Genomic DNA, 67941 nt, shown 5'->3' with positions numbered 1-67941 from the left:
TCTGCCCTCTCCCACTCACACTCTGTCTCTGTCTCTGTCTCTCTCTCTCAAAAATAAATAAACATTAAAAAAAAAAAAAGAACTGAAAAAGAATTGAAAAGGAGGGAACACATCCTAACTTATTCCATGAAGCTATTATTGTCCTGATACCAAAGCCAGACAAAGGCACTACAAGAAAAGAAAACTAAAGACCAATATCCCTTATGAATATCGATGCAAAAATCCTCATCAAAATACTAGCAAACTGAATCCAGCAGTATATGAAAAGAATTACACTCCAATTAGGAATTATTCTTGGTATGCAACCATGGTTCAACATATAAAAATTAATCAATGTTATATACGACATTAACAGAATGGAGGAAAAAACCCAAATGATCATTTCAATTGATGCAAAAAAGCATTTGACAAAATTTTGACACTCTTTTATGGTGAAAACACTCAACAAACTCGAAGTAGAAGGAAATGACCCCAACATAATAAAAGCCATGAGTCCCACACCTAACAGCATAATCAATGGTGAAAGAAATCTACTATATTTAATTTTTTTCACATATGAGTTTTAATTTTATATTTTGAACTATCTACAGATACAAAAGAAGAGTGATTTGGGCTTAAAATTTTCAATTTCTTCCCAGGGGATAAGAGGTTGGGGTTCTGGGATTTAGAGAAGTCAGGGAATGGGAGGGATAAGTTCTTGGCGGAGCAAGCAGCTTCCAGCAACATGACAGAAGTTCAGAGCCTGAAAACATGGCCAGCGAGAGACCAGCTATGGTAGGGAGCAGCCTCAAAATGACTGGTACAGTGTGCCCGGAGCAGGAGGTTGGAGCAAGAGGCACCGAGGACCTGGCATGTTGGAAGCACACACTCGTGTCACTTCTCTGTCCAGGAAACTCTGGGGAGAGAACTAGACCACTTGAAATCCTGAAATTGTCTGGGTCGGAACTACTTAATTAATTACTAAGAAAGGATCACCCCAGAAAGTTGAAGACCATATGAACATTCATGTTGCACATTAATATAATGGCTTTGATTTTTCTTGCTCTCCACATCATAATTAGTTGACTTCTTGATAAATTGAAATAGCTGGGATGACAGGAACCGTAATTGTGGTCCCAGAGCGTAGCATGGTGCCTGAAGCAAAACAGACCAAAGGTAGTTAAATACATATATACATACATAAAATAGATCTAAGGTCCAAAATTGAAACAGTGAAAAGTAAGATCGCCCTCTGGTGGAATCTCTGGGTGGTCACAGGAAAGGACCCCCAGCCCCTGGCAAGGAAGCTGCTGAAATGGAAGAATCTAAGAAAATAATGGAATGGCTAACTGGTAGCCAACCATGAGTAACCAGAGCAGCACTGTCCGGTAAAAATATAATGAGTTATGTATTCAATATCATATTTTCTAGGAGCCACTTTGAAAAGGTAATAAGAAAGAATGAAATTAATAATATGTTGTAGGGGCACCGGGTGGCTCAGTCCGCTGACTGAGCGGCTCAGAGCGGCTGACTTCGGCTCAGGTCATGATCTCCCGGTTTGTGAGTTCAAGCCCCGCATTGGGCTCTCTGCTGTGAGCGCAGAGCCCTCTTCGGATCCTCTGTCCCCTTCGCTCTGCCCCTCCCCGACTTGCGCTCTCTCAAAAATAAACATGAAATATACACATATGTATAAAACATATTTAAAATATTGCCAATTAAACATTAATACGAAAACTAATAATGAGATTATATTACTTATATATAATTAAATTTTCTTTAATGTTTATTTATGAGAGAAAGAGAGAGAGAGAGCATGCGCACGCGACTGGGGGAAGGGCAGAGAGAGAGAGAGACGGAGACACAGAATCTGAAGCAGGCTCCAGGCTCTGAGCTGCCAGCACAGAGCCCAGTGCAGGGCTCTAACTCATGGACTGTGAGACCATGACCTGAGCCAAAGTCGGATGCTTAACCTACTGTGTCACCCAGATTCTCCGTTATATATAATTTTAAACATATAATACATACATTTTTTACAAAGTCTTTGAAATTCAGTGGTTTTCTTTTTTTTTAAATTTTATTAATTTCTGACAGAAAGAGAGAGAGAGAGAGACAGAGACAGAGCATGAGTGGGGGAGGGCAGAGAGAGGGAGACACAGAATCCAAAGCAGGCTCCAGGCTCTGAGCTGTCAGCACAGAGCCTGATGCAGGGCTCTAACCCACAGACAGCGAGATCATGACCTGAGCCGAAGTCGGATGCTCAATGGACTGAGCCACCCAGGCGCCCCTTGTGGTTTTCTATTTATAGTATATCTCAGGACTAGCCATATTGCAAGTGCTTAATGACCACGCATGGTGGTGTTGACTATATAGGACAGCACTAATCCTAAGGGAAGGGGCCATGTCCTGCTTTCCTCTGTCCAGTACGCAGTAGGTGTTCCATAAATATGTGTTCAATGAATAATATCTCCTAACACCTACCTCAACTTATGCTCCAGAGAACATGATGGACACAAGTATGTTTACTTCAAAGTCAATGTGTTAGACGATTTAGAGTAACTGAATTTATGTCATATTCAAAGAGCAGACACTTTACTCAGATGTTAACCCTGTCTTTTATTTTCAGAATTTGTTTCCAGTACTAGAATCTCTCTCTCTCTCTCTCTAGGACCACTGGTATTCACCTCATTGATTTTTATTTGTTGTCATCTATTTGTTCATTTGACAAGCATTTATTTAATACCGTGTTAGCATCTGCAGGAAGAGAGGGGGTTATATAACAAAGAGTCAATGAACCACGACCCTTTGACATTTCTGTATGAGGGGATGTAATTCATACATAAATATTATAGGAAAATAATGGAGAGACCTGCTTCCTGCCAGGATAAATTTGCATGTGTTCTTGGCTCCGAACTCTTAAAAACCAACCCTGGAGAAACTGTGGAGGGAAACCAGTGGGAATCCCTAATGACACTGTCAATTGTTTTAGGGTGGGTTGCTTGTTGTGACAAGATTCAGTAGAAGCAACCTGTTTTTGCTCTTCCCCAGCATTGGGCTTGAATGATTATTGTTTGCCCCACAATGCAAAAAACAGTGGTGAGATCCTGATTGCTCATACTGCTGTAGAGGGTTGGGGAGAAAGTCTAGGTTGAAATCCCTGCTGGGGTGGGGAGGGGCCAGGACAATAGGTGCCCCTGATGCCATAGCCATTCACTCTTTAGCACTCTATCTACCAGCCCCAGGGCTGGGTCACTAAGAGAGAGGACTGGCCTCTTCCAGCACTTTTTATCCTGAAGCCCTGACCTGAACTGTCACCAGCAAGGTGACATTAAAAGGGTGGTAATTGGTTTTGTGCTGTCCTAGGACTCCAGCCCTTCCCTCCCTTTACATTCATGTTACTGACACAGATGGGCACTCTCAGTCCAAAATAATAACTCCCTCCCTTTGGGGACTTCCACACCCAAAAGAAAAACAACAAACAGGCCCATATGTGTCCTTAAAGAAGTATTAGAAAATATAGAACAGCCACATAAAATGAGAATGAAAAGTGCATTAAAAAATAAGAAATGCTATTATAATGTGAAAAAACATAGGGAATAAGGGAAAGCTATACAAATTCTAGGCATGAAAACAAATGTAAAAGTCAAAATAAAAACCCCACCAACCAGGGGTGCCTGGGTGGCTCAGTCGGTTAAGCGGCCGACTTCGGCTCGGGTCATGATCTCGCGGTCTGTGAGTTCGAGCCCCGCGTCAGGCTCTGGGCTGATGGCTCAGAGCCTGGAGCCTGTTTCAGATTCTGTGTCTCCCTCTCTCTGACCCTCCCCCGTTCATGCTCTGTCTCTCTCTGTCTCAAAAATAAATAAACGTTAAAAAAAAACAACCCACCAACGGGAATAAATAGTGGAGACAATGGAAAAACAAATGAGTAAGTGGGAGGACTACACTGACAAACTCTCCTAGAATAAACAAAATTAAAAATAGAGATGTCAATGGGACGCCTGGGTGGCTCAGTTGGGTAGGCTTCCGACTTCAGCTCAGGCCATGATCTCACAGTTCGTGAGTTTGAGCCCCACTTTGGGGTCTGTGCTGGCAGCTCAGAGCCTGGAGACTGCTTCTGTTTCCCTCTCTCTCTGCCCCTTCCCTGTTCATACCCTATCTTTCTCTCTCAAAAATAAGTCAACATTAAAAAATTTAAAAAGAAGAAAAAGAAAATAGAGATGTCAAAAGAGACTGGGGAGAGAAGTGCCTAGAGATAACAGGAATTTCATAAAGAGAAAAAAATTAGGGACGCCTGGGTGGCTCAGTGGGTTGGGTGTCTGACTTTCGCTCAGGTTACAATCTTTGGTCTGTGAGTTCAAGCCCCGAGCCCCGCATCTTGCTCTGTGCTCCAGCTCGGAGCCTGGAGTCTGCTTCCGATTCTGTGTCTCCCTCTTTCTCCCTGCTGGCGCTCTGTCTGTCTGTCTCTCTCTCTCAAAAATCAATAAAGATAAAAAATTAAAAACAAAAGAAAAAATTAAAACAGAGAGGAGGAAAGTATTATAGAAATAAAGAGATGAATCTCAGAATGACAATCTACAGAGGATCCATAATATCCCATGGCAAGAGAAGGAAAAACCCTTTTTAGATACAATATAACAAAAATTTAAAAGATCAAAGGTAATGAGACAATTCTAAAAGCTTCCAGACAGAAAGATTGACTGAATTCTTAACTGAAACACTGGCTGCAAAAAGACGTTGGGATGGTATTAAAGAGGAAAACACCCGCTGGAGCCCAGGACTGCCTGACCTAAGCCCTGTGAGCCTGCCAAGGGCAAGGTTCTTTTTAATTTTATCCCAGCCCTTTAAACTCCTAGGGATTTTATTTTATTTTTTATATTATATTTGTGATGTTATTTATGTTATTTATTTATTTTTTATTTTAGAGAGAATGTGCCAGTAGGGGAGAAGGGCAGAGGGAGAGAGATCCTACTACCCCTGGATCATGACCTGAGCCAAAATCAAGAGTCGAACGTTCAATTGCCTGAGACACCCATGTGCCCCTAAGCTCCTAGGAATTTTAATGTTGAAAACATTCCCTATGCATGGGATTCAATATTGTATGGGTCATTAGGATCTGTTGTGGCTTGCCTTGGACATATTTTGTTAACAAGCAGAAGATCATGTTGGAGTAGGAGGATTTATCTTGGTGATGTGATGATGTTGGTTCCACTGTGGGTATAATTATGCAAAGCTAAGAATCTGTGAAAGAACTGCCAGAGGAGGAATTAAAACTAAGATTTTACATGAAAGCACCCACCTTGATCCTGAAAGAGAACCAACCAAGGGCAACAGTAGCAATTGAGCAAGGTCAAGCATAGGAAACCCAAATGCAACTCATTGGAGTCAGTGTGAACAAAACTGAGGTCAGCTCCATTAAACCTGTGTATCCCATAAGGCTTTCAAAGGGGAAAAAAGTGTGTTTTAGTTGAAAAAAAAAAAAAGAAAGAAGGATAAAAGAAAAACATCTTCCAACTTATAATTTAATACATAGCTAAACATTATTCAAAAGTGATGATATAATAAAAATATTCTCAAGCATACAAAGTTTCAGGAGATTTGCCACGCAACTACTCATGCTTCAAACATTTTTGGAAGAAGTGAAGTTTCTCTATTCCAATAAGAGAAAAAAATGTCAGGAGGTACCACAAAAAGGACCAGAAGTAGTAACATTGATCAAACACCTTGGTGAGGAAGAGAGGAAGTCTATGAATAATTTGAAAGCATGCTAAAGTTCTTATCTGGTGAGAGGGAAGATAGGTAAGGTATAGATAACACTTTATTTATTTATTTATTTATTTATTTATTTTTTTTTTAACGTTTATTTATTATTGAGAGACAGAGAGACAGAGCACGAGCATGGGAGGGGCAGAGAGAGGAGGAGACACAGAATCCGAAGCAGGCTCCAGGCTCTGAGCGGTCAGCACAGAGCCCGACGTGGGGCTCTAACTCACAGACTGCGAGATCATGATCTGAGCCGAAGTCGGACACTTAACTGACTGAGCCACCCAGGCGCCCCTAGATAACACTTTTTTAAAGATGATGAAGACTAAAAAAAGAAACTTAAAAAACAGAAATATTGAAGTAAGTAAAATACTAGAAACAAGTTTGAATGTGTCAATAATCATGGTTAATAGAGCTAGGATTGTCCAGAGTGCCACATGTTTGCCAAACCACTATTTTCCTGAACACACAGCTAAAATACCTTTTTCTAGCCCTGTTGTGCCCAGGCAGGGTCATTATTTAATTCTTGCCAATGGAATGTGAGTACAAATGGCATGTGGTTTCTGGTCCAAAGCCATCAGATCAGGTATGCCTTCTGCAGGCTCTGTCTTGGGTGCAAGGCTGGAAGCATAGTTCTTTTTTTCAGTAGTGATGTCGCTCACCCAGGGAGCATGCTGCAAACCCAGGTCTCCTGGTCCTACCCTTGGAAAGGCTGCTCTAACTCAGGTCAGGAATTGGTATTTTTAACAAGCTCCCCAGGTAATTCTCCTGTGTAGCCAGGTTTGGAGTCATAGACTCAGATGATTTCTTAGTTCCCTTCCAAATTGAAAATCATTTATTTCATGATCTTTCAGAAACTGCCTTTAGATATTTGGCTAGACTTTTCCTTATCTGGAAAATATCTATCTTTATATATGTATTATTTTATGTTGGACTAAATTCTGCCAACGCCGAGCCCAAGCAGGAGCCAGAGGGAAGGGAGATGCTGTCCACATGGGTCAGCCCGCAGGCAGCATGGAGAAGGGTGCCCAAGGACAAATGGAGGTTATCCAGCACCCCCTGTCCTCCTCACAATAGTCCACTGAAGCTCCCTACTCTAGACATCTCTGACAATTACACATCTTTTTCCTCACGCAATGAAATAAAGTAACATTTTCCAAAGTGATTTAAAGGTTTAAAGGATTTTGATTCTACTGTGTATCCAATATGTCCCTTTTAAAGTTTCTTAGTATGGTGTATATTACTTTTTAACTCTAAAGTTGTCTGTAGAAACTTACAGAGAGACTGGGATTCTCTACGCCAGAGATCAGTCTAGAGCCTTTGAGCTCAGCTCTGTGGTTCTCTGATGTCCTGTTCTCTCCTTCCAGAGGTTCTTTTCTTGGAGTTTGTAGTAACGGTTCATCTAGGCCCCTGCCACCTCCCAAACAGAAACCTCCTTTTGACTCCCCCTGTGAGCCAAGCCTCATGGGTGCATGAGGGCCCAATGCATTCTTCCACCTTTCACCTAGGCTTCGTACTTCTTTACCCAGCAACAGCTGCATTAACTCAGAGAATGTCTCTGATTGGCTGAATACAGCAGGGAGTCTTCCCCCTCCTGGAATCTGTTTTCTTCCTCTTTACCTCTGCCTCCTTCCTTTAAGTCCTACCACAGCTCCACACCAAAACTTACTTGGTTAAAGCATCAGGGCAATGGTCCTCAGTGGGGGGCTAGTCCTAGGACTCCACACCTTGATGAGCCTCCTGAGCCCCCACGAAGCCGGGGCCATCAAGGGTGAGTGCTGAGGGGGATCGGGTGAGGAGAGAAGATCTAGGGTTACACGAGAGACAGTATAGAGCCTGCATTGTTCTCCTTCTCTGGTTTATGGGCAACTTCCTTTACCAAGAGATCTCCGGTCTCTTTCACCTCTGTCATGTCCACTGTGGATCTAAAATACAGGTGCAGCTCAGTCCAGCTATGCCAGCTGCATGTTCAGACTTTGTCAGGTTCATGTGCATGCCCAATTCCTTCCTTCTTTCTGAGATCCAAACCTCCATCCTACTGTCACCTAGCACCGTGATTTCTGTGCCACTTTCTGGCTTGGAGTGTGCCCATTCGAGTCCAGTTTTATTGCAGTATTTATCACCATGTGGATAGTTAACTGTTTTTCTGTCTTAATCCTGCTCTAGACATGAGCTCCTCGTGTGTGTGTGTGAGGGATCCACAGCTGGTTTAGCTGTATTTCATTGGGGCCTGGCATCGTGCTGGGTACATAGTAGTGCCTCAATGACTGTTGAACATATAATTTCATAGAATTCGAAAGGCCCCTTACCCATTAAAATCTAACCTGGATTTTCAGAAAACTGAGCTTCAGTTTCGGAAAGAGACGCGTTTGATCATAATCCATTGAGGTGGAAGAGTTAGGGCATGATCTTGACTTGAACTTTGGACTCCTTTTCCAGTGCTCTCTGCGATACCTCAGGCTGCCTTTTGCTATCTGTTTGGTCTCTGTCACAAATCTTAATTCTTACTTCTGCCAGCCATCACCTTCTGTCCTCACGCCCACCTATACTGCAGCTCTGTGCCCAAGGCTCCACTTAGACACATCCTAATCATTTTCCTTCATCCCGCCCCCCCCCCACTCATGTCACACACAGGACCCGATAGCACAACTAAGGCAAATGATCACAGCTACCATTTAACTCTGGGAATCCCAAGCATGATTTTAGGCGGCCTCTCTTCTTCCCAACCTGGTATGCCAGACGCACTTGTGTCTCTCTTCCTGCCAGTGTGTTGGGCATGTGCCTGTTTCCCTCTGTTAACCCCCAGCAACCCTCCCACTGTCCAAGGACCATCTTAACAGCTCAACTCTGTCCCCACAGAGAACCCAGGATGGGGCACATGTTTTAGGTGAGATTGATAGATTTTCTTTTCTGTCTCTGACCCTGAACTTACCCAATACAGCTGATCACATGGGCTCCTATGGACCAGCCTTCTACCAATCCTATGGTGCCTCGGGTCAGTTTGCCTATGAATTTGATGGGGAACAGCTGTTCTCTGTGGAGCTGAAGAAGAGGGAGGCTGTGTGGCGTTTGCCTGAGTTTGGCAACTTCGCCTACTTTGACCCACAGAATGGGCTGGCCAGCATCGCGGTGATCAAAGCCCATCTGGATGTCTTGGTGGAACGCTCCAACCGCACCAGAGCCACCAACGGTACCAGCCTTTCCTCTCCTCACTCCCTCTGCCCCACCCCCTGTCGGCACAGGAGGCCCAGAGAAGCTTCTTCCCACCTCGTAGGCCTCCATCTACTTTGGCACACCTCTCCCTCGGCCCGTGTCTCTCCAGGAGGCTCTAGATCTAGATCCCTTCAGCGCCCTCTTCTTTCTTGAAGACTGACCCTCCCGCCTGGACTCCGCCTCAGGAACCTGTCAGATACAGGAGCCCCTGGTGTCCCCACTGCCCTCCTCAGCCTCTTCTCCCTCTGCCTCCCTCCCACCTCTGCAGTTATGTCCCAGAGAATCCCCTGCCTGCAAATCCCAAATAGGAGGAAGTGTCCCTGAATCCCAGTCCTAGTCAGGCCCAGCTGCAGGGATGAGCCTTTGGGATTCAGGGCCTCATTCCTCCTAGTGCCTCCGAGGGTGACTGTATTCCCCAAGTTTCGAGTGGAGCTGGGCCAGCCCAACGTCCTCATCTGCATGGTGGACAACATCTTCCCCCCTGTGATCAATATCACCTGGCTGCGCAATGGTCAAATAATCACCGAGGGGGTGGCCCAGACCAGCTTCTATTCCCAGCCTGACCATCTGTTCCGCAAGTTCTACTACCTGACCTTCGTGCCTTCAGCAGATGACATGTATGACTGCAAGGTGGAGCACTGGGGCCTGGACGAGCCGCTCTTCAGGCACTGGGGTATGGAACCCCCTCCCCAGCTCACTCTTCACAGACCCATGTTTCCTTTACTCTAGAATCCTTTCACTGCACCCCCTGACCCTTCCTCTCTCTCCCCCAGAGCCCCAGATGCCTGTCCCGCTGCCAGACACCACTGAGACTCTGGTCTGTGCCCTTGGCCTAGCCCTCGGCCTGGTGGGCTTTCTTGTGGGCACCATTCTCATCATCAGAGGCACATGCTTGTCCAGTGCCCCCAGGTACAGAGGCCCCGGGAGTCTGGGGGCAGGGGAATGGGTGACTCTGAACAGGATGGGGTGGAGGATCGTTCTCTGGGGAGCAAGAAGTTCAGAGAAGGGTGGCATAGACAAGTAGTGGGCAGGGAATAGAAGAGTACAGGTGAGTGAGGGGGTGAGGTCTGGGGGAGGTGGGCAATCAGACAGGACCCCAGCATTGTGAGCTCGAACAACCTTGGTCATATGGTTTTCACCACTTTAGGTAACGAACTTTCTGAGAAAAACAGATTGTAGGAGACAGACAACTGATGGATTCCTCGCCAAGTTTTTGACAGCCTTTGTGTACTCAGTGCCTCCGTCTGCTAAGTATATCGCCACTGTGCTGACTTTGGATGGGATCAGCCTCTGTCCTATAGGTGTACTCTCTTGGATCTGGTACTCACTGCAGGACTTGTGGGGCAGCAACTAGTGCCCCTTCTCACCCCAACACACACACACACACACACACACACACTTTGCTCTACTCAAAGCTCTGGCTAGCAGCAGTAAATTTTTTAATTGTGTTTGGACTATATGCTTTCTACCAGGTCTTGGCCAATTCTCTCAGGGTGTGAAGGATACCAAGACCTAGAAGAGGGGGTTCCAGGTGATGACCATTTAGCACGACCATTTCATACTTGGGATTGGCAGCCATCCTCAGGCCAGTCCAGCTATATCTTGTTCCATTTGACTCATCCATTTGGGGCCTGTCGTGTGTTACTTGTGAATGGGCCATTTCACGAGGACTTCATGCAATTTACCTTCTGAATTCAGATTTGCCCTCAAAGGAGTTGCCAGGAGAGGAAAGGTTCATGAGAATTCTACTCTTGTCTGGATTTACTCCATAATGAAGAGGCCTTTGGTGTCCAGGCATAATCTACAGTGTCATCTCCTTTTTCCAAATCCCCTAGAATCCCAGGCGGCTTGGATAACATGGTTACTTCCTTAACCTGGGGTCAATCATATTAGTAGAAGACCTGGCCACATATTTAGAGAAAGTTCAAGTGGATCTCTCTCTTAGTGGTTTTCAAACTGGAATGTATGTAAGAATCAGTTGGGGGCCTTTTAATAAGCGCAGGCCTCACCCAGATCTACTGAATTAGCATCTTAGAGGTAGAGAGAGTGGTAACAGTCTGTAATTTTTAACAAGTTCCAGATGATGCTGATGCAGCCATCCTAGACTTAGACTGTGGTCTGGTACATGAGACCCACTGACATAGCCTGATGCTATTGGAAGAGGGGATCCTTGAGGTCTGCGGTTGTCCAGGAAGCCTTTCTGGAGAACCTAAGTCTTTTAGGGCATAAAAGTTGAGGCAGATACAAGTAAGTAGGGCAAGATGGGGATTGGCATTGTGAGCCCTAGTCCTGGAGAAGAAAGAAACCAAGAGATCATGTAGACTTTCCAAGAGACAATAAATTGAAAGAAATCGATGGCCAGAAGAAGACCCTATTGGAAGTGGGGGAGGATTGTCCTAGTCAAGACTTTTGTTTTCCAGTAGTAGAATCCCTCTTAAAATGATCACAGACATAAGGAGAGGATGTTTACAATAAAGATACAGGAGTGGTGCCTGAACCAAGGGTGGGTTTTAGCCAAGCCTAAGGGAACAGAACTCAGACTGAAAAGCCAGTAGAATCTAGAACAATCTCTCTTGCTCTCTCTCTGGGCCATATGGTCTGTGCTATCCCTCTAATGTTAGCCATATTAGCCATATTCTTCTCTCTCTGTGGACTACCCCTTTCAGCTAATATGTTCACCTGCAGTTCCTGAGTTTGTACATCACCTCAGCTCTACCCATCCACCACTATCTCCCAGTAACAATTTTAAATTATTAAAAAAACAAACAGATGTCCACATTTGAGGCAGTTGCCCATCCCAGTCCGAAGTACTGTAACCAGAGGCACAAGATCCACAGTACAAACGTGGCTGCCGAGCACCCACCTCTGAGGAGAGGGGTTGGATCATTCTCAGAGAAAGAAGAATGGGTTGGTTCTCAGAAGACATCTCAACATAAGTTTGTCCCCAACATGCCCTGATCTCTGCTGATCTTTTGCTTTTCAAAAGTTAACTTGATCATCCTCAGAAAGATGCTTCTCTGATCTCTGCCCTAGTGTTTAATAAGGTCATTAAAAGTTTCATTTTGGGACACCTGTGTGGCTCAGTTGGTTAGGTGTCCCACTCTGGATTTCAGCTCAGGTCATGATCTGACAGTTCATGGGATGGAGCCCCATGTCAGGCTCTGTGCTAACAGCTCGGAGCCTGCTTGGGATTCTCTCTTTCCCTCTCTCTCTGCCTCTCCCCTGCGGATGCTCTCTGTCTCTCTAAATAAATAAATAAATAAATAAATAAATAAAGTGTTTTCTTTTGACCAGAAGTGTGCTTTTTTCACTATGCATATATTACACAGAAGTCATTGGAACTTTTAGGAACAATTCCAAATCGTTCAGATTTATGTATCTGCCTTCATAATCATATTTTTTCCTTCTAGTTTCAAAGTAAACAGTCTCTCACTAAAAACATCGTCCTCCTATATTCTTGAATGATCCCTTTCTGTGTCTTTTAGAATAGATATTAGGCATATCCTCTTCTGTATTTTCATACTCTCCTTCTTTTCAGGGTTGCCTCTACAGATGATGAACACATCATGTTTCTCATCTGTTGAGGGCATCATTTCGCCTCTTTGTCCTATACCCCAGCCTCCCCACTCCTCCAAGTTACCCTCAGTCACTTTCTCTGGAAGAGTATTCTGTGTGGGCTGCCTCCAGATTCCCTCTCCTCATCCTCCCTCTCTCTCTCTTTCTATCCTCTCCCCCCCCGCCCTGAGCTTGTATCATATAGTGCACATACATTGTATTTTCTAATCCCCAGTAATCTGATCTGGTAAACACTAATATCATTCCATTTTTAAATAAAAGGAAACTGAGGCTTGAACAAATTCACTAACTTGTTCAAAGTAGCACAACTGTAAGTGTCACAGCAGGGAACAGAATTCAAGTCTGTTTGAGCCCAAAGCCCATGCCCTTCATGTTTTATCAGGTTCACTGCAGATAAATGATGCACTGCATGGACCAGGAGGTGGCAGGGCAGATATGGACACACTCAGAATTTTCACAAGACTAAGAGCTGAATGCAGTTATTCATTTTGACTTCCTAATGTTAGGAATGTCTGTATAGTGTTGCAAAGGGAGCTTGAGAAGATACTCATAGCTCTAATTTATGTTTAATGAAACAGACCCATTGTAGTCAAGAAAATCGCTTGACTACATTACATATCAATCCGTCCAATCAGATACTGAGTGAGCACCTCTTGTGTTGCTCTAGCTGTGGGATTGGGGGGCAGGAGTGAAAAAGCCAGACATAGTCTCTACTGCCAAAAGCTTATACTCAGTGAAGGAAACGTACAAACCACCAGCAAAAAAGGATATTTAATGAGAAATATGAGGCCTGAAAGTTGTGTTGAGTTCTATGAAGAAAATTAAGCAGAATAAAGGATCTGATAGAGTGGCTGAAGAAGAGGGCTGGAATCCTACTTCAGGAGGTGACACCAGAACTGAGATGTTATTTACGAAGCCCGACAGGCGGAGATCTGAGGAATGAGTGTTTCTGTAAGAAAGAAGCACCGTGGTCCTAAGGGCAGAACAAACTCTTGGGCTCACAAGATGAGAGTTAAGCAATGCTACTTTACCCAGAACTTTGCTTCTTCTCTTCCACATGACTGCAGTTTGGTTCCTTATAACTAAATGCATTATTCATTTGCTTACTATTCTATTCTTTTTTTTTTTTTTTACCTTTTGACCCCCCCTTCACTCATTTCTCCCCCACTCACCCCTACCTCCGGCAACCATTAATCTGTTCTCTGTATTTATGAATTTGTTGGTTTTTTTTTTTCAGATTCCACACAGAAGTGAAATCATACAGTGTTTGTCTTTGTCTGACTTATTTCACTTTACATAATGCCCCAGAGATCCATCCATGTTGTCACAAATGGCAAGATTTCAACCTTTTTAATGGTGAAATAGTATTCCATTGCATATATCTATATCTATATCTATATCTATATCTATATCTATCTCACAATTTATTTTTCCATTCATATATCACTATATATATATATATATCTCACAATTCATTTTTCCATTCACCCATTGGTGGACACTTAGGTCATTTCTATATCTTGGCTATTGTAAGCAATGCTGCAATGAACCTGGGGTGCACATATCTTTTTGAATTAATGTTTTCATTTTCTTCAGATAATACTGAATAATTTTAATTTTTAACAAAGTTATGTCACATATAGTTTGAACTATCAAATAGTTCTATGTAAGATTTCCCCCAAATGTCCTGTCTCCAGCCCCCTCTCCTACAATGTCCTCACCCCCAGCAGTGGTAACTTTCAACTGTTTTGAACTGATTCTATTTGTATTAACTCTTGTCTCTAAATAACATGTTTGTGTTGCTCTGTCTTGATTTTTCAGCTTTAGGCTTCATCTCTTTTACTTCCCACTGTGGAAGATGAGGATTTTCATCTTCATACCACACACATGCCCTCTTCCCGTGTCCTCATCTTTAATACAGTTATATTGTTACTTTGGCTATGTCAGTGTTCAGTCTTTACATTATTGTGACCATGTAAAAGTTACTCACAGCCAAACCGTAGAGTAAATCATGCTCTTCCTTTCCTAGACAATTTTTTGTTTTCCTGGGAGCAAATAATTATCCTGTTTTCTCTTTGCTTGGTTTTATTTGTACTTATTATTAGTGTGTCACAAATTTCCTTACAATGCAATCAGTCTATTTTATTGTCAGATAAAACTCTCCCACGAACTTCTGTCTGCTCCATTGCTAACCAGCTGCCCTCAATGACACAGCTGTCATCCTGGGATCACCCTTCACCATCCTTGTCAGGATTTACCTATCTCTGTGTTGGGTCTTCTGTTTCTTAAATCCAGTAATTACCCTTTTGTGGTCTAATGCTTTATTTTAGAGAGGCACACCCTCTTTTAGCTTCCTGAGAAAGAGTACATACGAAGCAAATTTTTATGCTTTTCATGTCAGAAAATATATTTATTCTACTCAAACACTTGAATGATAGCAGTTGCTGTAAAATTCAAGATTCAAAATCATTTCTTCAGAAATTTTAGGTCACTTCTCCGTAGTCTTTTAGCTTCTAACATTATTGTTGAGAAGCCAAAAGATATTCATAACCCTGGAATTTGTATGTGATGATGTGTTTTTTTTTCTCTCTAGAAGCTTCTCAGATATTTTCTTTTCTCTTCCTTCAGCTTTAAATTCCATGGATGCTCTATTACCCACAGGGTGAAGAAGATCCTTCTTAAACTGTCCCTGATGTACATTTTTAACCTTATTCCTAATAGCTCCCCTGAAAACAGTCAGTGTGAAGTCACACAGAATTCTCAAGATATGTTTATACCTCCCTGCCTTTGCACATACTAATCTCTGTGCTAGACCTGTCTTCCTCTGCCAATCAATCAACATTTTACCTGTCCTTCCCCAGGTCCCAATTAAATGCAGTTTCTGTGAAGCCTTTCCAATCCCAGGCCACAGTATTTTCTCCATTCTCTCACTAGGACCTACGACATTCTCCCACATGTCAGAGCTAGCTGTGTTGTGTGTCTTCCTTTGCTGCTTCACTACAACAAGGTAAGTCGGTATCTCATATTTCCAACACCTGTCCTATTATCTGGAACACACAAGGCATTAAAACATTTGTGGACGCCTACTAAATTCCATTTTATTTGCTGCAGATTGAGCCTTATCCCACTGTTCTGCAGCTGGTGTTAATAACAGTGGCTACCCATTAAAGAAAATAATGTGCCAGGCCTTTATATAAATGCTTTTTCATACATAGTGAGTTTGAATTGTGGTCCACAAAATCTAGAAAATCATGCAGAAAATGCAAGTAGTAAATTAAAAAAATTTTTAATGTTTATTTATTTTTGTGAGAGAGAGAGGGAGAGCATGAGTGGGGGTGGGGCAGAGTGAGAGGCAGACACAGAATCTGAAGCAGGCTCCAGGCTCCGAGCTGTCAGCACAGAGCCCAAGGAGGGGCTGGAACTCACAAACTGTGAGATCATGACCTGAGCCAGAGTCAGACGCTTAACCTACTGAGCCACCCAGATGCCCTGCAAGTAGTAAATTTTTTTAAAAAAGTCTTAAATTGTACTCAAAACCAAGCCTCTCCCTCATTAAATAGTTGGTAAATTCAGCCTCAGATATTATTGGGGCTTCCCTCTTTCATGGTTGTTCTAAGACATTGACACCACACTGGAACATTAGATAAGCCCCTTCTGTCTTCTTGCATATGTCCAGACTGGCTCTCTCTAGGATGCCTGGGTCTTAGCCTACATGGTCTTTCACAGTGGCAGCTTTGCTGTTTTGCATCAGGCGGGGGATAGAGAAATTTTTGGTGAGGAGTGAGCCCCAGTGCACGGGAGCAGAACTGGATAAATGCACCACGTGGGACACCTTTCCTTTTCCCCAGAGGCCTCCCCACCTGCTTTGGGTGCTGCAAGGGAACGGGGCTCTCTTAGGATCCACAGATAATTGTGCTTTCCACAGTTTGGGAGAGTCTCCTCTCTCTGGTTTGCCTTACTGCCTCTCAAAGGCATTATTCTCTCCCTAGAATAATGTCTGGGATACCTGGGGTAATATCAAGCATGCTTCAGGCTTTAAGGATTTAAAGCTGGAAGTTAGGAAGAGTCTTGATGATGACACCTGCCATGGCTCTATGTCACAAAATTGAGTACAGAGAAAAGAAAAGAAAAGAAAAGCAATATTTTGCCACCATGCATTATTTCATTTCTCTCTTACAGTCAACTTGAAAGCTTAGAATAATTATACCCATTTTACTGAGGGGGAAACAGGGGTTGAAATTATACAACTTGGCCCAAGGTCAGACATTTAGAAGGTGGCTGGGGAGGTCTATATGATGCTGGAGCCCAAATTCTTTCTATCGCACCGTCACTACTCAGGAGCTAATGGAAGCTAGCCTGTAATTAAACTTTTTCTGCTGTTAATAACATTATTAGTTTTATTATGATTATTGTCTTTCATTTATTGGACACTGCCAATGTGCCATGCACTAGTCTGAACATCTTACATTTGTGAAATCCATTAGTCTGCACACTCATCATGAAGTACACCTAGCATTTCTTAAATTGTTCCATGAAACAAGTATTGCAAAGAATGCTAATAACTGAACCAAAAATGAATAAATACAAGTAATATTTTTTCTAAAATATATTTAAAAATTTTTTATTTTTTATTTTTAAATTTTATTATTTATTTATGTATTTATGTATTTATTTTTAAAATTTACATCTAAATTAGTTAGCATATAGTGAAACAATGATTTCAGAAGTAGATTCCTTAATGCCCCTTACCCATTTAGTCCATCCCTCCTCCCACAACCTCTCCAGCAATGCTCAGTGTGTCTCCATATTTACGAGTCTCTTCTGTTTTGTCCCCCTCCCTGTTTTTATATTATTTTTGTTTCCCTTCCCTTATGTTCATCTGTTTTGTCTCTTAAAGTCCCCATATGAGTGAAGTCATATGATTTTTGTCTTTCTCTGACTGACTAATTTCACTTAGCATAATCCCCTCCAGTTCCATCCACATAGTTGCAAATGGCAAGATTTCATTCTTTTTGATTGCCAAGTAATACTCCACTGTATATATACACCACATCTTCTTTATCCATTCATCCATCGCTGGACATTTGGGCTCTTTCCATACTTTGGCTATTGTTGATAGTGCTGCTACCAAAATGGGGGTGCATGTGCCCCTTCGAAACAGCATACCTGTATCCCTTGGATAAATGCCTAGTAGTGCAATTGCTGGGTTGTAGGGTAGTTCTATTTTTAGTTTTTTGAGGAACCTCCATACTGTTTTCCAGAGTGGCTGCACCAGCTTGCATTGCCACCAACAATGCAAAAGAGATCCTCTTTCTCCGCATCCTTGCCAACATCTGTTGTTGCCTGAGTTGTTAACGTTAGCCATTCTGACAGGTGTAAGGTGGCATCTCATTGTGGTTTTGATTTCTATTTCCCTGATGATGAGTGATGTTGAACATTTTTTCATGTGTCGGTTGGCCATCTGGATGTCTTCTTTGGAGAGTGTCTATTCATGTCTTTTGCCCATTTCTTCACTGCAATATTTGATTTTGGGTGTTGAGTTTAATGAGTTCTTTATAGATTTTGGATACCAACCCTTTATCTGTTATGTCATTTGCAAATATCTTCTCCCATTCTGTCGGTTGCCTTTTAGTTTTATTGATTGTTTTCTTCGCCATGCAGAAGATTTTTTTTTTTCAGAAGCTTTTTATTTTGATGAGGTCTCAGTAGTTCATTTTTGCTTTTGTTTCCCTTGCCTCTGGAGACGTGTTGAGTAAGAAGTTGCTGCAGGCAAGATCAAAGAGGTTTTTGCCTGCTTTCTCCTCAAGGATTTTGATGGCTTCCTGTCTTACATTGAGGTCTTTCATCCATTTTGAGTTTATTTTTGTGTATGGTGTAAGAAAGTGGTCCAGATTCATTCTTCTGCATGTCGCTGTCCAGTTTTCCCAGCACCACTTGCTGAAGAGACTGTCTTTATTCCATTGGATATTCTTTCCTGCTTTGTCAAAGATTAGTTGCCATACGTTTGTGGGTTCATTTCTGGGTTCTCTATTCTGTTCCATTGATCTGAGTGTCTGTTCTCATGCCAGTACCGTACTGTCTTGATGATTACAGTTATGTAGCTTGAAGTCTGGGATTGTGATGCCTCCTGCTTTGTTTTGTTTTTTTTTTTTTTTTTTCAAGATTGCTTTGGCTATTCAGGGTCTTTTCTAGTTCCATACAAATTTTAGGATGATTTATTTGTTCTAGCTCTGTGAAGAATGATGGTGTTACTTTGATAGGGATTGCATTGAATATGTAGATTGCTTTGGGTAGTATCGACATTTTAACAATATTTGTTCTTCCTATCCAGGAGCATGGAATCTTTTTCCATTTTTTTGTGTCTTCTTCAATTTCTTTCATAAGCTTTCTATAGTTTTCAGTGCATAGATTTTTCAACTCTTTGGTTAGATTTATTCCTAGGTATTTTATGGGGTTTTTTGTGCAACTGTAAATGGAATCGATTCCTGATTTCTCTTTCTGTCGGTTCATTGTTGGTGTATAGGAATGCAACCTATTTCTGTGCATTGATTTTATAACCTGCAACTTTGCTGAATTCATGAATCAATTCTAGCAGTTTTTTTGGTGGAATGTTTTGGGTTTTCCATATAGACTATCATGTCATCTGTGAAGAGTGAAAGTTTTACCTCCTCCTGGCCGATTTGGATGCCTTTTATTTCTTTGTGTTGTCTGATTGCAGAGGCTAAGACTTCCAATACTATGTTGAATAACAGTGGTGAGAGTGGACCTGACCTTAGGGGGAAAGCTGTCAGTTTTTCCCCATTGAGGATGATATTAGTGTTGGGTCGTCCATATATGGCTTTTATGATCTCGAGGTATGCTCCTTCTGTCTCCACTTTCTTGAGGGTTTTTATCAAGAAAGGATGTTGTATTTTGTCAAATGCTTTCTCTGAATCTATTGAGAGGATCATATGGTTCTTGTCCTTTCTTTTATTGATGCGATGAATCATGTTAATTGTTTTGCAGATATTGAACCAGCCCTGCATCCCAGGTATAAATCCCGCTTGGTCGTGGTGAATAATTTTTTAAATGTATTGTTGGATCCAGTTGGCTAATATCTTGTTGAGGATTTTTGCATCCATGTTCATCAGGGAAATTGGTCTATAGTTCTCCTTTTTAGTGGGGTCTCTGTCTGGTTTTGGAATCAAGGTAATGCTGGCTTCATAGAAAGAGTTTGGAAGTTTTCCTTCCATTTCTATTTTTTGGAACAGTTTCAAGAGAATAGGTGTTAACTCTTCCTTAAATGTTTGGTAGAATTCTCCTGGCAAGGCATCTGGCCCTGGACTCTTGTTTTTTGGCAGATTTTTGATTACTAATTCGATTTCCTTACGGGTTATGGGGCTGTTCAAATTTTCTATTTCTTCCTGTTTCAGTTTTGGTAGTGTACATAAAATATACTTAAAAATTTTTTTAATGTTTATTTATTTTTGAGAGAGAGACAGAATGTGGGTGGGGGGAGGGGCAGAGAGAGAGGGAGACACAGAATCTGAAGCAGACTCCAGGCTCTGAGCTGTCAGCACAGAGCTGGATGTGGGGCTCGAACTCCTGAACTCTAAGATCGTGATCTGAGCCGAAGTCGGATGTTTAACCAATAAGCCACCAGGAGCCCTGAAAACATGCTTTAATATGCATAAGGAAATGTCAAACATGCAGTCTTTATTATATAGTCATCTGCCTTTTAAGACTGTCGTGTCATTTTTTATAATAGCAAAAGATTGGTAACATGTCTAGTAAGGGTTGAAAAGCAATGGTACTTCCACACAATGGGGTAACATAATGCTGTTAGAAGAATGAGGAAGATCTCTTTGAGCTGATATGGAGGGATCTCTAGGATTTTGTGGAGAATGCAAGATATGAAGGCATTATATATAGTATGTGCTGCCTTTGGGGTAAGAAAGAAGAGAGGTATGTATTTGAAAAAAGCTATACTGGAAGGATAAGCTAAAAATTGATGAAAATGGGATTGGGAGAGGAGAATAGAATTGAGGGAATGAGTCGGAGAAAATAAGGATAAAGATGAATATTGATTTTTGAAATATATAAATACTTTACACTTTTTATAAAAATTGAACAAAAAACCCCCTAAAATTTAAAACAAACAGAAACATACTACACAAAGAAAAGAGTTTAATTAATATTAGAAGACAGTACTATATATTCTTAGTGGAACATATCCTAAGGACAAAAAGAATTACCAAAACCTTGAATGTCATTCAGTAGTTTTATTGTTAATAGTAAGATTATATTATTATTTTGAAACTATGTTATGTATATTATAGGACGAAACAAATCAGTAATTACTGTTGTCATGTAATTAGGAACCAAGATTTGTTTTTTTAGGAACCAAGACTTTTAATGTATCTGAATTAAATTTAATTAATTATGAATGAATTAACTTAATGTAAAAAAGCATCTGAATTAAATCACTAATGTTGCATTTTAGTTAGAAATGCCAATTTTAATTAATGATTTGTAAATATATGTATCTCTTAGTTCCAGTGAATGAAAGAGACTGAACGCAACGATACCTCAGTAGTAATGAGCATCCCAAGTCCACAGATTTTGTTTTCTAAATACCCAACAAAAGGAAATGGAGCTTCTTAGAGAAGTGATTGATTTCAGGTCTGGGTTAGGGAAAATACAAAGCAAACTTGTTTCAGAAAACAAGTAACTGTTCAAAGACTAATAGGGGATTGTCAAAAGGAAAGAGCAGCCAGCTTGAAGGGGCTCCCATTGGCCAAATCTGGGACAATTTAAGTATCAAAAAATGACGATAATCAAACATGTCAAATATTTAAAAACCCACAAGGCCCTTATAATAATCAGATAAAGCTAAAATAAACAGACAAAACATTTCTGTTATCACTGGATGTGATATTCTAATTCCTAACTTGGAAAATTGGTACTTGAAAACAAGAATATTCCCTGATATTCAGAAGAAACTATGGTTCCCTTGATGAGAAAAGTTGTCCCTTTTGTGTGACTGCCAGACAATAAGTGTAGAAGAAATAGAATTCAAAAATTAATGTTTTACAACTCTAATATGATCATTGATTCAGGGAAGGCATCACTGATGTTAAAATCATTAGGGGAACAGATGATGGAGAACTAATGAGTCACATCATGATGAATGACGTATCATGCCCATAGGTTGTTTGCTATTGACAAAAGGGAGAAAATACCTTTACAGAGGAGAGAGATCTGGCTATCACCATTTCAACTCAGTGATCAAACTTGGCTCCGTCAACAATGGGATAACAAGACAGTAATCATATATACCTCCTGAGGAGGTATGTGGCATCACCTATGAAGAAGTATTGCCAAAAATCTTTAATCTGAATATAACCAAGCCTTTAGTTCAAAGTTCTAGTTTATAGAAGATACATTGGATTAGAGGAATAAGTCAAATGAAACCATGAAGAAACAATCATACAAACTCAGGCTGTGGAATATTCTACAAGACAACTGGGCTGGTCTCTTTAAAAAGACAATGTGGGGGCGCCTGGGTGGCGCAGTCGGTTAAGCGTCCGACTTCAGCCAGGTCACGATCTCGCGGTCCGGGAGTTCGAGCCCCGCGTCAGGCTCTGGGTTGATGGCTCAGAGCCTGGAGCCTGTTTCCGATTCTGTGTCTCCCTCTCTCTCTGTCCCTCCCCCGTTCATGCTCTGTCTCTCTCTGTCCCAAAAATAAAAAAAAAAAAAAAAAAAAAAAAAAAAAAAAAAAAAAAAAGACAATGTGGAAAAAAGATGGGGGTTTGGGGAGTATCAGGAGAGAACCAAGAGACATTATAGTCAGATTTAGTGGGTGATTCTTGACAACATCTTTAGGGAAAAACAGATATAAAGACATTCTAGAGACAAATGGGGAAATTTGAATATAGACATGGTAATCAATGATATTAGAAAATTATTTTCAGTTTTGTTCACTATGATTGTAGTACTGTGGTTACATAGCAAAACCTCTTTATGCTAAAGCATTTAGAGACGAAATGCCATGAGGTCTTTATACTGAAATGGATTCAGATCCCCACCCCACACCACACACATAATTAAAACAGATATGGTAAAATCTCGATGGATGTTGAATCTAGGTTCAAGTATTCTTTGTGTTTTTCCCAGCTTTTCTGTATGTTTAGAATTTTCATAATAAGACGTGTATGTGTGTGTGCGTGTGCGTGTTTGTGATGCTATGCTGTATTTGAAAGCAGTGGAAAATTAAATGAGACGTACCGGATTCCTGAACTCATGAGTTAATGTATGTCACCTACTGAATAATTACTGCTCTGGAATAGATATTTTATAAATTTAAGTATGAACAATTTTAATATTTTGTTCTATGATTTTAACTAAAATGAAATAAACATGGTGTAATGCCTTTAATTTTCTGTTCATTACATGGTTATTTAAATACCTACATAAAAAAAAATACCTACATAAAATTTGATCACTTCTTCTAGCCACTTTTTCATTGGTGGGTTCAAAGCACAGTGTCATTTTATCTCTGGAGTCCTAAAACGGCTTCATCTATGTCTTGTCCTTTAAAAAACATGTTCTGTAGTCAGAGGTTACTACAGTGGTGTCTATAGTCAAATCAGGAACACCAAGAATAAATTGAATTATAAAATATTAGAATGATTTGTAATTTTGTACTTTTATCCATGGTTGAGATATTACTGACAATTCCAATTGGGAAATAGACAAGATTAATAAAAAATACTAAAAATGGAGACCGTGCAAAGTTTCTAAAACCCCAAACAAGTTCTCATAATTCTTATTCCTGGTCTTTAATTTTTGTTATCCTTCTTCTGTCCTTCTTATCTGGTCAGTAAAACCCCAGATATTCCCCACCCCACACTTTCCTTTTGTGTACCTGTCCATCTTGTCACAGCATCCATGTCCTCCATCATCTACCTTCTGGTTCCCATAGACCTCGTCCTTCATCAAGGTTCCAGTACTTAAGCCAAGCCTGAGGGGGTGGCTTCAGGACACCAGATACTACTCAGCCCAGAGTGAATGATTTCTACTCAGCCTGGTTCCTCTTCACACAGAAAAAGCTAACACTGGGAATTCCCTCATCTATACTTGTGGAACAAGGTGGTTTCATTTCGTCTGGGTGTCTTCACACTTCCTAGTAATTCTTGAGTTAAACTCAATTACTTGGGTTTGGTGAAAAAATTAATTTTCTACCTCATGGAGAAACACTGGGGAAAAGCTACATTGAAAAAGATACAGATATGATAGATGATAGCAGATATAGATATAGTTATAGATATAGATATATAGATGATAGATAGATAGATAGAAATTTGTGTGTGTGTGTGTGTGTGTGTGTGTGTGTGTGTGTGTGGTGTGTGTGTGTGTACCTCTAGCCTTATTCTTCAGTTTAGATTGGTGGAGTTACTATCTGGATGTTTTTTTCTGGATGTTTTCTAAATTTCACCTGTGAATTCCTTTCTTGCTTATATCCAGACTATAACCCCAATCCTTTGGTATAGAAGAAAGAACATAAACTTTGAAATTAGCCTTATCCTGTCTCACTAGCTAATGTGATCTTCTTCACATTAAGTCAGAGTTTCCTCAACTCTAAAATAAGAACAATAATGCATGTGTGATAGAGATGTTGTGGGGACTGACAAGGGAAGTACCTGTCAAAATACCTGGCAGTTAGCAAGAGCCAGCAAGTGTCAATTTCCCTTCCCTGGCTTTCTCGCAGACTCTGTAGAAGCAAGTTTTTTTCTCTTTTGTTTTTCTCCCATATTTGGAAGCAGACCCCCCTACCCACAGAACTGCTCTCCGAACCAGCCTCTCCACCCCCAAGTTGCCCCCTTGCTGCTCAGTGTTCTCTCTGCACTCAACTTTTAATTCTGGCCAAACCTTTGGTGAAATCACTGTGGGGTTCTGCAGGGTCTATTTGCAAGACCAGACAACGATGGAAAAGCAGGAGGATACTGGGGAATCAGGCTGAGTCGGGGGAGATGCATTCAAGAACAGCAGATCAGTGGCTTTGGTCGCTGTGGTTGGAATGAAGTCCAGAAAAGGATGCAGAATTTTAAGGGGAAGAAATCTAAGCAGAGGGTCATGGCCAGTCTCAGCACCAGGTCGCTGACTAGATCCCACGGAACTGGGGGCCAAGTAAGGAGAACTCTTTATGGAAGGCAGTAGGTGAACCAGAAACCTGACACAGAAACCAAAGGGTGTAGGGGGATTGAGTAGTGTTTGTTCTTTCTCAAATCAAGGACATAGAACACAGTGTCATGGTAACCACGGATCTGGGAGAACACCCATCATTCTGTGTCCCATTAAAGGGCATGAAGGTCCCCTCTGACAGGGATGCAGGACTTGCTGGCCCTCTCCTAGTAACTTTTCAGCTCTCATTTCCCTGGAGTTGGAGTTAAAACCATACATGCATCCGACTTCAGCTCAGGTCATGATCTCACGGCTCATGAGTTCGAGTCCCACGCCAGGCTCTGTGCCGACAGCTCAGAGCCTGGAGCCTGCTTCAGATTCTGTGTCTCCCTCTTTCTTAGCCCCTCCCCCACTCACACTCTGTCTCTCTCTCTCTCTCAAAAATAAAGATTTAAAAAAAATTTAAAAAAAAGCATACATGCAAACTTAGGAAACCTTAAAAACTGGGGTTGTCTTTGTTTTTGTCTTTTTGAGAGAGAAGAAAAGGGATGAGCAAAACTGTCTCCTTTTTGTAGCAACTCTGGGTGAGAAGCAAAGACTAGGCAGGAGGAGAGGTAATAATCATTTTCGGAGGAACTCTCTGTCTCTACAACCTGCCTGAATGGGGAAGCCAGTTCCAACATACACACTGCCGGGGGCAGAAGAGGACAAAGTATTCATTGATTGAATCCTGTTACATTGTCATGGTCTCAGAAATCGTAACAGAAGCTGACTCTCTGAGGTCTGACAGTTGAACTGACAGAAGACTACTTTAGCAACACTCCTTTTTCAAACCAACACCTGGCAAAAATTCTTATCCCTGGAGAATAAATTCCTTTTCTACTCCAACCTCAAATTCTACATTAGCCTACCTGATGAGAGTAGCTATGTCCTCGTTTGGTAAACACAAGCGAGGAATATTATGTATGAATGTTTCCTAGCTCTTCTCACTTGCACAAGGAACTACTCTTATCTTGGCCACCTTAGGTTGACGTGAGGCCTCACTGCAAGTGACAGGCCTGGTACCTCAGGGAGAGGGGTCTGCTGGCACAGTGGGCATGAGGGGAGAAGGTGGTTGATGGAATCCCGAGACAACACAGTATAGCAGAGAAACATGGACTTTGGAACCCATGATTCAGGCCAAGTTCAGGCTCTGTGAGCCTCTGCTTTCTCTTCTATTAAGTGGGCATAATAGAATCTAATGATAAAGCATTATATGTTGTAGGAATCATGAGACGATGTATGTAATGTAATAAGCACAGGGCTCGGAAAATAGAAAATGCCTAGAGTATGTTAGCTCTTACTATCTCCCTGTATGGCCAGAGTGATTTTGTCTCCCATTTATGAGGTGACCACTTGTCCCAATTTGCCTGAGATTTTCCCCTATTTGTAGCTAAAACTTCTCAGTCCTGGATAAGCCAGGGGTGGCTGGTTACCCTACTTTTACCACACCTTGGTGATACGCCCGTCTCAACCTCAGCTCCCACGCCTGCCAGCCCCACGGCAGAGCCGATGATCCTCTTGTTGGGATCTGTGCTGAGGTACCTGGGATGGATGCAAATGCCAAGAGGTAGTTTAACCATCATTTATGCTTATATTTAAATTATTTCCCCAGGCACTGGGCAGGTTAAGGTTATAAAGAACAAGACACAGGGGCGCCTGGGTGACTCAGGTGGTTAAGTGTCTGATTCCTGATCTCAGCTCAGGTCTTGATCTCAGGGTCATGAGTTCGAGCCTCCCATTGGGCTCTGCATTAGGTGTGAAGCTTACTTAAAACAAACAAACAAACAAACAAACAAACAAACAAACAAACAACAGGACACAGTTCCCACCTCACAAAGGAGATGTAAGAGACATAGGGGGTAAAACTGAGGAGGAAGGAAGCGCTTAAGTGTGAACTGAAAAACTGAAGTTGTCTAATTGTTCATAGGGAGAATCCTCCCTCCAAGGCTGATGAGCAGATCAGCTACAATAGAGAGGCCACTTTAACTCAACGCCAGATACTCCCACTGGAGTCTGGAGACAGGGCTGTGGTTGGATTGGAGGTGGGTAGTGCACAGTTAGAAGCTCAATGAGGTCCTTTGGAAATTGTGTGTATGTATCATGGGAGGTGGAGGGACAGTCAGAAAGGTCTTTATAGAGGAGGGAACAAGTTGCTCTTCGAAATTATGTGTGATTTGCTGATGGGGGAAAGAGGATATTCCGGGCAGAAAAGACAGCATGTGCCAAGGCCCGATGGCGCTAAGCAGCATGGGAGAATCTGGGAAGGCCTATCTTTTGCTCTGAGTTGAGTACAGAGTTCAAGGAAGGGAAAATGAGAAATATAACCTTGTAGAGGTCACAAGGGTTAGATAGAGGCCTTGCAAAGGAGTTTAAACCTGAAGGGTAATAATAAGCAACATGATCAGATTTCTTTTCTGAAAGATCTCTCTGGCAGCTACAGTGTGGGGGATGGATACGATGAAAATGAGACTGTGGACAGAAAACCAGTGAGCAGAGATTTGTGACAGATCAGCCTCACAAGGGCACTGATAGGAGAGAAGTGATGGAGGAAGGGTCAACAGGCCTTGACGGATGAACAGAGGAGGAGAGTGAGGGGGAGAAATCTAGATCTAGATCTAGATCACTGGGGCTCTGGCTCCAGTGACTGGGAGAATGATGGTACATTAATAATCCTGGCTCTGTTACTTATTTACTGTGCAACTGTTCCTGAGTAGCTCTGAGCCTCAGTGTCCTCATCTACGAAAGGGTGATGGGTACCTAACTCATGGTGTTCTTGTGAGGACCTGACCGTAAAGGCACTCGTAAGTGCCTGGCACATTAGTGAGTTCTCTATGAGTGCTTGATACATAAATAGATAACTCACAGAGGAGTGTGTGTGGGAAAAGATGGGATCTCTTTGGAACATGTACCAAGTGCCAGGAGCCCCCCAGGACATTGCCATTTGGCAGCTGAGAACAGACTTGGAACTTTGGAGCAAGGTCTGGACAGAAACAGATTTTATGGGTGGGAATTACCTCCGGAAGAATGTGTAAAATTGCCTAGAAATGTTGTGCAAATAAAGGAGAAGAGGACCAAGCAAGGTAACGTGAGGGACAACAACTTCTCAGTTGTTGGCTGAGGTAGGCTTTTGAGAAGAAAAGAGGAGCTGTCTGAAAAGTAGGAGAGCCAGGGGAAGCCACATGGGATGCTTCAGAGGTCAAGAGAGACAAGGACCTCTGTGTCATAAGGTGTAGTTCATGTTTCAAGACCTGAAGTATAGGAAAGTAAGAAGGAAAGAACAGGAAGATGGGAGGGTGGCCACAAGAATAACTGAAATATCCAGGAGTAAGTCATGGGTATCATGTTCACCAGGGGGCGCCAAAGACCCTCCGTGACTGGCAACAAGTGCCTCTGAATTCCAGCTGCTGGGGCAGCCTTGTTGGTTTCCTTCACCCCTGCCTGTCAGCCAGGTGGCATGCCTTTAGTCAACGAACTATCAAACTTCCACGACTCTGCTCTTCCTGTGGTGTGTGGAGAATGATCCCATCCATTTTTATCTCCTACATAATTTTCACATTTTTCCACTCTCTTCACCTACATTGCCGTCTCTCCACTCCAAACCTCTGTCTTCTTATAGGAACTGCTTTCTAAATAATCACTCTTCATTCCTTCTCGATGCCCCACCCACCCAACATGGTTCTTCCTGCTGCAATTTATTCAAAAGATGTGTCTCCTGGCACCTCACCAGCCCACAGTATTGGAATTCGAGGGTAGTAGTTCCTGGAGCCAGAGATTGCTGGGTTCGATTCCCACCTCAGCACTCACTAGCTCATGCTGCAACTTAGGGCAAGTTCCTTAAGCCGTCTGTGCCTCACTTCTTCATCTGTTAAATGGAGATTAGACTTACTTCATAGGACATAATGAAGACAAAATGAGTTGTTTTCAGTATACTGTTTGGCATAGTGAGTGTTCAATAAATGTGAGCTATAATTAAAGCCTTTAGGATAAAATTACACATCTTTATTGTGGCCTAAATGCTCTGCCTGTTGGTCTAGCTCTGCCTTCTGGTCTTACCTGGAAGCACTCACCCTTTCATTCATGCTGCTTCAGCATTCTGCAGTTTATCTCCACTATTTTTTCTGCGGGCAATGTTCTGCCCGTTTCCCCTCCTCCTGGAAACAGCACAACACTTCTCATCCTTCTGAGATGTCAGAATGGATCTGAGCTTAGAGATCTCTCAGATAAACACCCTCTAGGCTTTTTACCAATCTTTGCATATTGTGGGGCTAGAAGTACTTACAGTTTTTCTTAAAAACTGTGATTGGGGGCACCTGGGTGGCTCAGTTGGTTGAGCATCCGACTTCAGCTCAGGTCACGATCTTGCGGTTTGAGTTCAAACCCCACATCAGACTCCCTGCTGTCAGCCTGTCAGCGCAGAGCCTGCTTCAGATCCTCTGTCTCCCTCTCTCCACCCCTCCCCTGCTTGCACTCTCAAAAACAAACATAAAAACAAAAAACAAAAAACAAAAAAAACCCTCATTTGTTGCCTAATGTCGTCCCCACCCCCATAAACTAGGGGGCCAGCAAGCTATCCCATTCAGTGCTGGAGATCAGCTAGCAGGATTTTGCAGAGCTTGAACTAAGCTTATGATCCAGGAAAGGGGAAAGAAGCAAAGATGTGAGATCATCGAAACATCAGATCGGTTCCCTACCAGTGGCATACAGTAAGGATTAAGTGTCTGGGACGACTGTCATGCCCTTATCTTGGAGCCCATCAGCACCATGTACCATGAGAGTTAGTAATTCAACTCTATTGACAGAGCAAGCTTCGTGAAGGCAGGCAGGGCTTGTTCTCTATTTTCACCTCACATCACCCGACTTTGGCAGTGTCTAGGTCTATTGACCTAATAGTTTATTGAAAAATAAGAGGCAAGCCGGGGAGTCCAGAAAATGTTGACTGAATAAAAGCTCCCACAGGAGCCATTAGAGGCAGTAGAACCCATGGCTTCAAGAACTGGGAAGAACACGGGAGGAACACCCACAGGAAGGCTCCACGTTTGTGTCCCTCTAGTCAGGCTGGAGATTGGTTATGCTGGAAGACAGGAATTTCAACCAAGGTAGCACTCATTCTGACGCCTGAAATTTAATAACATGCTGAAAGGGTACTATGGGATAGAGTACACCTGGGGCTTGGATCAGTAAATTAATCTAAGGTTAAAAGTAAATCAAAGGACAGAATGGCCCAAACTGAAGCAAAGGTCAGGGACCACAGCAAGGATTATCAAAAACCTGAGTCTTGGGAAATCCATACACATTTGCAAATGGCCCAATGTGGCAGGGTGGGAAGTGTTAACGCAGGTCTACCTCTGGCTGTTCTGCAATCCAGGCAATGAGCTCCCTCACCTTTGCTTAACTGCCTTTAGTGGTGTTCTCAGTTTAGGTTGAGGTATACTAAGGTAACACCAAAGACACTACGTTGGAAACTCACCTTTTGATGGTTAAAATTCATTTTCCCAGACTATAATAAAAGTCTTAGGAGTACATGCACAGAAGGGGATGCAGCCATACTGCCTTAAGATTCTGCAACTAGCCTCCCCCAAACTAATCCAACTCAAACCTTGTATTTTTGAAACAAGATGTAATCTTGCACATATAGACATGCATCATCTCAATGTTTATTTATTCCTTCTTAGATTTAATTCGTATCCTACCTCCACAACAAACTTTATTAAGAACATTCAGAGCTTCCTGGGTGGCTCTATCAGTTGTGTCCTACTCTGGATTTTGGCTCAGGTGATGATCTCGTGGTTCAAGCACCATGTTGGGCTCTGCACTGACAGCACAGCATGAAACCTGCTTGGGATTCTGTCTCCCCCTCTGCCCCTCCCCCACTTCCTCTCAAAAATAAGCCAATAAAAAAGTATGTCCAGGGGCGCCTGGGTGGCTCAGTTGGTTAAGTTCCAACTCTTGATTTTGGCTCTCAGGTCATGATCTCAGTTCATGAGATCAAGCCCCATGTCAGGCTCCACACCAGGAGCACAAGAGCCTGCTGGGGATTCTGTCCTTCCCCTGCTCATGTTCTCACAATCAACATTAAAAAACAAGTGTCCAAATTTCCCAAATCTTTTCTATCACTCCTCCTGAGGACCAGAGCTCAAAGAAATCGAGTTACTGAGTTCCACAATTAAGTTGGCTAAAGGCCAAATCAGGGGTCTCCTCTCCTTTAAACTAAGGGCTTTCCAAAAATCTTAAAAAGTGGTTCTCAACCCTAACTTGTGCATCACTGTCTCCTGAACTTCCAAACATTGCCCAAACCCCAATTTAATGAGAATTCATAAAGACAGTATCCCAAAATTATTACAGTATTTTAAGAAAGCGTTACTGGAGACTTAGTAGGTGGTAAGGGTGGAAAACCCCTTGCTATAGTTCAGTTTGCTTCCAAAATCTTCTCTACCTTCTCCAAACCAGATTATACCCTACACCTGGTTTCTGGCAACACTTATGGCAGAATAGACCATTTTCTCTACATTAACATCCAGACCTTACATCAAGTTTGCTATGATGGTCTGTTATACTAAGCTATAAAGGTATTTTACTTTTGTGGTTAGTCCCCAGTTCCAGAACCCATGTATCACAGTACCCTGAACTATATATACAGTCTCTCGTTAAGACAGGGCATTAAATTTACGGAGGTTTAGTTTTTTTAATGTTTTTTTTTTTGGGGGGGGGGAGGGAGTAGTGCATGCCACGTGGGGAAGGGTTAGAAAGGGAGACAGAATCTGAAGTGGACTACATGGGGCTTGAACCCATGAACCAGGAGACCATGATGTGAGCTGAAGTTGGATGGTCAACTGACTGAGCCACCCAGGTGCCCTGAAGATGAGTTTTTATCATCTGAATTTGGCAAAAATTGCTGGATTGCATTTTATTAATAAACTGCAGGGCTCTGTAAATCTGGAATTTGAGGGTAAGGAGAAAATTTCAAAAGCAAGCACAACTGCCTTCTCAAGTCAGATGCAGAATACAAAAAAAATACCTGCCATTGGCTACCATCCATTCCGTTTACATTTGGTGTGTTCAGGAAATAATCCACATAGAGCACTAAAGAGGAAAGCCTCAGAACCTATCTTGAGTTCTAAACCTATGAAGATTATTTCTAAGGATTACTTTACAAAAAGCAGATGAATTTACCACAGGAACAGCCAACCTGGTTTAAAAACTAAGAGACAATCCAACTATAGGAGGGCTCTTCTGTTTTGTCACCTCAGGAATATTTTCCTCAAATTTCTCAATTATATCATGCTCCTTTTGTAACACTACAAAAGCAAACGCTATTAAGGTAACTCAAAATTTGAATAATATTTTCTTTATTTACAAGTTAGAATCAACAGACAAAGAAAGACAATCCAGGGGACCAAATGGGGAGATGACTGAAACCCCCAGGGGCCCCAAATGGAGCAGAAGGAAAAGGGAAAACAGAGTAGAAAAAAAAAAGTCAACGTAAAAAAAGAGCTCCCCCTTTTTCCCTCCCCATGGAGGCTGAGGGGACCATGGCCCCACACCCCTCAGCCTTACCTAGCTTAAAATAAATTAGAACAAACAACCTCAAAACAGGGCCTTTACAAGTGAACAGGGCAGCTATGGCCTCAGGTAACCCCATATCAGGGCCTTTGCCCACTCCCACCCTGTACCCCTGCCCCACCCCAGTCATTTTGAATGGGGCTCTAAGCCCAAGAGGTCACTCTCAATGTGGCTGGGAACTCAATCTTATTTTGTCCATTTATGTCCCTCCTTCAGTAAATGTCCCTGCACCCCTCCCCCGTGCAGAGCCAGCTCTCCTACAGTGGGGGGGAGGGGGATGAGATGAGGAAGTGTCACAGCAAGGGGGGGAAAGGGTGGGGCAGGGTGGTCTAGGGGTCCGGTCCTGCGGAGCCTCCTGCCCCATCTGGCCTGGCCCCTTAGCCTGAGTCTGAATCACTGGTGTCTGAAGAAGAGGATGATGAAGAGGAGGAACTGGAATCTGAGCTGGAGCTGGAAGCGCTGAGGCGTGACACTGCTACTTGCTGTGCCGACGATGAGGACTCCGTTTTCTCACTTGCTGCAGAATAAGGTTGAAGGTTAAAGAGTAGAAGTCTGATCTCCATTTATCAAGAAGACTAGAGGGGAATATAGCAAATTTGTGCTAGCTTTCAGGATACTCACCTTTCTTGGGGGGCTTTTTGGTGGAATTGAGCTGCCCACTAACATCCTGTAACCTCTTTTCTAGTTCCCGCTTCTTTTCCAAAGCCAGCTCCTCCTTTGTCTTTCCCACAGGTTTCTTAATGGCTAGAAAAAGAAACATTTCAGGCCTAAGACTGCAAGTATCTAGTTGTAGTGCACCTAGTGTTCTCAAGTTCCTTTCTTGAAGAGCAGGAAGTGACAAACATATCCCGCCTCCCTGGAAGTGGACAATCATGAGTGCATCAAGCATACCTGGCTCACTACCCCTTCTCCAACTACATGAGGATTACTAGATTAATGTGGTACAATTTATTTCATACTCACTATAGGGCTTCCGAGGTTTCTTTCTTAGGCAGGAAAGGACATAGCGCTCAAGCTCTCGAAGCGTGGATGGCTTGAGGGTTTCAAAATCAATCTCAATCTCTTCTGGGTTCGAGTCACGTAAAGAAGGCTCCCTGGCCTGGATTATGTGCACAACTCGACCCAGTTTCTCCCCAGGTAATTTGTTGATATCCAAACTCAACTGCCGTTTTTCATCGTAACTCATGGGTCTGCTTTCTTCTTCTTCCTCTGAATCATAGCCTGTAGGCAGGGCAGGTGGAGCGGTCTTTGTGGCCTTTTTGGGCAGTCTACAGGCAAAAAAAAAAGTCAATTAGGGAAGCATCACTAACTCCCAACACATTCCCACTGTCCAATTCAGTAATCCAAACTCTCTTTCGGAATTATACAGGCCAAGCATTTTACATTTAATCTGGGCTTTGAGAACTAGACATTGGTATACTGGCCCGAATCCATCTTTTTGCTCCCTAAAACGCTACTAACACACACCACTGCAGAAAACGAGAATTGTATAGACTGGTATGGAGAAAAGGAACAGACAAACTAGGGAACAAATCAGGCCTGCCAACTGTTTTGTGCAAGTAAACTTTTATTGGCGCAGTCATACCTATGCTTCCATGTGGTCTTTGGCTGCTTCTTCTGCATGACACCAGACAAAAATCTGTTTGTTACACCTGACCACTTACAGAAAAGCTGTGCTGCCCTCTGGGTTAGATAAAACTCGGCAAGGAGTGGGAGAAAGCATCCTCCCCTGGAGATTACAGAAATAGCCAAGCCCATCTCTGCTTCTGACCCTCTCAGAACTTACTTGGTGCCACTTCCTCCAGAAGGTCCAAAGCCAGGGGGACCTAGTGTAGCAGCACTGCCACCCCCACTGCCACTTGCTTTCTTGGACTTCTTGGGCTGAGATGGGCGAGGTGCCCGAGTTCCCTTGTCCTCTTCATCAACCCCAGCTCGGCCGCGATGCTTCTCTGCCTTCCGTTTCTTCTTTTTCTCTTTTTTTTCTCTCTTCCGCTTTGGCTTGGATATTGGGCCTTGGGACAGGGCAGCCAGTTGTTCATGTACTGCCCGGAGCTGGAGAAAAAAGAATCAGGTGCACCATGGGAAAAATAAAGTAGAATCAAAAGGAGTTAGAGGAAAAAAAGGGCAAAAACAGGGCACCAACGTCTTACAAAATAAACTGATTATAGTGACAAAATACCTGTTCCTGTAGTTCAGCCAATCTATGAGCCCTTTCTTCCTCAGAGTCTGAACTTTCACTCTCTTCTTCTTCCTCTTCATCCTCCTCATCTTCTTCCTCTTCTTCCTCAGAAGAGCTCTCACTGCTACTTTCTTCGCTGGAGGACTCTGAAGAGGATTTGGCCAACCCAGGTGGCAAGGCAGTAGAGACTGGTAAAGGCCCTGGTTCCAGTGGTTCATCTGGCATCTTGGCATAACGGAACTCAAATACATCCTAGGAGTAAAAAAGCACATTCAAAACCATGCTAGTGAATTGTGCCCTGGTATTTTTTTGAGTATATTTGAGAAGGCACACATGAGGGAGGGGCAGAGAGGAAAGAGAATTCCAAGCAGACTCCACTCAGTCAGCAAATTGTGCCCTGATTATACCCAGCCAATTAGCGATGTAGTTGGTATAGTTCCAGTTTGTTAACAATGCATACTGAAAGATCCTCATAATGAGGTTGTGTAGCAAATAACAAAACCTCTGCCCAGACCCATTTGTTCTTCAAATTTCAACTGTGCCACTCACCTGCAGCTTTCGTGCCATGGCCACAACATCGTGGTCTGGGGGATTGTACTTATAGCAGTTGGAGAACATAAGCCGCACATCAGCAGCGAACTCCTGTGCATCCCGGTAATCACGATTCTCCATCTTCCGCTGCAGAAGGAGGCAGCATCAGAAGCTGCACAGGCAGGGAGACTCACCTTTCCCTGCCAACCCCAGACACCACAAGAGTAGCCCTCTCTTGAGAGCACAATAGGGATGACCTTAAAGATCTATGCCCTGGGGTTCAAGTTTGAAGTCAAAGAAATTTGGGTGGGTTGAAGAAATGTCTACATCTAGAAAAAAAACCATTTCTAAGTGATAGGGGTGAGTGACCTCTGACTATCCTTCCAACCCCATACTCCCCTAACCCAATGCTCCGAAGTAGGACTTAAACGTACATGGATAGGATTGATCTAAAGACAGAACTCACCAGTTTGAAACTCCAAAAAATACAAACTCAATTATCAAGTACTTAGCCTTCTGCTCCATTACCATTTTGTAAAAAATAAAATACCAAGAATCAAGACTGCTGTATGCCCGTAAGTGACCGATTGTTTTATTGAGCCCAAAGTTCCAATCACTGCCTGAGCATCCCATCTGCCCCATGCAGTGGGTACCTTGACAGTGCTGAGGTCCATGGGGTGCTTAATGATGTCATGGTAGTCATGCAGGCCAAGGGCAGAAGCGTCCACTGGTTTATAGAAAGGCCAGGCATAGGCAGCATGCTTCTTAGAGAGCAACTCTTTCAAAATGCCATTGCAATGTTTTAACTGTTCTGACAGCTTTCCTTTCTTGGAACTCTGGTGTTGTTGCTGAGAGTCAGGTAAGTCTTTGCGTGGGGGCTTGATAGGGCGGCCACTCTCTCTACGCATAGGGGGAAGACGTGCTGCCTTAGGCTCCAGACTCCCAGGGGGGCTAGCTGGGGAACCAGGAGCCAGGATGGCTGTAGGAGTAGGTGTGGTAGTATCTGCTTTCCGCTTTACGCCTTTTTTCTGCAGAAAAAAAACACAAGATGGGAGCCTTTTACCCCAGGGTCCACCTCATCCAAGTCCTTTCCCTTCCCAACGCCCAAAAGAACTCCACAGATCTGTTACCTTGGCAAGGGGCTGGGCTGGGGGAGCTGCAGAGACTGCAAGGAGCGGGGGTCCAGCAGAGTGTAAAGACTTGAGAAGGGGAGAAGAGATGACCGACGGATGGGGAATGTTGAGAACAGTGGTAGGTATCTCAGGTGGTGGAGTATATAGGGCTGTGTGAGACACAGAAGAAACAGCAGGCACCTGATGGGCACTTGTAATACTGCCCTGGAGTGCTAAAACAAAAAAAAAAGTAATAAAAAAAGATTAGTTCTATTACCTTCTCTGTCTTTTGGTCTCCATTAGCAAAACTGCCTGCCACTCTTCCTACCTGCCAATTTGGCCCCCTTCTTGTGGCTGTTCTTAGGGATGGTCACCACAAGCTCTTGTTCCTCTTGTGGCATCGATGCTACTTTCTGTAGAAAGATCTTTTCTAATGTTTGTGCCATCAGGACAATATCATCAGTGGGCTACAGGGAACAAACAGAAAGGTTCAAATGCCAGCTAAAGACAAACCATTTTCCTGAGAGGAATTCCTAGCCCCAAGTATCAAAACTACCCACCTGCTCAGACAGACATCTCTGTCATCAAGTACTGAAAATTACCTACACTGGGCCACTTATTTCCATGTTCCTCCCCAATTCTGTCCCTCAAAACACGGTAAAGAAAAAAATTCAAAAAATAAGGGAATGAGAACGTCAAGGAGAATAGATTCTGCTCTACTCAGCTCTCTGGAGGTTTCCCTTTGAGAAACAGGGCCACCATCCCCAAGTATGAAAATGTTCTACTTAAATAACCTTTACCACTAGATCTCTGAAGCCACATCACTTGTGTTCCGTGGTATCCTTTAGAGTTCAGATTTTCTAGATCCTCCCTACTCTGAAAACACCTTCCACAGTAAAAAACAAACATTACGCCAGCAAAATATCTAGCAATATCAGAATCATTCTCTCTCCATCCACTAATAAACACACAGAAAAACTCACCTTGTTGTAGATGTAACAATTGGTGAACATGGTGTTAAAATCCTGCATACACTCTGAGGCAGCCCAGTAATAGTTGTTTTCAAGTCTCCTCTTAATAGTACCCATATCCATAGGTTGCTTTATTATTTTGTGATAATCCTAAAGAAAGAAATGCTAGGTCAGAACCACCGAAAAATAAATGCTGGTTTTCCTAGGCAAACCACTGACCCCAGCAAACACGCACATACACACCCCCTATGCATCAAAGTATGTAGTCCCCTAAACTGCGGCCCCAATTAAACTAAGGACAGAAAAATAATGGAATGGGATTCTTAGCACCCGTTGGGAGGCCCCTAGTGCCCTTCTCTAACCACCCACCTCCCTCCCAACTCTGGAAGGTTTCCCATCCTGTGACATTACCTCTGGGGCTGGCTATCCATGGGCTGCATGAGGGAGAGGAAGAAGCTAAGAATTTTGGCCACCGTGGTCCTCTCCCAACCTGGGGTGGGAATCTGTAAAATGGAGCCAGGGCACAAAAGTTAAGGAAGGACACATGGAGGGCACAATGAGAGATGCCAAGATAGCAAGCTGTTGGATCAATAATCACAAAGGACCAAGAATCCAGAAATTTGGTGGCTATCTGCCCTACAGGAGAGAGATGGGAACTCCCTAGGGGCCGCAGCACCTACACTAAGCAGCCCACCTCCACTCACACACATTCTTTTTCATTCCCAATACCGCCCCCCACTCCAATATCCCATCCCTACTCACCGGCAGACCCAGTTTGACTGCATCCACAGGCTGCCTGAAAGGCCATGCAAACTGATGTTTCCACAGAGCCTTCATCACCACCTTGTGCAGGTACTGCAGCTGGTTGGTAACCCGTCCTGGCTTTTTGGGATTGGACACCTCTGGGGGTGGTGGGTTGGCAGGGGTCAGTTGTAAAGCCGGCACTGAAGCCATTGTGGGGCTCTCAAATCCCTCATACAACAGGGAGGGCTTTCGAATCCTTTTCCCTGGTGCTGCTGCCTCTGGGCCCAGCCCCAGTAACCCTGCATTCCCCTCCCCAGGGAGCCTGTGAAATGGGAAACATAATTAGATGTGGTAATTTCATGGAAAACAAAACAAAACAAAACAAAACCCAGTACAGCCAGTTACACTATACACCCAATAAATCCAGGCTTGGAACTTAGTGAGAGGTAATCAAACTTATGGAAATTATTCTTAACCACAACCAATATCCAAACAGTCTGTGGAGCTTTTGTTCTTGCCCCACCTCCCCCCACTTCTAGTTCCTCCATTTTTAGTACACCTATTACCAGCCCACCTTCTGGACTCTTGAAAAACTGTTATCATCTGCACTTCCACTTAAACGAGAAAAAAAAAACCTTCCCAATGGTTTCTGATAACGCACAGCATAGCATTTGAACACCACAAGCTTTAGGGGATGGGACTTAAGCAAAATGGGTGGGGCTGAGAAGCTCAGAACCCAAGCTTCCTCCTCACTAGGGGCTAGGTGGTTGCCATGGTGGTAGGAGCCTGAGGGAAACGGGTGAAAAGAGAAAAGAGGAAGGGAACAAAACAGGGAGAAAATTTCATAAAATGCTGATGAAACACCTAAGAATCCATCTATCTGGGCACAAGAGATCACCATCCTCCCCACAAGCTCTGCTTAGTTTAAAGCAGAAAATGAACCAAAAATCTAACGGAAAACCTTACCAACTTAAAATTTCCGACAAGGAAGGGAGCATTTGTCAGACTTCATAGTCTGGAAAAACACAGCTACCAGACCCCAGAAATTATTCAAATTCATCTCCTTCCCCCAAAGAACTCAAATACAGAGCCGGCCCAATCCCCAGTCAAGGTCAGCAAGTTCCAGCCCAAGAGTGATAGAACACGCCTGACCCCGCCAAAAAAATAAAATTAACGGCTCCCACTCTAGCACCAGACTCTGGAAATCAGTGGCCAAGAGCGATTCAAATTTACACTCTTTGGTACTCCTCAGGACCCGGTGTTTCCCTAGGACCTAACACTGGAAACATTACACCGAGATCTCATTGTTTACATCCGCAGAGCTGGACTAAAAAATCCTTAGCTCCACCCTCTTGCCCAAACGAAACTCTCAAAGCTATCAAAAACATCCCCTCCAAACAAAACGCACGCAAACCCCCGACCCAAAACTGACCCGGTCACTTAAAAGACAAATTCAATGACCTAGTCTGGACAGAACAACCCATAGCCAAAAGTAATCCCTCTACCCTACTGTGGGAATCTCCGTAGCCAGGCTGAGGCTCTATCACCATGGCAACCCTATAGATCAGATGTGGCCACGAAACACCCCAAAAGACCTATGACAAACCGTTGTTAGACGACAGACCCACCACCCGCAGGACCGGCAACCCACTCAACGTCGTCTTTTCCCATTACATTACACTGCCAACCTAGCTATGCCGGGCTACATCACGATTGGACCACGGCGGGAAAACTAACGTATAAATGGACAACCTATACTCCCGCCATACGCAGTGTCTGGCCGTCTACCACCGTTCCCAAACCGCCACCCAACCCCCACCCCCCCCCCCGCGAGCCCACGAGAGCTAACAGTCGCGCCGCGAAACAGCATCGCGCCAGAGTCGGTTCCGTCCTCCCTCCGAACCCGACGTCCCACATTCCCGTGCCGCAACCCAACGTCCCCTTCCCACACGCGGATCGCGGGGACGTACTTGCTGTGGGGAGTCACGTTTTGCAGCATCTTGACGACGGGGAACCGGCACTGCCCTCAGCCGCGAAAAGTCCGGATGGCCTCGGTTCCCCTTACCGCCCGGTCCAGCATAACCCGGGAAGTGCGGGGGGGGTGGAGGGCCGCTGCCCTTGGCCCTCCAGGCGATAACCCCCCCGCCGGGCCGGCGCGAAAACAGTCTTCTTCGCTGCTTCTCGGAGAGCTCCCAGCAGCTTGGCGCGCTCCGCGGGAGGCGGACGGTGAGAAAATGGCGGCGGCCTCAGCAGAGGCGGGCGAGCGAGGGGGGACAGACTCCTCAAACACTAGGACGGCCCCCAATCCCGGACACCGTCGTCAATATTGCCCGTTGTTCATCTGCAAGGATCCCCTCTTCCTGCTGGGACTGCCCGCAGCGGACGAGGTCCCGTTTCGATCTCGGATGGAGGCGGATGAACACGAAAAGTGGTTTAGGGAGCCGCCGCCTCCATCTTTGAAATCCTCTTGAGGGCGGAGTAGAGGGGGTGGACAGACTCCGAGGATTGGGCGGGGCCCGAAAAAGGGGAGCGTCGGGGGCTTCTATGGGGTCTGCACTGTCCGCCGGGGCCGGTCATAGGCCGAGACGAAGGCCATTTCCAAACGGATGGACGTGGATTGCAATGGCGGCCCCCGACGACTCGAAGGCTCTCTATCAGTAGGCAGAATCCTCCAGCTCGTTCTAGAGGCTGCTCCACTCCAGCGCGAAATGGCGCCGCCGAGCCCCGCGCCAGCCCTTTATATATAGGCAGGGAGGAGGAGCTTCGTCGCTCATGCGCGCCACCGTGCTGGAGATTTCCCCCACCCCCTCCGCGCGCGCACGCTCGCTCACGCGCGTGAAGAAGCAGAGTCGAAAGGGGAGGAACACCTCTCCGCGGGAGCGCTTTCTATTGGTTGACTGGAGCGATGACGTCATAAGCTTCATTTCCAAGGTGTCAGTCACTAGGCAGAAGAGTGCCGCATAGACCCATAGGGAACAGGCAACCCGCCACATCTTTGAGCCAATTGGCTGCGCTGTGGTTCGGCGACTCCAGGGAAACAGAGAGGTTGGCATGGGTGCAGCACCCTCTCCCCGCCTCCCCTTCCAACAAAGTCTTCCCAGACGTCCAAGCCCGGTACCACCGGCGACTGCCAAGCTCGGGCAGGTCGTGCCATTCGTAGCTCCTCCATTGGCCACACCGACCGGACCGGAGGGGGCCGCGTGGGCGTAACCAGCCTGGGCCCGCCAGGGTGTGGCCGCAGGACGCCCGGCGGGTTGTTGTTCTCAGCAGAGGCGCCGCTGCAGTGAAGAATCTGAAACGAGGAAGAAGACGCCATCTTAGAACGCGCGGCCTGCTTCTCTGGCAAATAACTAAGGGTTCCCAGAAGTAGCAAAGAAGGGATCTACCGTTCCCATACTCCACAATAAAAAATACAGGCCTGCCGCATTATTAAAAGCCTCCCCGTCTTTCCCCAGTTCAAAAAACCGAAAAACAAAGGCAAAACACTAACAATCTGGGCTCCCAAAGGCTTATCAACACAACCAAATCTAGAACACGTTCCCAAAACTTGCACCCAAGCACCTCTCCAATCCCTCCCTGCTCATACCTTCAAGTTAACTATTAAGTATCTGCCTGCTCGACAAAATCCCGGCAGCCCTTAGTGGGAGAAAGATCTCCAAACATACCGATATACTCTAGAAATCGAAACCCACCTCCTCCCTAAACTTCATTCCGGTGCCTGGCTCAGAGCGGAAAAAGCAAGTCCTGTGAGGGGCGAATCAGGGTGAACACCCTCCCCCTCCTGGCGAGCTCAGACCTTTCCCCAAGCTCCCGGCCCTCCCCAACCCCGAGGGCAGGCCCACACCCCCCTATTAGGGTCCCACCGCCATGGGGGCGGCAGGGCTCCCCCATCCCCCCACCAGGGTCCGGAGTCCTCCCCACGGAGCGGCTGGTCCATCGGTCAGCGCCAGGGAGGAGGGCGAGCGGAGGAGGCGGCGGCAGCGGCTCAGACTAGCCCTCCCCCTCCTTCTCTCCCCTCCTCCCCTCCCCCCTGGGCCGTCCGCCTCCGAGGAGGGGCAGGAGCCATTTTGGGAGCTCAGTCTCGCCCCCTCCCCCAACCCACCCACCAAGTCTTCCCCACACTCTAGTTACCTGAATAAGGTTAGACTACTTAGGAATAAAGAGCCAGAATTACAATGAGGCCAAGATCTCTCAAGCCATCTCTGGGCCCACCCACCCTCGTCCCCTTATGGGAGTGAATTATCCCCAACCTGGGCTGGAGCGGGAGGTCTCCCTCTCCCTCCATCTCCCCTTCTCTGGATACCAAGATAGAAAACAGACTGCATATCTGAGAAAAGAAATTAATGTAAATCAACGAACATAAGAGGCCACCACCCCGGAAAAGCTCGTGAGGGCCTAGGTCCTTGCGCTCCAACCACATCACCCTCCCCTTCGCAGTAGCTCTTGAGCCCTAACCTCGGTTACTGCGTCTAAAATGGCCGCCAATCTCACGTCTTCTCGACCACCCGAGTCGGGCAAACCCTGCGGGGGGAAGTGCACACCGGGAAGGAAGCCTCTTCCCCTATTACTACCGCCCTCCCCCACGCAGGGATCAGGCTTCGGCCCCACAAGTACATGCGGGCTGGCGCGGGTGGCTGCAGCAGGGAGGGCAATGACACAGCAACTTTGCAGAGGCCTTCTCCCCTCCCCCCCATTCCCCTCCCCCTAGTGGCCCAGCCTCCTAAATCTGCAGTTCTCCGGCCGAGGCCTCGCAAGTTTGCAGAGGCCCATTAGGGGGCCAGCCGAGAAGAAAAATTTAGGAGGTCGCGAAGATTCTGGGTCTTCGAAAGCGAAAGGGCAGCCAGACCTTACTCTGGCTTACTTTCCTGCATTCCGGAAAATCACTGCTCCCCACTCCCTCCCAATCCTCCCTTCCCCCACATGAGTCACAGGGGAGGCTAACAGCTAGTCAGGAATTTGGAAAAGTAACTCTTCCCTCCTTTCCGTTCCCTCCCCCGCAGTACACAAGGAGAGAACTGTTCAGGAATGGGGGAAGGGACGAAGGAGGCAAAAGACGCCACCCTGGAGAAACCCGAAACCTTGTGAGCTGTGAAATCATTCCAGGTCCTAAGCCTCACTCCCTCCTGTCTCAGACCACGCTTTCTACTGCCCTCCCAGCACCCACCTAGGGTTTGGGTTTCTGCTCTCAAGCGAACCCCAAGCTTTCAGCCTGTAAGCCCTCCCCAGCCTGGGGTAACATGCTGAGCTAAGACCCCACCGAGGCAACGAAGGTTTGTGCAGAAGGCTCCACAGGCCGTGTCCACGTGAATGCACACAAATTCGATAAGCGACTCGAAGCGTAACCTCCAGCATGCCATGTGATGACTGCGAGCTTCCTACCGCTGACACAAAAGCACAGAAATGCTCCTTCCAGAGTCTCTGGAGAGAAAGGGAGTGGGCGCCCGGAAACAATCTCAGTTCACAACCCGGGTTGCCCACTCACATCCCAAGAGTAGGAAATACATTCACCACTCCCATACCTCAGCCCACTAGGTCACCCCTCCCTCCGGCCGTCAAAAGGAAGCCTCACCTGGGTCTGGACTCCTCTACCCCCAGGGGACGAATGGTTTGGGGGGGACACACCGCCCCCACGCCCCTTTGCCCTCCAATTGGTATGGAGACATGAGGTTGGCCATTCCCCTCCCCCATATGAGGGGCCCTCTCCCGCTCTCGCCGCCCCCCCCCCCAAGCTCCCATTGGCTGTAAACTGTTTGAAGGACAAACCCTCCCACCCTCCAGGTTCTTCTCTGAACCCCAAGAATTACCCCCCCCCCCCCCGACTCCCCACCATTGGTTAAACATTTAAATAACCAGCAACATCCCCGCCCCCCAAGGGCCCCTTCTCACCTGGAACCTGGAATCTTCCAGGGGGGAGCCCACGTTCCCCTCGGCTTGATGCGGGGGGAGGGGGAAGGAGGATGTAATCCGGGGTGTCACCCCCCCGGGAAACTGAAGCTGTGTTGGGGGAGGGGGCGTAACCCCCAGCCCCTCCCTTCCCGACGGAGCTGGGGGGTGGGGAGATGATCGGGACCGCGCCGCCACGTCAGCAACACCCAGATTGGCTGACCCAGGTCACGTGCCAGCCATCCCCCTTTGCCCCCCTCCACGAGGACCAGTTTTCCGAAGGTTTCTGGGGGTCGCGCCAGGGACCAAGGAGGCCCCATGGCCTTGGCCTAGCTCCAGAGACCCATGGTGTTCTAATGCCGCTGCTTCTCCATATCCCCGTCTTCCTATCCCGCTGTCGTCGACCTTGTCCCCCCCACTAGCCTCTCCGTACGGGTTCAGCATGGCTGCCGCAGCCGGGATCGTCCACTGCGCAGGCGCAAGGGTGCGATCGGATTGGGGGAGGGGAAAGGAGCGCGGGAGACCGCGGGAGAGAGCAGCAGAGCGCATGCGTCCGCAGGTACCGCTGCTCCCTCGCCTGTGCTGGGAGCGCGCGCTGTGGGTGGAGCGGAAACGGGTGCGGCGCGCAAATCCCTGGCCTCGGCGGCTCCTCCCTCGTTGCCGGCCGCCTCACCGGGCGCCCCGGGGCGGCCTGACTTGGTTCCTTTTAGGCAGGTGTAAAGTGCCGCTTAGTTCGTCCTGGACAGAGTCCAGCGGAAACGCGCGCCGCCAGGCTGTTGTCCGTGAAGGACGGTGGGAACTTGGACCTGGAGATGTGAGGGCTTGCAGGGTGGGGCCCTTCCCCGGGTGTAGAGTAGTTCGACCAGGGGAAAGGGAGTTTATCACCTTGGTGCCTCCGGTGGGAGATGAAGTGCGGACTGTGGATGTGGGCATTTTGTTCGGCAGCTTTACAGCCTCTGATTTCCCCTGAACCTACCGAGACTTCATCGTTTCACTGAGACCTGCCAATCTCCACTCCTTGCCTCCTACAAAACTTACCAGCTCTCTGATCACATTCACTTCTTTCTTGATCTACCATTCATGCACTTCTTGCATGATCTACCATGCTCTACCATTTAAGTTAAAACTCTTCTACTTTTTCCTAAGGCTTTGTCCTCTATTCTCTCAATGTTGAGTCAAGGATGTTACGGTGATTCTGTTGCCACCTAAAGCAGCCCTTTTATTTGTTTATAGCCAGTAATTTCCCCCTTGACCCTCAATGTGGGGGTTCAAATCTTCGTAACCCCTATTCTCTACCGATAGAACAGAACAGAACAGAAGAGCCAACCTGCAGGAGAATTTTCTCCTGCAGGAGAATGCCTTTTCTTTAGACCTGGCCCACCTTATCTGTTATTCTAAAGGTATCTTTCATTCCCATTGGCATTTTTAACGTCTCCCTTCTACTGGTTTGTCAGCCTCAAGAAAAAAAAAAAAAAAAAAAAAAAGGGAAAGAAAACCTTATCAATATCTGTCTTGTAGACTATTTGCCTCTGAACTACTCTGCACAGTCAAGACCTGAAAATATCATCTAAATTTTCCCCTTTCAGCCCCATTCCCACTCTTCAGCCCATTTCTTCCATTATTGAAACTGTTCTGGCAGATGTCACCAAGAACATCCCAATTGGCAAAGTCGGGATGCACTTTTCAGTTCTCACCTTACTTGGCCTATGAGACATTTGACATTTGATCATACTTCCTGAAATTCTCTACACCCTTGATTTCTGTTACCAGTCTCACCTGTTTCTTTTCCTACTTGTTCAACTGCTCCTCTCTGGTCTCCTTTGTGGACTCTTCTTTAGCCTCTTCTTATGGGTTGATGTTTGTGAGGATTTTGCCTCAGTTTGCTTCTAGTTCTGTTCATCTTCTCTGAGTAATCTCACTCAATGGCTCTAAGCCTCTCAAATGTGTATCTTTACAGAGTTCAGAAGACTCCTGAACTAAACTTGCTACTAAATATTACCACTTGGATAACCCTCAGAGATGTCAGCAAGTTCCAGATTGATGCAATCTGTGCATGCTAGATCTTCTGTATTATCCTGGCCAATTGTAGCTATTCAGTCACAAAGCCTGGAATCTGGGAGCCCATTCTTGATTTTTTCCCCCACAACTTTATATCCACTAGACTTATCATTTTGCCTCTAAAGTATTTACTGAATCACATTCTGTCATAGACCCATCACCTGAGCTACATCAACAGGTTCCTAACTGATTTCTCTATCTCTAAAGCTGTACTGTCCAATACATGGCCACTAGGCACGTGTTACTATTTAAATTAATATTAAATTCCTCAGTTCCTTGGTTGCACTAGCTGCATTCCAAATTCTCGTTAACCACATGTGGCTAGTGGCTGTCATATTGGACAGCAGAAATGATAGAACATTTCCATCATTGCAGAAAGTTCTGTTGAACAGTACTCTTTAGATTTTCTTCTCTGCCTCTGCCACAATACTGCCAGGAGTGAGCTTTCCAAAATACAGCTCTGGCCATATGCTACTGTTTAAACCCTATATTGATTCCTCATTGCCCATGTGATAAAGTCCAAATGCCTATGCTTACCAGAAAGTTCACCAGCTTTCTGTCTAGCCACTTCCCCTTGGGCCTTATACTCCAGCCATAAATGAACTGTTCCGCAGACAACCATTTTGTTTTATATCTCTGTATTTGACACATACTGCTCTCGTACACGGAATAAGCTCTTCTCCAATCCATCTAAGCCCCAAATCCATCATCTGAAAAGCCTACTCTTGCCTCCCAAATTGAGCTGACTGCTCATTCTTTGGGGTCCCTTGCACCTTTCATGTTGAATGGTATTTATGTGATTACATGATTCCCTTACTAGGCTTTGATCTTTTTTTTTTTTAAAAATTTTTTTTTTTCAACATTTATTTATTTTTGGGACAGAGAGAGACAGAGCATGAATGGGGGAGGGGCAGAGAGAGAGGGAGACACAGAATCGGAAACAGGCTCCAGGCTCTGAGCCATCAGCCCAGAGCCCGACGCGGGGCTCGAACTCACGGACCGCGAGATCGTGACCTGGCTGAAGTCGGACGCTTAACCGACTGCGCCACCCAGGCGCCCCACTAGGCTTTGATCTTGAGAACGGGGACATCTTGTATTCTTTTTTTCAAAATACCCACAGCTCCTGGCACAGCAACTGGCCAATGTGAGGTCTCACAAAGTGAGCAAATGTGGAAGGAAATTGTTTCTTAAATGTGTAACTTAGATAAGATTGTAATGTGCGTGTTTACAGGGCATCATTCATAGTATTGGGGAAATAATTGTAGTAAGACATAATCATTGCTGTCAAATTCATAATTTAGACATTGGAATGGTGTGAGGGAAGGACAGAAGCAGGACAGCCAGGTCATCTTCACAGAGAGAAGTGTGGTCCAATCTGGCCAGAGTAAAATATATGTGAATATATAAGAAGTAGAGTTAGAGGAGAGAAGACTGGAAGATAAATTTATTTGAGACAGTATTGTAAAGGATTTCCAGTGCCATTAAGTTTGGACCAGCTGGGGAGTCACTGAAAGTTTTGGAGCAATGACTTGATCGATGTTATGTCATGAGGTAAGAACTCTATCTTTACATTCCCAATGGCTAGCACTGCACCTTTTAATAAACACCAAATACGAGTGTCAGGGGTTGAAAGGAGATGAGACCAGTGATAGCTCACATTTATTGAGTACTTGAAATGTCATAAGTGTTATACATATGTTAACCCTTAATTCATATAACCTAATAAAGTAGACCCTATTATTATCACCCCCATTTATCAAATGAAGCAACTGGAGCAACAGATGTTAGATAATTCACTTGTGGTCACACTTTTAGTAAGTGATCAGAGCTGGGATTTGAACCCCAGGCAGTCTGCCTGTGAATAGGAACAGGTCTGTTTTTCTGGTTGCTCGACACAGCAGGTAGTTTAAAATCTAGGATTGAAGTTGGAGGAAAAAAAATTAGGAAAGGTTGATTTGGGAGTCATCTTTGAATTGATGTTTCAATCAGTCATGTAGGTAGGTGAGATTTATAAGGCAGGAAGTATGAAACAGAATTTAGTTGTGAGCCAAAGATTGAGCTTTGGGTTAGATCCTCATGCAGGGAACAGAATGGGAAGTGGAACCAATGAAAGAGCATCAGACAAGAAGGAAAAACAGAACGACAGAATGTGAAGAGGGGCCAGAACAAGAGAGGGCTCCAGTAAGGACTTCATGTTTGTTAAATGAATGACTAATCAGGGGTTGTCATGCTTATTTGTGCTATGAACATTTTTGGCAGTGTGGTGAAGCCTTTGGACCTTGTCTGACAATACTCTTTGTAAATAGATAAATGAAATATACAGTTATCAGAATGTTTAAAGAAATGTGTGATGATCCAGTAATATATGCTTCCATATTAATATAATACATGTGGTTCTTAACACATAAAATGATTTATTGGCAGGTCTAACAGCTCATATTTTGAGATAGTTTGAGATGTCTGTATATGTGATATGAAAATATTAATTGATAATTTCTATTGATGACAACATTAAAGGTACTGCCAGTACTACAAAGATTTATTTTCTACATTCACAAAATTAAATTTCAATTAGATGTTATTGAAAAGAAAAAAAATTGCCTCCAAGCTCATGGACCCTTGAATTTTGTGGCATGTGAACCTTAGGTTAAGAACCTTGTTCTGATTGAATGAACAAGTGAGATTCTGCCAATAGGTGTAAGGGAACAAAGGGGAAAAACGCACTGGGAGTCATTACTGATAATGGAGAGCAGTTTCTGTAGTCTGGGGATAGAATGCAGAGTATGGGAGACCTGAAAACCCAGGCTAAGTAATGCAGACTAAAATATAGTAGAAAGAAAGGAGCTATTTATGTTTCTGAGAGGGGAAGTGAGAGCTACCTTTATTGGAAGATTTATTTGGCAACAGCGTGCACATGGATTGGCTTCTGAGATACTGGAGGTAGATCAGCTAGAAATCTTAGTATGCATTCACACGTGAGATAAGGAATAAAGCAGTCACAGTCTCAGGACTAACTGTGCTTAGAAGAGGGCCCAAGCCTTCCCTGTGGTCCACAAGATCCCATGTGGTCTTGCTTTTCTGCCTGCCTCTGGCCTCAACTAGTGTCTCTTCCTACTCACTGATTATGCTCCAACCACACTGATCTTCCTTCATGTCCTTGAATGAGCCAGTCTCTTGCCTGTCTTAGGGCCTTACACACGCTGTTCCCTCCATGGGAGCATTCTTCCCACTCTGCCTGACTAACTCCTACTCAGTATCAGTGGTTCCCCACTCCAGTTAGTCTTACGGATCTCAGTTCTTTTCCTTCATAGTGCCTTTTAGAATTTGTTTTTATAAGTTTGTTTACTTGATCAGTGTCTCTGTTTTTACTAGATTATAAGTTTGTTGACGGTAGATGTCTGGTGTCCAGCATACTGCCAGGCATATAGAGGGTGGTCAGTACATATTTGCTAAATAAATAAATAAACCTCTTTGAGCCCTGGTTTTCTTGTTTATATATGGAATAATAAATTCCAACCTTGTAGAGTAGTTGACAGAATTGCTACATCCTAATAAGGTGGCTAAAGCAAAGAATGAATATGGGTGTGAAGAGATACATTGAGCTGGGAATGAGGGTAAATGAGAGCTGGATGGCTAGGTTCAGGCTCTGAAATAGGAGGTAGAAGGGAGTAGGAAGAAAGTGACAGTTGGCAAGGAGCTTGGGAAGGACCTCGAATGAAATGGGAAAAGTGGGGAGAAAAGTGGGATGCACAGGGAAGGCAGTTGGGAGGAGGGAATATTTGCAGAGTAGCCCATAGGCATGCCTGGGAAGACCTACTGTGAAGTATCCGTACTGGAAGGGATTATCTATCATTCATCTAACGCTTGAAGGCTCTTCAGGGTCAGTTTCAACATCCTTAGTGATAGCTCATTCGTCCAGTGAGTAGTTACTTGTTGGTAGACCTTCTTGGTGGATGCTAAGAATGTAAAAAGAAAGAATAGGACATGATTCCTTAAGGATCCTGCAGTGAGGGTGAGGTGACCATGAAGCAAATATACAAACAGAATAATACAATAAAAATGATGGTAATGGCAGGCACAGGGTGCTGTGGAAGCATGCTGAAGAGGCTACTAATCTCCACTCTATGTTCCAAAGCTTCCTGAAGGAGGTGAGATTTCATCTCAAAGGACGTATAGAAGTAGGTTAAATAGGATCCAGGTCATTAAGCATCATACTAAGGCAAACAGATTACAGAGAATCATCAAAGGTTTTTTATATAAAAGTATGATGTGATCAAATACATATAATAAAAAGATTCCTTTGGCAGCACTGGAAAATAAGACGAGACAGATCAAGAATAAGTAATCCAGGAAAAAGCAAGCAAATCAATGAAGGCCTGATCCACTGGGAATGGGAAGAAAAGGACAGATTCAAAATATATTAACAAGGTCAAATTGATAGGAGTTGGTAAACAATTAGATGAGAAGGTTTGAGGAAGATGAAGTTGTCAAGATTGACTCACAAATTTGTAGCTCGGATGACTGATTGGATAATCAAATTATTTATTGAGATCTTGAATATAGGAGTGGAAACTTGTTGGGAAGGGAAGGTGATGAGTTTAGTTTTGTAAATTTTGAGATGGAGGTGCATTCAAAATAGTAATTGCTAAACTTAATTCACCTGATAGAATTCATTATTGAACCATTAACGGGTTTATAAGACATAATGTAGAATAGAAAACTCACCAATACTTTTGAAATGAATGCAGTTTGTAAACCATAAGACACTGCTTTTCATTTAAAATTTTCTCTTAGGGGTGCCTGGGTCACTCAGTCAGTTGAGCATCCAGCTCTTGATTTTGGCTCGGGTCATGATCTCATGGTATGTGAGATCGAGCCCTGCACTGGGCTCCACTCTGAGCATGGAGCCTGCGTGAGATTCTCTCTCTCTCCCTCTCTCTCTTTCTGCCCCTCCCCACCTCTCTCTCTCTCAAAATAAATAAATAAACTTAAAAAAAAAAGAAAAGAAAATTTCTTGATCTTAGACATTTGTGAGATAATTGGGGAAAAATGAACACAGATTGGTTTAAATGAAGTTAAGCATTTGTTTTTAATTTTGTTGGTTGTGGTGATAGTAGTGTATTATATTAAAAGAAAAGTTATTTTCTTAGAAATATTTCTTAGAAATATTTCCTGGTGACATGTAATGACAGAATTTGTTTAAGATACCCCAGGAGGTGAAAACAAAAAAGGATGTGGGACAGGAGAATAGATGAAACAAGGATGGAAGAGTTTTAGAAGGTTGAAAAGTATTGAAACTCATGAGAGTACATAGGGATTTATTAGATTCTTCTCTTTCATGCATGTTTGATATTTTTCACAGTAAAATTTATTTATTTATTTAAAAAGATTTTATTTATTTATTTATTTATTTTTATTTTTAAAGTTTATTTTTAAGTTTATTAACTTATATTCCAGGCCTGCTCCATGCTATCAGCACAGAGCCCGATGTGGGGCTCAGTCCCATGAACTATGAGATCACGACCTGAGCTGAGATCAAGAGTCAGTCGCTTAATGGACTGAACCACCCAGGAGCCCCTCACAGTAAACAAACAAACAAACAAACAAACAAATAAACACAAACTTCCTTTAGTCATAGATCCAAAGGAAATCAGTTAGTGCAATATAAATATTTTTATTATTAATAAATCAACATTGAATCATATTAGCATATTTTGAATTTGTGGCAAGACTTGTGACAGGCCAGAGATCATCAAGTAGATGACATATATATCTGGCAGTTAGGAAAAACTGTGCATTAATACACAGATTTACCCAGGCAGTTAGGAAATGGTATCTATGCATTAATACATAGATTTAACCTCATGTTTATGCCTCAGATGATCTCAGGCAAGTGTCAGGGATGCCATATATGGAAGATAGCTGTATTGAGGTGGTTTTTGGTTCATGATGACTCTTCCTTCTCTGGAAATAACTCTGATACATAGAGGTGATAGTGTGCTTGGCCACAGCTAATTGGATCTAGAGGTACACACTTAATACCAGCTGAGCCAGTCAGATTGTCTCTCCCAGCAATGTGAAACTTGAGAGATGGAGGCTGGAGGTCTTTAAAAGTGAGGCATATTAATGGCAGCTCAACCCTTGCTGCTAAGGCCCATGAAGCTCCCCTTCGTGAGGCTAGATTATCCACTCTTCTTTCGATTTCATGAGCTAGTTCAGTATCCTTCCAATAAATTGCCATTCTAAAAGTTAAGTTAGGGAAAGAGTGCCTGGGTGGCTCAGTGGGTTGAGCATCCTACCCTTGGTTTCGGCTCAGGTCACCATCTCACGGTTCATGAGTTCAAGCCCTGTGTCCGTCTCTGCACTGATGGTGCAGAGCCTGCTTGGGATCCTCTCTCTCCCTCTCTCTGCCCTTCCCCTGCTCGTGCTCTCTCTCTCTCTCTCAAAACAAACAAACAAACAAACAAACAAACAAACAAACAAACTTAAAAGTTAAGTTAGGGGTGCCTGGGTGGCTCAGTTGGTTGAATGTCCAGCTCTTGATTTCAGCTCAGGTCATGATCTCAGGGCTTGTGAGATGAAGTCCTGCATGGGACTTTTGTGGAGAATACAGTTTGAGAACTGCTGTGGAGTTCAAGTGGAAATGTCCAAAAAGCTAAAAGTTAACTCTATGGGTAGTATGGAACTCAGGCCAAGATCTGAGCTCAAGGGGTAAATTTGGGAGATATCAGAAAATAGGTGGCTACTAAAGCATGCCATCCAGGACAAATGTAATGTAAGAAGAGAAAAGGTTGAGGATAAAACTCCAGGGAACAGCAAGTCTTAAGAAAGGAGTCCACAAAGAAGATGGAGAAGAGGACGCCAGAGAAGTGGGAGGAAAAATTAGGAGAGAGTGCCATTCAGGATGCCAAAAAATAGACCATTTGAGGAAGGAGGGCATGGCCAACGGTGTCAAATGTTACCAAGAATCCATTTGATTTAGCTACACAAAAATACTGGTGAACAATCCTTTGTTGAGGGTTACGGATTAAATGGCAAGTGTGAAAGTGGAAAGATGGTAACCCACACCTTTTTCAGGAAATTCCGCCTTGCCGGGAAAAATAAATGCAGCAGTACTAGAAAGGGATGGGAGAGCTGTTAGAAACCCATGGCCTGCTGGATTTACAGGTGCCATTATTTTCAGGGACATTCCTATCTAATGACCAAAAGAGACAGTGAGTTACTAGAATACAGAACTGGCTACCTTGTTCCTCTTACCCTTAATTACCACTTCCCAGACTAATTACATTAAGACCTGGGATGAGATCAAGAGTCAGACGCTTAACGGACTGAGCCACACAGGCACCCCTTCCCAGACTAATTAGAGACTCTCTTTGAAATATTTGTTATGGAACTTGTTGGAGAGTCCTGACAGGAAGAAGGATTGCATAGAAGGAAGGGTAGTTATAACTATTTGAACTTGGTACTATTTATACTGGGAGAGAAAGGAGTTAACCGCATCTCGCCAGAGTCTTGATGATGGGTGGTTATATTTCTGCTCATCCTGATCTTGTCCACACTGTAGTCTGTGGAGAACTTGGACCCTGTTGCTTCTTTCCTCCCACCCAGAGTAGTTGCAATGTCTGCTGTACCTGTTCCTAGCCCTCCCACCCAGTCTTCTTCCTCCTGTTTCCCCTCAAATCTCCTCCCAAACAATCTGTTGTATCTGGGCCACAATGTATTCATTAACCAATTGCCATCCCCAAGGGGGAATGGAGCTCTTTTTTGGTTTATTTTGAGGCTCCCCATCACAATTCTGACCACACACATAGAGCAGTGCTCAGAATACTGTGGTATGGAAGCAAAAGCCAGCCTGCCATATTTTACATGGCCCAAGATCTAAGAACAATTATTACATTTTTAAATGGTTGGGGGAAAAAAAGCAGAAGAATCATGTCATGAAAATTATATGAAATTAAAATTTCCGTGTCTGTAGGCAAAAAGAAAGTTAAGAACAAAACTCCAGGGAACACCGGTGTTCAAAAAGTGACTGGAACAAAGTGGTCCACGAAGGAGCCTGAGAAGGAGATGCCCAGGAAGTGAGAGGAAAAGCTGGGAGGAAACCGGGAGCATAGCCATGCTGTTTCATTTACATGTTGCCTGTGGCTGTTTTCGTGCTGCAGCTGAGCACACGAGACGGAGATGAGTTGCCCACAAAGCCTAAAATATTTACTTTCTGGTCCTTTTTGGAAAAAGTTTGCAGACCCCTGGCTTAGACTCTAGGTGGCTGTGTGCTACATGTCTCCCCCTATAGTCCTGGTGATGTTACAAACTTCCTTTCTGCTTCCCCAAGGGCCCGACTCTCCCACCACAGGAACTGCTGATGTGTTAGCCCGTAAAGAGTGGGACACTGGGAAAATGCCCTGGTTTTTGGAGTGTAACACAATGATTTCCAAACCCTATCCCAAGTCTGGCACTCCACCCTCCCCCACCACACACATTCACAAGTGTGCTCACGTACAATATATGTATTAGTGTTTCAGGATATCCAGGAGGTCATAATAGGGTTGTTCTTGATTTTGGCTATTATTGCTGCTGTTATTTATTTTTCAAAAGGGAGTGTGGATTTTGAAAGTCTGAAAAATACTGGTGGACCATACCCTCATAGATTAATTTCTAAGATTACTTAATTGCCACATTAAATCTTTCTCGCTGCCTCTTCCCCCACCCCTTCTGTCTTTCTCTCCTTTTCTTCTCTATTAGACTTCCAGCATATACAGTGACAGTTTCTTCCTCACCTCCCACTTACTTCTTAGCCCACCACAATCTGGAGTCAACTCCCACTGCAACACTGAAACTGCTCTCAATACATTTGTCAACTGTTTCATAATTACCAAATCTAAGGACACTTCAGTCCTTCCTTGACTTCTGGGTAGCATTTTATCATGCTGACCTTCTCCTTCTTCATGGAACACCTCTGCTTTTCTGAATCTGTTTCTTCCTTGCTCTCCTTTTTGCTTTCGTAGCTATCTGGACGCTGCTGGTGTCACTAGATTCCTACAAAGGAATCCATTTCAGCGTACTGGTTATTTTCTGGTGTCAGTGCCATGCACTCCTATACTGTGTTCTGGACTTTTCAGCCTGGGCATCTGTAAGGTACATAATTCCCAAGGCATGTCCTAGCCAGTTGGCTTCCTGTTAGAGTCTCTCAATAGGAGGTACTGGTGGGAGATAAGAAGGCAAGAGAAACCGAGAAGCTTCCTGCTTTAGTTACTAACAGAGTGGCAGTTGCTGGTAGATATGGCAGCAGCAAAAATGGGTGATTCTGGACTCCAGCCTTGGAGGTAGAGAAAGTACCTTTTCAATGATCCGGCCTTGACAAAAATGGAACCTTTTCAGTAGATCCAGAACCAACTGTAATGGTGTCTGTGCCAGGGCAACAGCAGATGTAGACATGGATTCCATGTGAGGGGCAATAGTATCTTCTGATTTCTAGGTATTCCTCTTTTCTATTTGGGCCTCCAGACACACGCTTTTTTCTTTTGCACTTCTTGCCCTTTTAACATCTTTGGGACCAATTCTCTGTATTAAACTCCATCAGTATGAAATACCTAGAGTGGTTCCATGTTCCTGACTAGATCCTGGATGATAACTTGTAAGAGGGTGGGGTTGGAACCTATGCAGACTTATGTCCTTGTGTCACTTCCCGCTCCGTCTGCACAGCCTACTTGCATGATCTTATCCACTGCTTCTGCTTCAACATTTGTGCTGATGACTCCAAAATCGAGGTTTTTTAGCCCATACCTGAGATCCATACTGATATACCTCACGCCTCCTGTGTGGCTCTACCACTGGCATCTCAGATTCAACATGTACAACACTGAACTCGATCTTTTCTTTTTAAAAAATATTTTTAAATATTTATTTTGAGAGAGAGAGTGTGTGTGTGTGCGTGTGTGTATGCCAGCCTGCAGGGGAGGGTCAGAGAGAGAGGGAGAGAGAGAATCCTAAGCAGGCTTCCATGCTGTCACTGTGGAGCTGTCACTCGATCCCACCAACCATGAGACCATAGTGACCTAAGCTGAAGTCAAGAGTCAGACACTTAACCAACTGAGCCATCCAGCATTTCTGAAGTCATTCTCTTCTTCATCAAATCTGCTTCTAAGGCATTCTTTTCTGTTTCAGTGTAGGCCATCACTACACCCACCCAGACACCCAATCTAGAAACTGTTAGTGTTATCCTTGATCCTTCCATTTGGCTAATCAGTAGCCAAGCCCTTTAGATTCTACCTCCTAATTGTCCAATATTCTATTCCCTCTGTCTCCTTTGTTCATGATTTAATTCAGGCTCTTATCATTTCTCGCCTAAATTATTGTTATATTGCTAAAAAAAAAAAAAGGTGGTGTGTGGGTGTGTGGGTGTGCAACTTTTTATTTTGATGCACTATACTATATAGACTCTGACCAGCAGTTTTGCCTCAATTTTTTCCCAAGCTCCAGTCCATCTTTTGAAATGTCAGACCAATTTTTCTAAAAGTTAAAATAATTGTGTCGCTTCTCAGTTTTAATATCTCTGAAAGCCAGACCCTCTTTGTGGTCTCACATGGCTTGTGTGATCTGACCCTTGCTTGAATTTCTAGCTCATCTTGACACTCCCCCACAGCCCACTACCAAACAGGGACACAATGACTAGCCTCTACAACACTCACATCCAACCAAAGGAAGGAGCTCTGAATGCCTTTGACCTCCACAGACTTGCCTACCCCTTGCCCTGGAATGCTTTTCTCTTCCCTCATGTTCTGCTGGTCAAATTATCTTTCCTTTAAGATTCTTAGAAGGTCTTGATTATGTTCCACCTATTCCTCCATCCTCAAAAAGTTACTACTTTCAAAACACTTGGCCCATTCTTGATCCCACCACTAGACTTTAAGCTCTTTGAAGGCAGAAATACCCTTTATTTATCTTTGTATTTTTAGCACTGGGCCTAATACCAGCATTTATTAAATTTTTCATGTATTTCTCTTTTTAAAAAATGTTTATTTGTGTGTGTGTGTGTGGGGGGGGGGCGGTGGAGAGACACTGGTGAGGGAGGGGCAGAGAGACAGGGAGAATGAGAATCCAAGCAGGCTCCATGCTCAGTGCCGAGCACTACAGGGGACTAGATCTTACCACCATGAGCTTGTGACCCGAGCTGAAATCAAGAGCCAAATGCTCAACTGACAGAATGAATTAGAGCTAATGCCCAAAGAATACCTCTCTGAGAAAAAGGAGGGAAGGCTGGAGGGAGGAGGAGGTGGGGTCTGAAGAGCCCTGGGGGTTTGCTTGAGAGAAGAGGAGCTTCTCCACCACAGCATTCTGCCAGGAGGTGGTGCTGCTCTGAAGAGCCCATTGCTTAGGTTTCTTGGCTGATAGCTTGATGCTAAAGAGGGATCCCCAGCAGGAGGCAGACATTCCTCCATTGTCCTCAGTCCAGTTACACACCCCACTCTGCCCTGGTGAAAACACCAAGTCTTCAGGAGGTTGCTGGAACCACGTCTCTCCCCAGCAACTGATGATGTTAAACCCTACGCTTCTGTGATTGGTTTGGCCAAATGACAAGGGCAACTGTGGAAGTATCTGGCGGAACATGATCTGGGGAAGGAGTCTGGGACCTGGGTCATCTGGTTGGTAGCTTGTAGCACACTGTGTGGTGTGAAGATATGGATCATGAGCAGAGGCAGGGAGCTGCACTGCTAAGGTTTTTACACCTCCTGTGGCTGCTGCCCCACTCCTGGACCGCCCCTGAAGGTATGACAATACCTCTCATTTACTTCAGTCCTTCCTGACGGGTTAGAGCCTAGAGAGCCACCCAGAGCATTTGAAGTCTTCTTTGCATTTGAAGCCCTGTGCTTTGTAAGTGGTGGGACGTATTATGGAGTAATGGAAATGATCACAGAGTTGGGAAAGAGATCAACTGTGGATGGATGGATGGCAAACAATGTCAGGTGCTTTATATATTTCCACTTAAGACAATCTCTTGAAGCAGAGATTACAATATCCATTTTACAGATGGAAAAAAATGAGACTCAGAGAGTTTAAGTAACTTGTTCAAATTCACACACTTGGAAAGTGGCAGAGCTGGGATTTGATTATTCACTGTTCTATTTAGGCATCTACTCTGCATTCTGTCATCAACTCACACTGTGATTCTTGAAATTTTCTTAACTTTATTCATCCTTAGTTTCCTTCTCTGTAAAGGATGGGACAGAATGGAAGAATAATCTGGAAGATCCCTCTTACTCTAAATGTCTTTTATTCTAGGTATTAGGTACTGGGTAGAAAGTTTCCTGCTAGTGTGTGTGTGTGTGTGTGTGTGTGTGTGTGTGTGTGTGTGTCTAGGAATTCTGGCGGGGGGCCTCCAAGAACAGGGATTATTTTTTGCAGCTCTCCAGTCCTCTAGTTCTGTCACACTGCAGGGGCTGGAGGGTTGAGGGAGGGGTGAGGACGTTTTCAGAGAGGTTTTGTGCTGATGAAGTGGCTGAAGAGAAGTCTGGAGATTGGTTTTTCAGTTTACCATGTTGTCTGGGGGTAGGATGGGGCAGTGTCATCTGTGGCTTGGGGAGGCCATGACCATTCCTTTACCCTCCCCTCGAAGACTAGAGAACCCATCCAGGCCCTTTACAAGTAAATATTGGTGGCCTTCTGTGAATTAGACGAAGGCATCTTTTTTGGGAGGATGCATGCCTGTGCCAGGATGCAGCTTGGTGACCAGAGTGCAGGCTAGATTTCAGCTTCCAATTACTTCCTTGGCCAGATGCCTCTGTGCAGTACACAAACACACAACTAACACTGTGACTCTGAATCTGTCATTTAATTAAAAAAATTTTTAAAAATGCTTATTTATTTATTTATTTATTTTTAATTATTATTATTTTTTTTTACGTTTATTTATTTTTGGGACAGAGAGAGACAGAGCATGAACGGGGGAGGGGCAGAGAGAGAGGGAGACACAGAATCGGAAACAGGCTCCAGGCTCTGAGCCAACAGCCCAGAGCCTGACGCGGGGCTCGAACTCACGGACCGCGAGATCGTGACCTGGCTGAAGTCGGACGCTTAACCGACTGCGCCACCCAGGCGCCCCATAAAAATGCTTATTTATTTTTAATACAGAGTGTGAGTGGGGGAGGGCAGAGAGAGAGGGAGACACAGCATTGGAAGCAGGCTCTGAGCTGTCAGCACAGAGCCCGACGTGGGGCTCAAACCCACAAACCATGAGATCATGACCTGAGCTGAAGTTGGAGGCTTAACCAACTGAGCCCCCAGGTGCCCCAAATGAATCTGTCACTTTAGAAAATACACCTATTTTATTTATTTATTTTTTTTAATTTTTTTTTCAACGTTTATTTATTTTTGGGACAGAGAGAGACAGAGCATGAACGGGGGACGGGCAGAGAGAGAGGGAGACACAGAATCGGAAACAGGCTCCAGGCTCTGAGCCATCAGCCCAGAGCCTGACGCGGGCTCGAACTCCCGGACCGCGAGATCGTGACCTGGCTGAAGTCGGACGCTTAACCGACTGCGCCACCCAGGCGCCCCACACCTATTTTATTTTTTACAACTTTAGACAGTTGTCGTTTTTATGAGCAAGGGAAGTTTTGGAGAGGTCCTGTAATTTCTTCTTTACCCCCATTGGGAGGGAGAGCCTTAATAAGAGACACAAGAAGGGGTTATACCCCAACCCTACCTCCTCCACCTAAGGCATGCCTTGCTGTTTTCTAAGCTAAAGAGGAGGAGGAGACTCTCACCTCCCTGACTTTCTCTGTCTCCTTTGCAGCTCCTACCCCAGTGTGGCAGGATGAACTGCAAAACCACACGTTCCTGCATACGATGTACTGCCAGGACTGGAGTCCCAACATTGGACTCTCTGAAACCTATGATGGAGACCAGCTTTTCTCCTTCGACTTTTCCCAGGATACCCGAGTGCCTCGCCTGCCTGAATTTGCTGACTGGGCTCAGAAGCTTGGAGATACTTCTGCCATTTTCTTTGACAAAGCATTCTGCCAGGCTATGATCCGGGAAATAGGGCCAAAACTTGAAGGGAAAATCCCTGTGTCTAGAGGTCAGGGGTGTCTCTGGGGGTGGGGGTAGGGGCTGCATTCTTAACCTCCTCAACATGTACAGTGAATTATTCCCTTTCACACCAGTTTGCCTATCCAATGCCTTCTGGATCTCCCCTTACCAACTATAGTCTGTACTCTGTTTTTGTTTTGGGGCAAAGACATGTGCCTAGGACATAGTAGGGGGTCAAAACTATTGAACTTGATGAATGCAAGAGGGACCAATTGATGCCTACTGAATATTAGAGCTTGTATTGCTATGCTCAGTAGGATGGAAGGGAAGAAAGAAAGTATCTGATGATGTGCCTGTGTTTCAACAAGAAGACAGCATGTGATTAGAAGCCTGTGTGAGGTCTAGACAGGAAGTGCCGCAGGAAATCAGGGTGGAGGGTCCCAGGGTGGCCTGGGTCTGGCTCTGCCTCTAAGTTCAGGTCTGGGTCTTACCTGGAAGAAGACCTCCTTCAGAGCCCCATCTCCTCCCTCACCTTTTCCCCCAAAGCCCGTCCCCTACTCTGTCTCTGCCCTTCCCTCTGTATGCCACTTCCCTTCCAAACTCAGGGGTACCATCTAAACTAGTTACTTCCTTCCCTCACACCTCAATCCTCCCACCAGGGTTACCTGTTGTTGAGGTGTTCACGCTGAAGCCCCTGGAGTTTGGAAAGCCCAACACGCTGGTCTGTTTTGTCAGTAATCTCTTCCCACCCACGTTGACGGTGAACTGGCAGCATCATTTGGACCCTGTGGAAGGAGTCAGGCCCACTTTTGTGTCAGCTGTGGATGGACTCAGCTTCCAGGCCTTTTCTTACTTAAACTTCACACCAGTACCCTCTGACCTTTACTCCTGCATGGTAACTCATGAGATTGACAGCTACAACGCAATTGCCTTTTGGGGTGAGAAACTTCTTCCTGGAAGCCTGGTTCCTTTGGGGGGCAAAAAATGATGGACCCGTGGGAGGGCCTTCTTTCTCCACTTGGATCTTGTTTAAATCCATTCTCACTCTGAGCAACCTCATCTTTTCATGCCTCGGTTCCTCCTTTTTCACCCCAGACGCCCAAGTAATTCCCCCCGGGTGGGGGCCTCACCAATCAAGTCTCCAGGCTGACACACTCCCCTTTTCCCCTAGTGCCCCATAATGCACTGCCCTCTGATCTTCTGGAGAATGTGCTGTGTGGTGTGGCCTTTGGCCTGGGTATGCTGGGCATCATTGTTGGCTTAGTCCTCATCATCTACTTCCGAAAGCCTTGCTCAGGTGGTACGTCAGGGCATCTGGAGTGGGTGGGAGAGCCATGGGAGCCGCATACAGTGCTCTTGTGAGGACATGCCAGAGTCATCTTGTGGTTGGGTGGGGAGGCCTGTATCGGGCACCACGGACATGGGGTCCCGGTTACACACACACACACACACACACACACACACACACACACACACACAGTTACAAGTCACAGGCATGACTGAGTGGGAGAGGGGTAATATGGGGAGTTGTAGGAGGGGTGCTTGGAGATGACTTGGGGCCAAAGAGAGATCAATTTCTGTGGGATATGTGGCAGGCAGGGAGGGGCTTTTGGGAAAGAGGGGGGTCCCCTGATGGCTTTCCTCCATCCTTCTCTCTCCTCAGATTGATTCTTCCTGACCAGGGTCTGGTGCCAACAGTGTCAACCATGCATGCGGGGGAAGCTCAGGCTTCCCACATCCTGCCCAGGATCTCTCCTCCTCAGAGCAGAAGTCCCTGGGATGCCCCTGAGGGACGTGTGGGCATGTACAGGTTTCTCAGCTGGAAGCTCTGCTGTCCCGGGACTTGCACCCAGGGGAACCCAGAGTGGCTTTCCTGTCACGGCCACATTCCTTCCCACTTCAGGGCAATAAATCTTATTTCTTAATACTGAGTGGGTTGTCATTTCAAATTCAACATGCCTTAATGTAAACACAGCTTGCCCTCATTAGGGAGGGGAATGGGAAAACCCCTAACTCCTCAGCCAACTCCTGTTCCCCGGTCTCAGCACCGTACGATGGCTTTTACTTCTATCAGTTTGTGCGAAATATGTGACAAATGAAGGCAGAGCTACTTTCTGATAATCTGCTCACAAAATAGTGGAGAAAGCTGACTGCGGATTTTTTTCTTTTTCATTTTACTGTTTATGAAAATGCTTATGGATAGTATTGGCTGTCTTGAGAAATATGTAACTCCCTTCAACCTTCACCATAGCTGGGAAAACAGGAGCTCAGGAGTGGGAAAAATCAGCTTTTAAATGCTATTCTAACTCAGTCGTGTCGGTTCTGTGAAAACAGTATATTCAGGCTCCTGAAGTGAAGTATGAACAGCTAGCTTGGAAGGGCCCGCAACTCATGTGTCCCTCCAACGATTGTTCTTTGGCCTGAGTGGATCATCCGAGGAGAACTGTGGTAGTGCTGCCCTGGGCAGGTAGTGGGGGCGAGGGACACGTGACTACTGGTGGTAAATTCCTTTGTATATGCTTTCTTACTGTCATAAGACTTTGCATCTTGCTTTCCTTAGAGTCTGGGAGTTGCTTTGGAGGAGGGGGTGGCATGAAAGTCAAGAGTGAAATTACTTTGGTATTGGTGAGAGAGTCTCTTCTTCACATTGTACCAGCATCTAATCTAGGGGAAAATATCCAATTCCCAGGAGTTGGCACCTCCTCTAAATCATCTCGTTTCTTTCTTTTCTTTTTTCCTTTTTTTTTTTTTCAACGTTTATTTATTTTTGGGACAGAGAGAGACAGAGCATGAACGGGGGAGGGGCAGAGAGAGAGGGAGACACAGAATCGGAAACAGGCTCCAGGCTCTGAGCCATCAGCCCAGAGCCCGACGCGGGGCTCGAACTCACGGACCGCGAGATCGTGACCTGGCTGAAGTCGGACGCTTAACCGACTGTGCCACCCAGGCGCCCCTCTTTTTTCCTTTTATTAAAACGTTTATTTATTTATTTTGAGAGAGTGTGTGTATGAGCAGGGGAGGGGCAGGGAGAGAGGGAGAGAGAGAGAATCTCAAGCAGGCTCAGTGCTGTCAGTGCAGAGCTTGACAAGGGGCTCGAAATCACAAACCGTGAGATCATGACCTGAGCTGAAATCAAGAGTTGGACGCTTAACTGACTGAGCCACCCAGGCATCCCTAAACCATCTCATTTCTTTAAAAAAATTTAAAAAATGTTTATTTTATTTTTGAGACAGAGAGAGAGAGAGACAGAAACAGAGTGAGCAGAGGGGAGGCAGAGAGAGAGAGGGAGACACAGAATCTTAAGCAGGCTTCAAGCTCCCAGCACAGAGACCTACGTGGGGCTCAAACCCATGAACCATGAGATTGTGGCCTGAGCCGGAGTCAGATGCTCAACCAACTGAGCCACTCAGGTGCCCCTAAACCATCTCATTTCTTTTTTTTTTTGTTTGTTTGTTTTTTTTAACGTTTATTTATTTTTGAGACAGAGAGAGACAGAGCATGAACGGGGGAGGGTCAAAGAGAGGGAGACACACAATCTGAAACAGGCTCCAGGCTCTGAGCTGTCAGCACAGAGCCCAACGCGGGGCTCGAACTCACGGACCGCGAGATCATGACCTGAGCCGAAGTCGGCCGCTTAACCGACTGAGCCACCAAGGCGCCCCTAAACCATCTCATTTCTAACAGCAGCATGCTTTCTGCTCAAGAGTATGCTCTCAGGAATCAGACTGCTGGGGATTCATTTGTGATTGTCAAAATTTTAGCTGTGGGCCCTTGGGTAGATTACTTAACCTTTCTGTGCCCTGATATTATTTTCTGTAAAAGGGTAATGAAAACAATGGTGTCCACCTTAACTGTGTTGTGAAGTTAATATCTGTAGAATGCAGTGTTTAGCACGTGGAAAAGTTACTCAATAATTGAGCAAGGATTTCCACAGGGGAACTCTGCAGCATCATTGACTTCTTTCTTTTTTGTGGAACTGACAACCAAGTATTGTATTTTCTTCCTTTGAGATATTTCCCTTTTTCTTTTTCTTTTCTCTTTACCATTCTACATCTGTCTCTTATTACTTTGCCGTTCTTCCTGGTTTCTACTTTCCAACTATCCAGAAGTTTCTTGCCAGTCAAGTCTTCAAACTGCTTTCATTATGCTGTGTGACCTTAGACAAGTCACCTCCCCTCTCCGGACCTCAAATTCCTTATCTGTGAAGTGATGGGCTCGTGTTAGATGCTGTCTGATCAAACATTTTATGATACTGTCACTTGCAATCCTCGAGAAGCATTGAAGAGCCTCTCAGGTGTCCCCTTCCCAGCAGTAATCCTGTCCAGTTTCATGGCTCTTTCTTGACAGTATCATGTCACCTTAGGGCACTTGTCCAGGCTTTTCCTCTCACCGGAATACCTTCTTCATTTTGCTTCCCTTGTTCCCATTTTAACCAACGCTATGGATCCAATCCATGTTCACTCCTTCTGTGAACCTATCCCTAATCCTGCAGGCTTTTATTTTTTTGTTTGTTTTAAAGTTTATTTACTAATCTCCACACCCAGCGTGGGTCTTGAACTCAAGACCCCGGGCTCAAGCTTCCGTCTCAGTCACATGCTCTTCCCACTGTGCCAGCCTGGCAACCCTCCTCCACCCTTAATTGATCTTCACTGAGCTTCTCTAAAACTTAACACACTTCACCACAGACTTTGCTCTCAAGGATACGCTGCCTTGTTTCATACGTTAATTTTTTTCACCCAACTAGTTTGTAATTTATATAATTCAGGGATTATAAACAGTTTATCCTTCCATCAATGTAGCAAGGTGGTTCTCATTTTCCTTTATCATCACTAACACTTGAAATTACGAGACTTTCAAATGTTGGCAATAGGGTGGATGTAAAGTGGTATTCCTTTTAATTTGCCTTTCTCGTGTTACTACTGAAGTTGGTCATCTTTTCATAGGTTTCTCTCTGTGAATTGCTGATTCATATCTTTTGTCTTTTTAAAATTGCATTGTCTTCTTGTGAATTTGTGGGGATTTCTTATATAGTCTATGTAATAATTTTACGTCAGTATAAATATTGCAATGCCTTCTTCTAGTTTGCTGCTCTTCAGTTAAGTTCGTATATTTTCTTTCCTTGAATAGAATTATTTAATTTTGACAGTCAGAACCCTCATGGTTTGTGTTTTGTGATCTTAAGAAATTCTTTCCAGCCCCAAGGCAGTAAAGTTACAAAGTTACTGGAATATAAAGTGATAAAATGATACTCAGTTTTCTTGATTGGAATATTTTAGAAGTTTTTTGACCAATTTCAATACATAAAGTTTGAGGGATATAAAAGTTATAGGGACATAGTCAAATGTCTGCTAGCTACCTTTATTTAGTTACTAACTCACAAAATTAAAATAACATGTTTTATAACATGATATATTAATGTAGGGATATTACTGTTTCCATTCACATTTTATTTATTTATTTATTTATTTATTTATTTATTTAAATTTACATCCAAGTTGGTTAGCACATAGTGCAACAATGACTTCAGGAGTAGATTCCTTAATGCCCCTTACCCATTTAGCCCATCCCCCCTCCCACAACCCCTCCAGTAACCCTCTGTTTGTTTTCCACATTTAAGAGTCTCTTCTGTTTTGTCCCCTCCCTGTTTTTATATTATTTTTGCTTCCCTTCCCTTATGTTCATCTGTTTTGTCTCTTAAAGTCCTCATATGAGTGAAGTCATATGATATTTGTCTTTCTCTGACTAATTTCTTTTTTTTTTAATTATTTTTTTAACGTTTATTTATTTTTTTATTTTTGAGACAGAGAGAGACAGAGCATGCATGGGGGAGGGTCAGAGAGAGAGGGAGACACAGAATCCGGAACAGACTCCAGGCTCTGAGCGGTCAGCACAGTCGGGCTGGAAATCATGGACCGCGAGATCATGACCTGAGCCGAAGTCGGATGCCCAGGTGCCCCTCTGACTGACTAATTTCACTTAGCATAATACCCTCTAGGTCCATCCACGTAGTTGCAAATGGCAAGATTTCATTCTTTTTGATTGCCGAGTAATATTCCATTGTATATACATACCACATCGTCTTTATCCATTCATCTGTGGATGGAAATTTGGGCTCTTTCCATACTTTGGCTATTGTTGATAGTGCTGCTATAACGTTTGGGGTGCATGTGCCCCTTCTAAACAGCATACCTGTATCCCTTGGATAAATACCTAGTACTGCAATTGCTGGGTCATAGGGTAGTTCTATTTTTAATTTTTTAGGGACCTCTGTACTGTTTTCCAGAGTGACTGCACCAGTTTGCATTCCCACCAGCAGTGCAAAAGCGATCCTCTCTTTCTGCATCCTCGCCAACATCTGTTGTTGCCTGAGTTGTTAATGTTTCTGACAGGTGTGAGGTGGTATCTCATTGTGGTTTTGATTTGTATTTCCTTGACGATGAGTGATGTTGAGCATTTTTTCATGTGTCGGTTGGCCATCTGGATGTCTTCTTTGGAGAAGTGTTTATTCATGTCTTTTGCACATTTCTTCACTAGATTATTTGTTTTTTGGGTGTTGAGTTTGATAAGTTCTTTATACATTTTGGATACTAACCCTTTATCTAATGTGTCATTTGCAAATATCTTCTCCCACTCTGTCAGTTGCCTTTTAGTTTTGCTGATTGTTTCCTTCACTGTGCAGAAGCTTTTTATTTTGATGAGGTCCCAATAGTTCATTTTTGCTTTTGTTTCCCTTACCTCCAGAGACGTGTTGAGTAGAAAGTTGCTGCAGCCATCATTAACATTTTACAAAACAATTTTAAATTTATTTTTAATGTATTTTTTGATTATGTGAATTACTTTCAAATTCTTTTATTTTAAAAAATGATCTATTTAAACTAAAATAGACATCAAAAACATTTCATTAATTTCTTCCTCCAATTTCTCAACCACTAATCTGTTCTCTGTATCTATGAATACTTTTTTTTTATTTTTATGTTTTACTTTTTTAGATTCCACATATAAGAGAGATTATATGTTATCTTTCTTTCTCTGTCTGACTTATTTCACTTTGCATAATGCCCTTGGGATCTATTCATGTTGCCACAAATGGAAAGGTTTCCTTTTTTTTTAATAGCTGAATAATATTAACATTTCATTGTACACACACACACACACACACACACACACACAAACCACAATTTCTTTACCCATCCAGCCATTAATGGACACTTGGGTTGTTTCCATGCCTTGGCTATTGTAAACAATGCTGAATCAACATGGGGTGCATATATCTTTTTGAGTTAGTGTTTTCATTTTCTTTGGATAAATACTCAAAAGTGGAGTTGGTGGATCAAATGGTAGTTCTATTTTTAACTTTTTGAGCAACTTCCACACTGGTGGTGCACTGCTGGCAGGACAGTAAATTAGTGTAGCCACTATTGAAAACAGTATGGAGGCCCTTGTATTTATTGACATCATTTTGGGATAATGTATCTTCTCCAAACAGCTTTGAAAGAGTGGCCATAATTTGAAAACAAAAGAACCTAAGGACTTGTGTATAAAGTAATTCCCTTTTACCTGATGAGTAATTTGGGGTAGAAAAACTTGCCTTATATTTATCTGGCCATGTATGAATTTCACTATGCTTTCTTCTATTAGAGTTATTGTTTTCCTTTAACATTTATATCTTTACTGATCTGGAATTTTTCTATATGATGTGAATAAGGATACAACTTTCTTTTCCTCCAAAGAGTAAATTGATCTTCTTAATATCATTTACTAAACATTCTATTTATTCCCGGGGATTTTATTCCAAGTTTCCCTATGTTCATGGATTTGTCTCTGAATTATTTGGTCCACTGGTTTGTCAGTTCCTATGTCAGTATTATATTGTTTTAATTATTATGGCTTTTCATATGTCTTAATATTTGGCAGGGCTGTTTTCCATTTCTTTATAACTTCACCTCTCTAAAAACCCCATTTTGCTCTTCTTTACTAAAATTGTCTAAGATGCTCATGGGTTTGATTTCCATGTACTTTTAGAATCACTTTTTCAAATTCTCCCCAAATCCTGCTATGATTTGGTTAGGACAGCATTTAGGTTAGTGATATGTGGAGAAATTAGCTTCTTCATTAAATTAGGATGCCCCATCTGTGAATATGTCTT

General features: G+C 44.2%; 3 protein-coding genes across 5 annotated transcripts; 2 read left to right on the top strand and 1 right to left on the bottom strand.

Annotated features, from left to right (window-relative positions):
• Positions 1 to 7362: 7362 nt before the first annotated feature.
• LOC123608220 (HLA class II histocompatibility antigen, DO alpha chain) lies at positions 7363 to 12017 on the top strand. Its single transcript, XM_045497866.1, has 5 exons — positions 7363 to 7507; positions 8678 to 8926; positions 9341 to 9622; positions 9723 to 9858; positions 10097 to 12017. The coding sequence occupies exons 1-5, from the start codon at positions 7426 to 7428 to the stop codon at positions 10098 to 10100; spliced, it is 753 nt and encodes a 250-aa protein (XP_045353822.1). The 5' UTR covers positions 7363 to 7425; the 3' UTR covers positions 10101 to 12017.
• A 20041-nt stretch (positions 12018 to 32058) lies between these two features.
• BRD2 (bromodomain containing 2) lies at positions 32059 to 39911 on the bottom strand. 3 transcript variants are annotated; one of them, XM_045497863.1, is made up of 12 exons: positions 39797 to 39911; positions 37845 to 38148; positions 37095 to 37232; positions 36440 to 36578; positions 36130 to 36344; positions 35653 to 36027; positions 35018 to 35146; positions 34469 to 34720; positions 34076 to 34341; positions 33253 to 33557; positions 32911 to 33033; positions 32059 to 32806 (listed from the first exon to the last, which is right to left on the bottom strand). In XM_045497863.1, the coding sequence occupies exons 1-12, from the start codon at positions 39823 to 39825 to the stop codon at positions 32667 to 32669; spliced, it is 2415 nt and encodes an 804-aa protein (XP_045353819.1). In that variant the 5' UTR covers positions 39826 to 39911; the 3' UTR covers positions 32059 to 32666. The 3 variants fall into 3 exon arrangements, with proteins under 3 accessions (XP_045353819.1, XP_045353820.1, XP_045353821.1); XM_045497864.1 differs by lacking the exon at positions 39797 to 39911 and adding an exon at positions 39515 to 39624; XM_045497865.1 differs by lacking the exon at positions 39797 to 39911 and adding an exon at positions 37494 to 37585 and having other exon boundaries at positions 37845 to 37961.
• Positions 39912 to 57372: 17461 nt separating this feature from the next.
• On the top strand, positions 57373 to 61726 carry LOC123608218 (HLA class II histocompatibility antigen, DM alpha chain). Its single transcript, XM_045497862.1, has 5 exons — positions 57373 to 57533; positions 59560 to 59844; positions 60455 to 60733; positions 60967 to 61095; positions 61459 to 61726. The coding sequence occupies exons 1-5, from the start codon at positions 57446 to 57448 to the stop codon at positions 61461 to 61463; spliced, it is 786 nt and encodes a 261-aa protein (XP_045353818.1). The 5' UTR covers positions 57373 to 57445; the 3' UTR covers positions 61464 to 61726.
• Positions 61727 to 67941: the final 6215 nt, after the last annotated feature.

Source organism: Leopardus geoffroyi, chromosome B2 (assembly GCF_018350155.1).
Source record: "Leopardus geoffroyi isolate Oge1 chromosome B2, O.geoffroyi_Oge1_pat1.0, whole genome shotgun sequence".
NCBI classification, from domain to species: Eukaryota; Metazoa; Chordata; class Mammalia; order Carnivora; family Felidae; genus Leopardus; species Leopardus geoffroyi.
Note: the sequence above shows the minus strand (reverse complement) of the source record. Positions and strands in the feature narration are given on the sequence as shown.

Bases quoted from the DNA above. Each gene is read 5' to 3' on its own strand.
- LOC123608220 (XM_045497866.1), top strand. From the start codon at position 7,426: ATGGTCCTCAGTGGGGGGCTAGTCCTAGGACTCCACACCTTGATGAGC. The intron at 7,508-8,677 runs GTGAGTGCTGAG...TACCCAATACAG, and splicing joins CGAAGCCGGGGCCATCAAGG to CTGATCACATGGGCTCCTAT. The intron at 9,623-9,722 runs GTATGGAACCCC...TCTCTCCCCCAG, and splicing joins GCCGCTCTTCAGGCACTGGG to AGCCCCAGATGCCTGTCCCG.
- BRD2 (XM_045497863.1), bottom strand. From the start codon at position 39,825: ATGCTGCAAAACGTGACTCCCCACAGCAA. The intron at 36,028-36,129 runs GTAACAGATCTG...TTTTTTCTGCAG, and splicing joins CAGCCCAGCCCCTTGCCAAG to AAAAAAGGCGTAAAGCGGAA. The intron at 33,558-34,075 runs GTAAGTTCTGAG...TTTTGCCTGTAG, and splicing joins TCTGGAGGAAGTGGCACCAA to ACTGCCCAAAAAGGCCACAA.
- LOC123608218 (XM_045497862.1), top strand. From the start codon at position 57,446: ATGGATCATGAGCAGAGGCAGGGAGCTGCACTGCTAAGGTTTTTACAC. The intron at 57,534-59,559 runs GTATGACAATAC...TCTCCTTTGCAG, and splicing joins CTCCTGGACCGCCCCTGAAG to CTCCTACCCCAGTGTGGCAG. The intron at 60,734-60,966 runs GTGAGAAACTTC...CTTTTCCCCTAG, and splicing joins CAACGCAATTGCCTTTTGGG to TGCCCCATAATGCACTGCCC.